Here is a 72089-nt window from a genome sequence, read left to right on the forward strand (position 1 = left end):
TGTGGTGATGCAACTTTATAATGTGTTTTTTTAAATATTTTAGGAGGAGAGCACAAGTTATGGTGATGCCTAAACAAATCATAATTGGTAATGAAATTTAAAATTTTATTTTTATTGTAAAATAATTCAAATATTTTTCTGGTTTGAAATAAATATGGACACACTTAAATTCAAAATGAAAATGTATTACTGATGGAGAATTGTGGAGAGGTACAGATGCCAGTAGCATGATATAAAGAGTTAAAAAATGAGAGACATTGGAAGAAGGTATGTTATGAATTCCACAGTGTACAAAAATTGTGATTTGCTCAAGTGGAGCCAACGGAGAAAACTGATTGTTGTAAGTAATTTGTTTAAAGAGTATAAAGTATACTACATTAATGGACAAGAACTTTTCAGCAAACACAAAGTAAATTTGATCAATTTCCTTTCATCATTCAAAAGAGACTTGATGGAAATATCTACCTGAAATAAAAATTGAATATCAAAGAAGAAAAATTTAAGTCAGTTTTCTTTTTCCCCTAAAATCTGAAGATTTTTAACAGGATCCAAGTTCGTCTCTTTGGCCAGATATTAAATTGCTTTGATTCTCACATGTGCATATACATACACAAATGTTTTTAGGTGGAAATATGATAAAAGAAATTCTTTGTTATAAGAATTTTGTGAGGAAATTATGAGGAAAAGACTTAACAAATATACTTCACAAAAAATAAAAACTTCATTGCAATCACCAAACAATCTCTTGAAGAATACAAATCCATAACAATAAAAAAAAATCCGTTGATTTAAATTCTGAGAAATTGCAAGTTTGGTTTTTTGGGTATTTTTTTGTTTTGTTTTTTGTTTTTTTAGCTTTAGATGAGTCTGGAGATATAAAATACTCTGTTCAGTTAGTACTTTGGGTATGTTATTTCCCCTACGACTGTTTTAATTGACAAGAAAATATCTTTCATGGATATTGAACTCATGGAATATTTTTCAATAGTTTACATATGTCAAAGAAGAATTTCAATTAGATATTTAAAAATTAGTTTCTAACACAACAAAAACAGTTTTCCAGCTATGTTAGTTCAAAAATGCAGATTTTTGGAATTTTTCAAAACAGACTGATGCTTCCTTTATTTCTTTGTTTCACTGCATGATACATTGTACAAATATTTATGCTACGTTTTTTGAAACGGGCTCCATGAAATGTGTGCTGGATGCTGTTGTTAAAATTACTGTGTGTATACATGCAAATATAATGAATCATTATAAGTTTATGGAACTGTTGAAAGAAATAGAAGACAATGAATTTAATGGGTTTCATGACATCTTTGCCAATGATCTTTGCTTGAGTTGTGGAAGAGTTTTACAAAGTTTCACAGGATTATTAGCTCCAATTCAAGATTTCCTTGAAAAATGAAAGGAATATTTGGCAAATATTTGCAAATAAGATAAAATAAAACAGCGTCAGTGTAGTTTTCTCACTAATATCCCACTGTATCTAAATTAACCAAGTTTGAAATTCCAAGGAAAGAAAATGCTTCTATGTCGTCCAGTCAGACAAATGTGAGGTTTTAAGTTGAAATGAGAACCTTTCACAATTTCATCAATATAATGGTTTTTTGCAAGTTTTCTTTTTCATGTCCATATACAAAAGGTTTTAATTGTAATTGATAGCATTATATAAAATGGTTGTAAAAACTATAAGAAAATGTGAAGAAATTGTCAGTACTGATAAGGAACTGCTTTCCATTCCATCAATACTACTTTGGATTAAATGTTGATATTGAGCTCATGTTAGAGTTAATGAATTTCCTTAACTTGGGTAGACAGAGTTTTGAAACTGATAGATTTTGCTTGAAAGTCAAAGAGAGTCAGATGCAGTGGCACACACTTATAATCCCAGCTATTCTGGAGACTGAGGTGGGAGGATTGCAAATGCAAGGTCAGTGTGAGCATTTTAGTGAGCTTCTGTCTCAAAATATTTTTTCGTTGTTGGTTTTTTGCTTTAAAAGGGCTGTGGGTGTAGCTCAGCGGTACAGTGTTCAGTGGTAGAACATGGGGAAGGCCCTCGTTCAATCCCCAGTACTGCAAAAATAAATAAATACTCCAAGTGATTACTATTAAAAAGATGGACCAGTGTTGTCAGTGTAGATGAAAATATTAAAGTATGATTTATTCAGTTAACAGAAACCCTGTTAATTATGTTTGAAACACTTCACATTCATGACTTTTCTGACTGTAAATTTTGTAAAATTGTATACTTCAACTCGACTATTTCCCATTAAAAATTGAGCATCCAACTTTGATATGCTATAATTGTATAATGTACACTTAGTAAGAAGAAAAGAACCTAAAATGTCTTGACATTTTTATATTGATTACACATTGAAAGATAATATTTTCAGTGCACTGGATTTTATAAAGTATATTGAAATCATTTGCCTGTTTCTTTTTTAATGTGACTTTTTACTTTTTTTAATGTGACTACTAGAAAATTCTAAATTACATCTGTGGTTTTACAGTGTATTTCTATCAGACTGTGCCAGTAGAAAGGAGTTTGTGCAACTCGCTTCTCGATAAATAAAAACTGCACCTGAGGGCTTCCAAGAGCAGGGTGGAAATTGGTCAGGGTGGGTAAGGAGTCTCCCTGCTCGTATACCCTGACTGGGTACTAAGTGTTTGTTGATGTCATTGTCTTTCTGCTCTTTCCTCTTCCTCTATGAAAGAAAAAGAAAGAGGAAGGTCACTTCGAGAAGCTTAAAGCCAGATTTCCTCTGGAAGTCTAGTTAGCCAGTTAAAATACGTCAGAGTCTATTCAGAGAACCAGAGAGTGAAACAGAATGCCCTTTCTCTAACAACTGTAAGTAAATAGCTACAGGCTTTTAACCCCAGCGCTATGAGAAGCTCTGAAGCAGAAAAAGGAAGAAATTCTGACTTTCTAGGACTCTTTGAAAAACTAGGACTTTTTTTTTTTTTTTTTTTTTTGCTGTTGTTCTTTTTAGGTATACATGACAGTAGAGTGTATTTTGATATATTATACATACATGGAGTATAATTTCCCATTTTCATGGTTGTACATGATGTGGAGTTTCACTGGTCATGTATTCAGATATGAACATGGGAAAGTTATGTCTAATTCTTTTTACTCTCCTTCTATTTCCCCCTCCCTTCCCTTCATTCCCCTTTGTCAAATCCAATGAACTAGCTAGGATTTCCTGATACTGGAAATTTAACATGAGAAAGTCCAAGGTTATTTTTACAAAATAAAGTGGGCTTAGGTGAAGAAGTGATTAGGGCTAGACATTGAAATTTAAAAAAGGGAAAAATATTTAATGTGCACTATACTTTTATTTCTTTGTTTGCTCTAAAAATATATTATTTATACACAATGAAAAGTGATACGTAAGGACTGAATAGTTTATGCCTTTATGTTAATAATCCTTTCTAGGGGGATGATCAGCATCAACGACCAGATTGGAACTTTGTCTTGCTGGCTGTAGCTGGGGAGAGGTTGTTTGGGGGAGATGGAGTGCTATGGAGAACTCACCCATTTACCCGGTAGTAGACTGTGGCATGCAGACACGGAAACTGGGAGGAAACATACCCTTTCTGCAGCAAGCTTACAAATGCAGCCTCCGTGCTGGGTCTGCGTCACAGGCAGCTCTGTGCCTCCAGTGCCTGGCACCGTGCCTGGCACCACTTGGGCGGCCAGCATCATTTGTTGGACTGAATTGTAAAATGAGGTCATTTCCACAAAGGGATTTGTTGTCTAATCAGCAGTCAGCATGAAAACCACAAGAAATTAAATAAATATTATCAGTTGTCTTTTTTGTATTTTCCTATTTTGTTAATTTAAAAAAATTACCTTTTTTCTTTTTATTTTAAAGAAAAGACATGGGATATACAGGACCCAGTTCAGGCACCCCTCCCTACCTGAATCCTCACTCACCAGCTATGCCCTGTAATGGCCTGCATCCGTTTCCTCCAGCGTGCATGACCCTAACTGAAAACCTGCTACAAAGTATCTGCATGCTGGGGCCAGTGAAAACTTATAATTTGAGCACAAGTCTGGGCAAGAGGATGTAGGGCGCCTTGCCATCATATCTCAGCTGCTTCCTCTCTTCCGTGGCTTCTTGCTTGCTTGCGTCGTTTACCCTGTTGTTTAAACTTGTGCGTTACTGCTATCATCTCCTCCATGCTGTTGAGCAAAAATGCCTTCTAAGAAAGTGGAAAAGATGGTGAAAAAAAGTATGCAAATCAAAGAGGCCCAGAAAAGCCCAGTGACTGAAAAGAAAGTTGAAAGCGAAGAAGCATTTTGAGCAGGGGGTAAAGGAATAAAACCTATTACTATGTAGGAAGGACAACCTAACATCTATCAGTCAGTGAACAATCTGAGCACACACAGCACTAGCCTCTACTTACTAATGAGTTCATTACATATAATGGGTGTTTCAAATTCTTTATACCTTTCAGAAATTTCCATGGGTTATTTTATAGATTTCTAACAGTTGGTGATATCTGGGGGAATTTGTTGGTTTTTTTTTTTTAAAAAAATGCTTTTAAATGTTCTCATTTGGGATAATGAAATATAGACTCAAGATATCTGAAATTCAAAATCTAGACATTTTCAAGAATAATCTGGATGTAGACAATGTAGGGCGCCTGAGGTCACAGTTTGAAAGTTGAATTAGACAGTGTTACAAACAAGTATTTTCATACCTAGGAAGTTCTTTTAACCATAAAGAACTTGATATTTCTGATATTACTTAGAAATATTTGGCAAGTAATTGACTCTAGGTAATGCTCCATAAGAGAATTTCAAAACAATCTGTTATCAAAGTAAAGTTAAAATCCTAAATCTAAATGTTTTAGAAACACATGAACATTTGACATATTTGAAGCCTTTGTAAATTCTCTTTGTCCCACCCTCAACTCCCAACCAAAAGAAACAACAAAAAAAACACATGGAGTGTAGAAGCCATAACTGGTCCACAGACTGAATGGCTCTTCTTAACTCAAAGCCCTCAGAATTCTCTGGTTAAACCCTATTTGATCATAACATCTTTGGGTTCTGGAAACATCCACTCAATATTTCTTTTGATTTTAAAGTGAATGGTCTCCTTCCAGGGAAGAGGGTGCCGCCATGTCACAAGCCTCCTCTGACTGTCAGGGTGATGGGTTCTCCATTGTAGGACATTTGTAGTTCTTTTCAGCCTCCCAGGTTGACAGACCCTCCTGCTCAGTTGGGGATACTGCTCAAAGCTTCTCTGCTCCATCAATTCTTTCGAAATCTTGGGCACGTGTAGAATTGGGACGTATCCCTGCATAGCTTCAAGCACAGGATACAGGGTTAAATAATGTTTATGAAATGAGTGGATAGATAAGAAATTATCTATCTGAGTAACCCCAACACCAGTTCAGAGAGACTGACCTAAAGGAGAGTTTCATCCTCAATCTTAGGGTGGAGTCAGTCCCATGAAATATCCAGCTATAAAACAAAATAAAATATAACCAACGTCTTTTTTTTTTTTTTTTCCGATTGAATCCAGGACCTTGTGCATGCAAGGCAAGCACTTTACCACCTGAGCTATATCCCCAGCCCCCCAATTTCCTTTTAAGTACAAAGTTGAGTTCAAAAAACAATAAGAGAAATACCTAAAGAAACAAGAAATCAGATTCATAAATCTGTGCTCAATGACCAGCTGCCCAGAAGGATTTTTTTTGGACTGGACAGAGATTTTGATTTAAAGGAGCATAAAGAACAGAAGAAACAAGGGTCCTTCCCTGTGGAGCTGGAACCCAGGCTTCTGGAAATCACTGTTGGTGGAACCAACACTTGCTTGGTGAAGGAGAATCAGGAAAAAAAAAAAATCACTACACTTCTAGATGTATACACAAGATGGATACATCGTTTACTGCTGTTCCTTTCTAAAACCTCACTAGGTTAGAGCAAAGAGAATTTCTAATGCCAAATCCACCAGATCAAAGAGTGCAGGAAAGGATCAATAATGGTAAAATACTGGAAGCTTGAAACATGGAAGAGTAGTAACTGATTTAGAAGATCCTTAGGTGACTGAGTGAATCTCAAGTCAAATCCTGTGGTAAAGCTGAAAACCAACAGAATTCTTTTTTAACTACAAGAATCTCCAGATAGTAGCCAGGTGCTGTGGTGCACATCTGTAATTCCATCAACTTGGGAGGCTGAGGCAAGAGGATCATGAGTTCAAAGCCAGTCTCAGCAGATTATCAAGGCACTTAGCAACTCAGTGAGACCCTGTCTCTAAATAAAATATTAAAAAAGGGCTGGAGATGTGGCTCAGTAGTTAGGCATCCCTGGATTCAATCCCCAGTTTAAAAAAAAAAACTTCAGATAGTTCAGAATTAGCAGGAGAAAATTCTGGGAAGTTGGAGTAAAGTTGAAGTTAAAAGTTTAGCAATTAGCTGAAGGTCATTCGATACCCGTATTTCCACCTACCCATTCCCACTTGTCTCATCCTGCCATTCTTGGATGACTGCTCCTTTCCACCTTCGGAAAGAGGTAAAACAGAGAGTCGTGGAGTGTCATAGCTCAGCCCCTGTCTCTGACAGATGCATCCTTCTGGAAATAGGAACACAAATGGAATGTTGACCTCCCCAGTCCACTTCTCTCACTAGTTCCCATGATAAACCTGAAGGTAGAACTAAACACCCAGACAGGACAGCAGAAAACTCTGGGGGCCTCTAACAAGCACAAGAGGAAAAATCTAAAGCTATTTATGCCAGGGGTTCCCCAAAGACACATCTCAACCACCCTCCAAACTCTGACTCAGATTTTCCAATCAGGTTGCTAGAGCCCCAGTAGCTATTACATATGAGCAAACACTCAAGGCCATCAGAGAGCAAAGAAAGCCCCTATCATAAAAAATAGAGTCCAAACAAACAAATGAACACAGAGGAAACTAAAAAAGCAAATTAGAGGAAATAGAGAGCATTCAGAAAAGAAGATTAAAAAAAAGAAAAGAACAATTGTCAATATTCTCAGGGAGATAAGAAAAGATATTGTGCCCATAAAGCAAAGAAAGAAAGAAAGAAAGAAAGAAAGAAAGAAAGAAAGAAAGAAAGAAAGAAAGAAAGAAAGAAAGAAAACTAATGTTCAGAAAACAAATTAAGAAGCACTCTGGAAGAAAAAAAAATCTAGTAGAAATTAAAAACATAATAAAATAGTTCAAACTCACCCAGAAAAGAGTAAAACCACTATGGAAAACATTATTTAAAAGATAAGAAAGCCAGAGGACTAGATCAAAAAGTCCAACACCCAGACAATAAAATAATTCAAGATGTTTTCCCCCCAAATGGGCATATATGTAAAACAAAGGACTTATCAAAAGAACCCAGCTATGTAGATGAGCACTTTACCCATGTCAAGGCACATGGTGGCTTCTCAAACAATTCTACAGATTTCCAGAAGGAGAACATGCTGCATTCAGAGATCAGGAATTGGAATAGCTTTGGACTTCTTCCTAATAGCAAAATTAGGATCTGAAAGTCACTGGAGCAATACCTTCAAAATTCTAAAGGGAATCAATTTATAATCAAGAATACTATTCTTTTTTAGTTAAATTGCAAGAGTAGGCTAAAGAGAATTTCAAACATTGTCTCTGGTACACTCATCCTCAGAAAGCTAGTGGAGAATATGCTTGTCACAAAAGAAAGATGAGGTGAGAAAACAGGAAATCCAACACAGGAGAGAAGCAGAGAGAATCCTGGAGATGGGTTAAAGAGAAAACAATCAGGGACAAGAAGTCATGGTGCGGATTGAGCAGATTTAAAGTCTGTAAGAGAATTCTTTCAGAAGATGAAATTGCAGAATGTCTTGAGAGGAGGGATCAACAATAATGGAGAGTTGAGGGAAGAATCAATGATGACTTCATCAGAATCAGAATCAAAGCAAAGGAAAACTGAAGACCATAGTTACTTCCCGAGAAGATTTTTTTTTTCTTTAAATTGTTCAGGAAAGAAAAAATATTCAAAAGTTACTTGGTTCACTTATAAATAGAGTTTGTGTAGTTATAAAATAGTAAATGCAGAATATAGGTTGTGTAGGTCAATATTATGATATATCTATGCCAAACGGACCACTTATTGTCTTTCCTGGAATTAACCTTGTAGGATAAGAAGAAGACTGAATGGTGTAATGAGAGAGGTGACTTAAAAGACAGTTAAACTGCATCTGCCAACCCAGAGAATTTATGTGTAAACAACTATAAAGAAAAATCAGAAAGCAGCAATGTAAATATGTTAATTAGAAATATGCAGGTAAGGGGCTGGGGTTGTGGCTCAGTGGTAGAGAGCTCACCTAGCATGTGTGAGGCACTGAGTTCGATACACAGCACCACATATAAATAAATAAATAAACAAACAAAAACAAAGGTCCATTGACAAATAAAAAAATATTTAATAAAAAGAAGTATGCAGGTAAATACCAAGAGAATTAGCTAAAGAGAGAAATGTAACTGAGTTAGAAAGAAGAAATGAGATTAAAGGGTTTTTTTCCTTTTGTTTTTGATAAAATTCTTATAAAAAAATAGGAGTCTTTAAACTATGTAAATATATGTATGTATGTATGCACCACACACATGTAATTTGGTCTAGTTCTATCAGTTTAGATATAAAGATAAATTGCAGGGGAATTTTTCTATTTCTACCTGGACTTTGGGCCTGGAGTCAGGGGAAAGGCACCCCACAAAAATATTTTTTTTAAAACTGCCTAGAGCTCTTATTTGAGTGTGGGTTAAGAATTCATTTTGTTTATAGGTGTATCCCGTAGTACTAGCACAGTGGTTGGCATACAGCAAATACTTACTGAACATTTGCTCAACGAATGGATAAGTTAATGACAGAAACAATATAATAGCATGTAAGACAAAAGCAGAAAGCCTTGAATATTTGAGAAGAATGGAGATACTTTTGGACTTCATTAAAATTAATATACTTGCTATAAGTTTAAGTTTAACCTCTAAAATAATTAAAATAGGATGTTAAACTTCCAAACTAGTTTGAGAAAAAAAGTCAAATTGAGAAAAATGACCAATCTAATAGAATGAAATAATAATAGAAAAGTAAGACAAAGAGAAAACATACAAAAAGATAGTGAAAAAAAAAAAAATCTGGGCACGGTGGCACAGGCCTAGAATCCCAGCAGCTCAAGAAGTTGAGGCAGGAGGATTGTGAGTTCAAAGCCAGCCTCAGCAAACATGAGGCACTAAACAACTCGGTGAGACCCTGTCTCTAAATAAAATACAAAATAGGGCTGGGGATGTGGCTCAGTGGTCTAGGGCCCCTGAGTTCAATCCCTAGTACCAAAAAAAAAAAAAAAAAAAAAAGTGAAAAAAATCTAAATGGGTAAGTGAACATAACAAATGTAAGTTGACTAAAAACTTACCAATTAAAAGGCCAAGATATTAAAATGGATTTTGGAAAATTTAACTTTACATTTTATACAAAAGACACATCTTAGATGTAAGCACATAGGATGCAGAAATGTTAAAAGCAAAAAAAATGAAAAAAGATATTTCAGGCAAATATTAATAGAAAAAAGGCTTATATATTGATATATCAAGAAAAACAGACCTGTACAAAAAGCATTATTAAAGAATAAGATAATCATTAAAGTTTTAGGACACCATAAAAATATACCTTTCCATCCTATTCCACAACTAATAATACAGTTTCAAATATACAATGCAAAAATTGATAGAATTACAAAAGAAAAACAGCAAAAATTCATCTACTTAGTTGAAGATTTCAATTCAAGTCTCTAAAAATGATAGATAAAGCAGTCAAAAAACTGGCTAGATTTGAGTGATAAAATTGACACAGTAATTCTTATAGCTTTGTATAGAACTCTGAACCCAACAACTGGCAAATACACATTCTGTTCAAGCACTCACAGGCCACTTGAAAATTAAAACATGAAAATTAAACATATGTTATGAGGTTACTAAGCAAGTCTCAATAAATAGGAAAGTTATATCAAAGATACTACTTTATCTGACCAAAATGGAATCACATGGTTTCTTAAAATAATACAGCAAACACTAAATGTTTGAAAATTTCGAAACGCACTTCTAAAAAGTTCACGGACCAAAGACTAATTCAAGATGGAAATTCTAAAATATATAAGCTCAAATTATAAAATAGTACATATCAAAATATATGTAATATTATGAAAAAATGTTCACCATCTTTAGTAATAAGAGAAATGCAAAACAAAACTACACTAAGATTCCATCTCACCCCAATTAGAATGGCGATTATCAAGAATACAAGCAACAATAGGTGTTGGAGAGGATGTGGGGAAAAAGGTACACTCATACATTGCTGGTGGGACTGCAAATTAGTGCAGCCACTCTGGAAAGCAGTGTGGAGATTCCTTAGAAAACTTGGAATGGACCCACCATTTGACCCAGCTATTCCACTCCTTGGCCTATACACAAAGGACTTAAAATCAGCATACTACAGAGATACAGCCACATCAATGTTCATGGCTGCTCAATTCACAATAGCCTAGACTGTGGAACCAACCTAGATGTCCTTCAATTGATGAATGGATAAAGAAACTGTGGTATATATATATATATATATATATATATATATATATATACACACACACACACAATGGAATATTACTTGGCTATAAAGAATAATAAAATTATGGCATTTGCAGGCAAATGGATGAAATTGGAGAACATCATGCTAAGTGAGATAAGCCAATCTCAAAAATCAAAAAGACAAAAGATCTCACTGATAAGCGGATGATGACACATAATGGGGGGTGGGAGGGGGGCAATAATGGAGGAAGGAGGGACTGTATAGAGGGAAAAGAGGGGTGGGAGGGGTGGGGGGGAAGGAAAAAAGAACAGAATGAATCAAACCTCATTACCCTATGTGAATGTGTGATTATGCAAATGGTATGCTGTTACTCCATGTACAAACAGAAACAACATGTATCCCATTTGTTTACAATAAAAATAAATTTAAAAAATATACATATATACATGTAATATTGCAAAGGTGACATTAGTGGCAGTGTTACAGACATAAATGTTTATATTAGAAACAAGAAAGAAGGGAAATTAACAAATTAAATATCTTTAAGAAATTATGAAAAGAACAACAAAGTACACACAATGGAGAGAGCCAAAAGTTATATTTAAAAATTTTCAAACTGACACATAATGAGTAAATTAATTTTCTAGAAAAGAAGAAATAAACATTAGAATTTAAAAATCATTCATAGCAGTAGATAAAAAAAAGTTAAAGTGTTAGACTAGTATAAACAATTGTGTACCTTTTTAAAATAAAAAGACAAGTGTCAAAACCCACTCAAGTAAAAATAGAAAATCTTCACAAACTCAAGTTATTAAACAAATTGAATAGTAAAAACATTACACAAATACATGCTGTCACTTAAGACTCAAATTTTAGCAGTGAGTTCCATAAAACAATTAAGGAACAAATATCAGTATCACGCAAACACTTCCAGATAATAGACAAAGAGGAAATACTTGCTGACTTCTATTACCAGGCTAATATGACTTTAAAGCAAAACTATGTACTAGGGCAGTAAGAGAAAAACCATGTCAATCCATTAGTAAAGAGAAGTGCAAACTCCAAGAAAAAAAAAATCTAAAGTATTCAGTCAACAATATATTGAATCTCTCTCTCTCTCTCTCTCTCTCTCTCTCTCTCTCTCTCTCTCTCTCTCTCTCTCTCTCTCACACACACACACACACACACACACACACACACACATTCAGAGGGGTAAAGAGAGAAATCTACTAACATCATTTTAGATATACTAACAAACTAAAGAAAAATAATATGATCACTTCACTAAACAATGGAAAGAATTTAATAATGATTAACATTGGTTGATGTTTAAAAAAAGACATGAATTTTCTTAATAAAAAGTATGGCATTAATTAGGATTAAAATCATCTGCATATAACAGCATCCCCCACACACCAACTATCAAAAGGGATGGACGGATCATTTCTCTTTCATATAAGGAACATTCAAAGACAAAACAGCAGTGATGGTATGGTGGTTCTATAGTATCATCAGTAACTTACACTTCTTTCTGCTTTGTCCTCACAATGCTAAGCTTCAACTTCACAGCCCAATGTGGACATCATAATTCAACCATTGCATCTGCTTTCCATCCTTCCTGGGACAGTTTGCACGTGTTCAAGGTGGCCACAGCAATATCTCCCATCCCAGATGCTCTTTTGCAATATGACCTTTTCCCTTCTCCCACCAGAATGGTTATTTCTTCGCCCCCTTCAATATGGAAAGATCCTATCACTACTTTGACCAACAGAATATGGCAGGAATATCACTACGCCATTTCTAGGCAGCCACTCTTCCTAACTCTTTACAGCCAGTCTCAAGTAAGTATGCTGAGACTACCATGCTATGAGAAGCTCCCACTATATAGAACGACCCTGGGAGAAAGGAGAAGAGAAGCCAAGAGCACAGGTGCCATACGAATGAAGACGCCATCTTGGAAGTGGATGTTCAACCCAAGATACCCCAGTGACTCTGTGGATCAGATGAACCACCTGCTCAAATCCTTCCTGAAATTCTGACTTTTGAAATTGTAAGCAAGTGAAATGTTTGTTTTGAGTCAGTAAGTTTGTGCTTTCTTTCACAGCAGTACCTAACCTGAACACTCCTTTTTAAGGAATCTTCCAGGATATCATATACAAGATGTGGCTTTAATTTTGTTGCACAAACAGTCATGTGGCTACAGCTAAATTTAGGGAGGTCTGAGGATTGCAGTCCTTTCCCTGGGCTACATAGTTCTCAAATAAAATTTGGGATTCTATTACCAAGGAAGAGGGCAATAATGCACTAGAGGATTGAAAATAGTAACCTCTGACAAAAATTATATCTATACCAGTGATTCTCAAAATGTGGGCTCTGGACCAGCAGCATCAGCATCACCAGGGATGATTTTCATCTGAGAAATAAAAATTCTCAAATCCCACCCCAGATCTACTGAATCAGAAATGCTTGGGTTGGAGCCCAACAATCTGTGATTGCTCCACGTAATTCTGACATACCCCAAAGTTTGAGAACCATTGGTCTAAACTTAGAGAAAATTATTGTTCCTGGACAAATGTCAGAAGTATTTCCTTTAAAATTAGGAACCAGAGCAAAAAGACTTCCTGTCTTGGCCAGTGCAGAAAAGAAAGAAAAAGAAGAAATGTGAAAGGAGATAAAACTTACATTTACAAATGATATGATTATTTATATAAAAAAGTAATCTAAATTCAAAGTTGCTAAATATAAAAACAATGCACAAAAATGGATTTATTCCTACACAATCCAACAAATTATTTGAATATCATTGGTAATGACAAAAATAAGTTACCCAGGAATGAATCCAAAAGAGAAAAGATATAAATTTTGTGCAAAAATTATAAAATTTATTGAATCATTGAAAAAATTAGTTTTTGATATTCATGGAAAGATAGACAATGTTATAAAACTCTCAAGTCTTTCCAATTAGATCTTCATATTTACCATTACTATAATAAAAATATTCAGAGTGCTTTTTTGAGTATGAATTCCAAACTTTATTTGGCAGTATTAAAATTCAATAATAGTCAAGGTTTTTTTTTTTTTTTTTTTTAAGGAAGAAGTAGAGAAGTTTACCCCTACATCTACGTATAAAAATTAATGTGGAAACTACAGAATTAAAATAGGTATTGGCACATGATAGAAACATAAATGAATGGGACAGACTAGAGCACCCAGAAATACATTCATACGTGGAAAATTTATATAAGATTAAAATGACAAAGACTGATGTGGAAAAACCAACTAATTAGAGCACGGTCAATTAGTCTCATATAAAATAGTAATATGGAATCACCACCTGTACAATATCAATATCAATTCCAAATGGAAAATGTGAAAAAGCAAAACTTAGATTTTTGGTAAAATCATAGTAAGATTTCTTTAAGAATATAACTTTTTGCAGGGTGAGTACCAGAGTTGAACCCACGGACACTTAACCACTGAGCCACTTCCCCGTGCCACCCCCCACCCTGCCCTTTCTAAAATCTTGATACAGAGTCTCACTAAGTAGCTCAGGGCCTCACTAAGTTACTTGAACTTTCAGTCCTCTTGCCTCAGCCTTTGGAGTTGCTGGGATTACAGTCATGCACCAGGTGCTCAGCAAAACTTATTTATGTAAAACAAAAAGGCACAAATCATGGAAGAAAAGATGGTAAATTCAACTTCAATATAATATAAAACTTTTACATAACAAAAAAAATTTTTAAATGACAAGTGACAGGATGGAAAAAGATTATAACATATAATCAAAACGATATTCAGAAAATAAAAAGATCTCAAAAATGCATGGGATGTATTTTTATAACAAAAATAAAGAACTAAAATTAAAATATATAGGTTAAAAATAAAATGCAACTCAAGGAAGAATTAGTTGAATTGGTAAAAGGTAAAGTAGAAATGAAGAAATGTCTAAAATGCAGTTCAGATATTCAAAGAGGTTAGATAATATAGAAGAGAAATAAATATTAGGCTAAGAAAATTAAGAGATTATACTGAGAAATTTTGATAACCATTTTTTTTTTTTTTTTTGGTACTCTGGGGCACTCGACCACTGAGGCACATCCCCAACCCTATTTTTTTGTAGTTTATTTAGAGACAGGGTCTCACTGAGTTGCTTAGCACCTTGCTTTTGCTGAGGCTGACTTAGAACTCTAGATTCTCCTGCCTTAGCCTCCCCAGCCACTGGGATTACAGGTGTGGGCCACCATGTCTGACTTTGATAAGCATTTTCTCACAGCTCTGGGAAAAAAGAACAGAGCATACAGAGCAGAGGAAATATTTAAGAGATAGGAGCTGAAACTTTTCCAAACCCAATAAACAGAAACAACCTCACTGGGGAACAATTTGTAGACTTAGCTCTACTAAAGTCGAGCATTTTCTTCTCTCAGCAACCTGGCAATTTTATCCCTCAGTATGTATTCACCATAAATAATTTCTTACACATGTATGCAAGGAAATAAGCTCAGAAGTGTTCATGTGTCAGTGTTTGTAATTGGAAAATACTGAAAATATCAATAGAAGATAAATTACAATATATCCATCCACAAAATAGAATACCATACATCACTAAAAATTAATAAACTGTAGCTACGTATGTCAACATACATAAATCTCACAAAAATATTGAGGAATAAAACCAAATTACACAATGCATAGAATGTGGTGCCATTTATTTAAAATATGCAAATATATAGAACAGTGTCTGTCACTTAAAGATATATACCAATGTATGATAAGTATAAAGAAATGCTCAGGAATAATAAGCACCAAATTCAGGGAGGTAATTACTTTTGGAGGTAGAAGGGAAGGGATGAGTAAGGATTAGAAACAGGGAACAGAGGAGTCTTTCCTTGTTTTGGCCATCTTGTGTTTTCACGGTGAGCACAGAATTCATCAGTTCCTTACATTGCTCTTTCCAGCCTTTTTTATGCCTGAAATATTTCAAAATACATTTTTAAACAGCTAAAAGACCTTTGATATATGATGGAAATGTGCAAGAATCGAGGCTATTTTAACTAAAATGTTATAACTATTTCTGGAGACATTTAAAGACTCATCAAATACAGTTTAGCCACCTGTTATTCTTGACTCAATCTTTCTTTCTCCCCTGGAATATACTGCATTTCCTCTGGACTAATAATATAACAGATCTCAAATGGCATGCATTTTCTTTTTTTCCTCCACTTGCATCTTCTCCTCAGCTTAAAAACATACTGGAGTCTCTGCTTAGAGCCTTGCTCATTTGCTGAGGCTGAACCTCAATCCTAGCCAATCCTAGGTTGATCCTCGATCCTAGCCAACTGGGAATATAGGTGTGTGCCACCATACCAGGTGATATTGCGGTTTTAAAAGTCTTTTTTTTTCTATAGATGTGCCCCAAAAATTCTTGGAAATTTTTGAAGTTCTAAAGTGTGAGACTAATTATTCTCACTCATTTTAAAATTTAACTTAGCACATAGGTCTTCCAAAAATCTTTCTGTCTGCCCGGTCTAGGTAGTTTCAATTCCCTTTTTATCTGTTCTTATAATTACTAGCACCCATTTTTCTCAAGATATCCTTCTGGAAATAATAGTAACAACAACTATTTCTTATGTCCTGAAATTATTTTCTTTAAAATCCCCCATAGTCTCTATGCAGTAGGTATTATCATACAGTTCACTTCATTAGAAAACTGAAATATAGAAAAATAAACTTATTTGCCTGAGATCAGACAAATAGTAACTTTTAAAGTTGAAATTCAAAACCAGGTCTGTCTGATTCCAAAGCCTGAATTTTGTTTCACCATTTACTCTAATGGTATCATAATTAATCACAGAACTTAAAGATCTGATGTTTACTTTAAAAACAGATAATTTTATATAATAAATAATATTTAATATCTGTAAATAAAGTTTTAAGATAAACTTTAATTTTGAAACTGCCTGTCTATATTTTCTCATGCCAAAAAAAAAAAAAATCACTCATGAAAGAATTATGTACTGCTGAATAATACATCACTCCAGAATTTGTTGGCATAAAACAGCAAACATTTCATTCTGTTCATGATTTTGGGGGGATCAGGCCATAGCAGGAAGGCTTGTATTTGCTTCCCTCTGTTGGGCTTCACCTGGGTAAACTGAATGGCTGGGGTGAATTGAGCAACCAGGAGGTGGAACCATGTGGAAGGCCTTCATTTATATGCCTGCTGCCTGAGCTGAGATGACTGACAGCTGAGACTGTCAACCAGGGCATCTAAATGGGACCGCTCCATAAGGCATGTGGCAGCTGGGTTCCCAAAGAGGGAGCACATCAGGAGAGCAAGCATTCCAAGGGAAACCGGAAGAATTACAGGGCCTTTTCAGATCTAGTCTCAGAAATTACACAGCAGCACTGTCACACCCGAGTGGTTGAACAGTCACAAGCTGGCTCAGGTTTAAGGCAAAGGGACCTACAGTCTGCCTCTTAGGGGTGTCAACTAATTAGGGGTCACCAAAGCTTACAGAAATATCTAAAGTCGCGACATGTTTTTCCTATTGGTGCTTCATTTTTGGTACTTCCTGAGTCTGGGAGTGATGTTCTTACTCCTCTGCTCAGGGTTTCCCGAGGGTGGTAAAGTCGTCATTGAACTGTGGGACATTAGAAACCCTTTCTAAATCTTTCATTCTTCTCTTCCGGTATTCTCCCAATGTCATGGACTCTAGAAAGGACTGGTCCCACGTGGTATCAAAAGCTATGACAGGGAATGTTTCCCTGACTTAAGAAATTTTCTTTTAAATTATGTCAATAAATAATACATGGGGAGACACCTAAATGAAGATACATGAACGTTTTCATATTACATCTGGATCGTAAGAGAGTGCATTTATTGAGCACTTAAGTTGTCATTTGTCAGCTCCGTGCTCAGCACTTATTTGATCTTTCAACATCCTATGTCCTTGCTGCCCAAAGTGTGGTCCTCAGAGAAGCAGCACTGGCATTGACTGGGAACTTTTCAAAAATAAAATCTGAGCTCTAGACCAGATCTACTGAATCAAAATCTGTATATCAGCAAAATGCCTGGGTGATTCATTCATGTAGTAAAGTTTAGATAAAGTGGATGCTATTATAATCTACCTTCTATAGATTAAGAGATCCCAAAGTGTTAAGAAACTTGCTGAGGAATATGCAATTTGTGAATTAGAAGAGCTAGAATTCAAACAGAGTCCTGACTAATTCTGAAATCTATCATCCTCACAAATATTCCATAGTGCAGCTCAGTATTTCACCAAATTAGCAAATTTTGTGCTATCTGGACAATTGTCATGTATTTAAAGGAAGCTTATGAGAGTCTTCAGTACTTTGAAAAAGAGGCTCTGGAATAAGTTTCTCCATCAAAGCATCATTGTTTCAGCACTCACAAATTACTTAGCACTCTGTCTGCCTGGCTAGACTGTGAGTTCCTGAAGAGGAGGGAATAAGGCCTTGTTTGTTTTTACAGTTCCAGAAATTGACATGGACACTGACACAGCATAGTATCAGCTCCTTCCATGCTTCTTAAATGCATATATACCTGACCTGTTTGTTCACATGAATTGCAGAAATTGTGCATGGTTAACTGGGGTGCTGAAATTATTTTGCCATGGAAGAGGGTGCAAGGGTTCTCTATGGTTTTGCTACACGTCCAGGATTTCAACTGCTCAAAAACAGGGACCAGCACTCTGCTGTGAGCTCAGCTTATCTCTCTATCCAGGCGGCCCCCCACCCAGGCTCAGGAATGGAACTTCCTGTGACAGGTCTCCTTTCTTTCTCAGATCTGCCAGAGCTCCACTCCTCTGAGTCTATAATTAACTTCCTTCCAGTCAATTTATGTAGAAGGGACAGGACCTACAAAAGGCAGGGAAGCTTGGTCATATTCCCCGGATTTCTGTGGTGCCTCAATTTCTACTGTTCTTTTTCATCTACTGCATTTCACGTGATCTTATTGAGCTATCTATGGAGACCAGAACATGGATGCCCAGCATGCATAGTGGTTAAAGCAACCAGAAGTCTTAGTTTTCCTGGAATAGTCCCAATTTGTTCCTGCTGTTCTGGCACAGCTATTAACAAAGTTCCCTTTCACTATCAAAAGTGGCCCTGTTTGGGTGACAAATTATATAATCTATGGATTGTCCTGAAGTCATCACAGGAACGAGAATGGGGTCACTGCCTTAGGCAGGGATCTGCTTTCTGGACCAGAGAACTGTCTACACTGGGTTGTTTCTCCAGGTGGTCTCCAGGCTCGCTACTTCAGCGCTGGCTGTGCAGCTGGGTGTCCATGCAGGTGCCCAGGCCTTGCCTTGGTCTGACTTGGAACCAGGAGCTTCTTTCCCTTCAGGTTCATAGTGTGACATTCCCTGCTCTAATCTTAGCTTACCTTGAAGCTCCCTGGCACCTTTTTCTGCCCCAAACACATATCCTCTGAACCCTTGGCATTGAGATCTCAGGTTCAAGGCCTCCAGCTTCCCACCCTTCCGAAGATGGCCTGGATACCACCCTTCCCTGTACACCACTATTATTAGGTGGTAGCGTCAGAAACTAGAACTGAAATCCCTGGCGGCCCTTTGATCCCCAGAGCGGAGGAGAGAATCGCCGGAAGGTACGGCCCAGCCTGAGGTTAGACTGTCCAGTTCGCTTTCCTCTGGGCTCCGGAGGACTGCAGGCCAGCAGGAAAGAGCGGAGCTATTCTTAGCCAAGGTGTGGGAGCCTGGCAGGAGCTGCAGGCGCTGCCCCAAGGGTCAGAGACAGGAATTGGCCACCCACTCTGGCTGCTTCCCCTCTCCCCCTTGGCTGTTTCTCACACAAGGAAATGACCACTCTACTCCCCTCAGCCAGCAGCAACTTGTGGCTTGGACATGTCCCTCTCAGTCACCTCAGTAGAAGCATGGCTCTGTCTTCCTCTTCTACATCAGGTTGTGGATGGATATAGCTAGAGCCAGAAGGGGTCTTCACAACCATCTTGCTTCCTTCAGAGAACCCTGTGTCATCGTAGACATGCCAGCACTGAGCCTTGCAAGGGGAAACCATTTACCCAGGTGCCCAGGGATGTTCAGAGTCTCATTCCAAACTCCACAAACACCAGACGGGGGAACAGGTTGTACAGCTGTAAAACTTAGGCTCAAGTTTCCAAATGCCAATTAGAGAACAGGAGCTGTGTGACATTTTCATAGGTCCTCAGTAAGGTGAATAATCATTCATGCTTTCATGGAAAGGACTTTCTTCTTTCTTTACATTCTTCTTCTCTTGAGGCATAAAAAAGACCTGGCTTTTATGAAATGTACACAGCAGTATATGCCAGTTCTCTCAGTTTTTAACAGAAATAGCAAATTTTACTAATGCGTGAAATGAAATATATATGTGGCAAACCAGAGAATAGAGAATACTTAAAAGAAAATGAAGTTTATTCATCCTTTCAACAATTATTGGGAGTGTCTATTTTTAGCCTAGCCTGCTTCAGAGTACAAACTACACCTGGTTTCTATCTCCATGTTGCTGCTTACAGTCAATGGAGAAGATGGGCAATAAAACATTGACTGTATGTATTAATAAGGACCAGGAAGGAGTTTTTGAAAGGGGGTGCTGAGAGGGGAGATGGTGGGGGATGGTGGGAGCGTGGTCTCTACTGGTGTTCAGGAAAGGCCAGAAGATCACGAGGAACCAGTATGTAGAAAGTGGGCAAGGAGGAGAAGCAGTTAGGCAAAGGGAAAGCTCCGGTAAAGAATTAGGGCTGGAAAAGAACTTGGCTAGTTTTAGGAACTGGAAGCAGCCAGTGTGATGAAGAGTCTATGAGACAATGTTGGAGAAGCAAGTTGGAGTTGAGCCCCTTCAGGTCTTAGGGGTGGTGGTGCAGACTTTGGATTTTATTTTAGAGGAAACAGAGGTTATTGAAGAGTTTTCAGCAAGGGAATGAAATGGACTGGTTTTAATTTTAAGTGCATTTATCTGCCTGTTTTGTGAAGAATGAGTAGGAGAAACTGAAGAATAGTCTTAGGAAGACCAGAATAGAAGTCAATGGTATTCCAGGTGAGAAATACAGTAGCAATGGAGAGATAGAGAAGTGGCAGGTTCAAGACCTCCCTAGAGAAGATTCTGTTCTACTTGTCAACCACACACACGCACGCACGCACACACACTGAGTCAGGCCATCTGGCAATGTAGCAGTCATACATTTGGATGCAGAGTTTTGGAACAGAGAATTGAGAAACATTCCAGGACCTTCCCAGTCCTTCTCCAGTTTTTACCTTCTTTTCAGATAGTCACTGTGCTTATTCTCCTAGGTCCACATATCCTCAGAGGACCTGCCCAGACCCTGTTCCTGTTGTCCTCAACCAATTCTACCGAAACCCACCAGTTTGGATATGGCCATTTCTGAGAAAACACACATCTGGGAAGCAGCTGTCTGGACACTCTCACAAAATCATCTCCTTCTTATCCAGTTGAAGCTGGAAAGGAGAGGAGGCATAGGGGACTAAGGAAAAACACGGACTCTGCCCAAGATGGGATCTGGGTAGAGGGTCAGGGACACCACCCCAAATTTTTCGAGACAGGCCTCCGGGGTAGCCATTAAGATTTCAACTGGTCCCTGGGTCTTCTTCTGATCCCTTCAAGACCAGATGTGTCCCACAGCTGTGCACCATCTGCTACCCTCCATCCCAGAGGAAGCTACATTTTGGAGCTTAAAGATGTGAGGGGGAAGAGGGTGAGTCTTCACTGGCTCTGGAGAGTTAATTGTGGGAATGAGGAGTCCAGACTTCCCACGAAGTGGGCAAATAGCCTGGCATTCATCTGCACAATGACTCCCCCAAAACTGTGCTGGCATGGGAAATCTTTTTCAAAGAAAACTTCATATCCTGGATTTTCCAAACTCCTTCCCTTTTAAATGTTTCACAGACTGTAGCTTACAAACTTGGTCTCTCCTATTTACTCTGCTCCCTGGCTCTCCTCCAACCTTCCCACCTCAAACACTTGCACCCCAAGTTCCCAACCTGGGTCATCATGAATCTAACAGCATCTAGCTAAGCTGACATCTAATCATCCCCAGAGGAAGAAAGCACACTCCTATCCAGCAGATGATGTTATCGGCCTCCTCCCTGAGCTCAGCGACTTGGTGCAGCCCAGACATATGGATCCTTTTAGAGACTTATGCAATTTGGCAACCTTGTTTCACACCCTCCAAGCCCTGCTGCTCTGACACAGCTCTACTTGGAGAGTACCCGGAGAGAGAGGGAGTGGATCCATCGGGCTCTTTTATTCTTGTTGGTTCCTTGTCATTTCTCCTGGCATCTCTCTACTCAATCTGGAAAACAAAAAGTGTTCCTCTCCTGGCCCAGTCTTTGGCTGGGAAACAGGAAAGGGTGCGGGAGGGGTGGAGAGAATCAAATAAGAAGAGAAAATGAGAAAGAGAAAAAATATCACAGAACTGCACTGTGAATATTCTGGTCAGTTTTCCAAGACAAAGACTGGCAATTCCTCAGTCAACAACATGCTCTGTCTTGCCGCTGCTGCTGCTGCTCCTCCTCTTCCTCCTCCTCCGTCTCCACCTCCCCTCCACGTGAATAGACTTAGACTTTCCTGTATCTGGTCAGAGCCTGAGCAGCTTTTGTTGCAAATCTGCATCCACACACCACTTAATCTGTCCTGAGGCTTTGATGGGTGAACCCAGTCTTGCTCTGGGTGCCCAGAAATGATTGATGACCCTTCTGCAGAGACAAAAAGATGTTTCTGAACTTTGCACATTGCCCCCCAAATTCCCATCAAGACATACAGGTAGCTGGCATGTCTTGGGGCAAAGGGAATTTTCTTGCTGCTCTTGAAAGAAAGAAAAACGTCTCTGCTCAGAGGTTAGCAGCCAGACTGCCACGGAAAGCACTCTGGCACTCCGAGGTCCCACTCCGAGTTTGAGTTCTTCTGGCAACCCCCAATTAAGGAGTCTACAAAACTTGAACCCTAAAGGGTGGAGCCATCTTGGATGATGACGCTAAACTTCCTAGGAATTTGTCTGTCCCATGTTGTGCTTCTAGGCAGTAGGCCCAACTCAGAGGAGAAGTGAGGAATGCCTTTCGCTTGCAGAGCCAGGATTAGACCAAAACACCTTATTTCATTTTTGATGGTAACATGTTAGCGAAGACCTCTATATAAAGCTCAAGAGAATAGTTTGGGACAGATGTTTCCTTTCCAGCCACATTTTCCTGACCCAAGTTAAAAATAGCCATCCTCTTTTCTTTGGCGTCCATAAAATGTATGTCATTAAAGTTCTCCATTTGGTTTTCAGAGACAAAGGCCGCTAGATCCCTGGTGTTTATAGCCTATTGGGCTATGAACTAAATGCAGTATTGGGTGCAAGGATTCTAGGACTCTCTGGGCAGGGAAATTTCCTCCCTGCACCTACTGTAGACAGTACCAGAAAAATGGATGTCCATGTGAAGAAGAATATTTTGCCAAGGAGTTCCACTTCTTTTTTCCTGAATAAATCATTCAGCTTGGAATTTTCTTGAATCAGCTATACCCCACCCCCAGGGTAGCCCGAACCCCTTTGATACTCTGGTTTTTGTGGAAACAATGCTCTCTGGTAGCACTCAAGAGCAATGCTGAGTTAGGCCTGCACCATCAGGATTTGCTAAAAATCTGGAAAAGATGCAGGGAAGCAAACAGAGACAATACCAGAAACACACATACTCACATTCACACATAGTGGTTTTCAGACTCTTTCTCAGGGAGTTGCTTCCCAGAGTGTAGGGCTCTTTATTCAAGTCACCCTCCTCACTGGCACTGTCACCCTTTAGCCAAGTTGCTTTCAGCTTTTACATAACTGCTCCCACAGACTACCCAGGATCTGACGAATCCAAAGAAAAGAACTGCAATAATTATTAACGGCCACACCCTTTTCCTTTTCAAAATGAACATAACTTTATTATTTTTGTTTGTAAAAGTAACATATGTTTATTGCAAAAAACAAGATTTATGCATGGCGTACAAGAGGGAGGAAGAAAGTGAAAATGCCCCATAATTGAACCACCCAGAACAATCATTATAGATAATATATACATGACATATATCACCACCTACACTTACTTTTTACTTCTCCCGCAACAAAATAGCATTGCACTGGGACTTGCTTCCATTCCACTCATGGGTCAGATTGCCAGCTCTGAATAGTTGTAGCAATCGCAGAAAAACTGGCTTATGTGCAAGTTGAGCTGAAATGCCACATCTTTCTCTCTCACTCACAAGTTTATCCCTTAGTAGGCAAAACTGGTATGGCAGCCCCGGGACCGAGCTTGGAGGAGAGGGGGACATGAGGCATTGCACTTATGGCCTCTTTTCTGAACATCATGTTTCTGTTTTTAATGATGTCCCCAGGGCCTGTGAAAGATGCCAATAGATTATCTTGGGCGCCCGCACTGGTTGATTAGCCCAAGTTCACTCCCTTCTGAGGAACAGCCCCACCCACTCAAGTGCAAGAGAGGGATGTTTTCACAACATAGGAATAATTTACAACTCATTCAAAGTTTTAAATTTATGTATATATACACATATATACACACATACATATACATATATATGTATGTATATATAAGTAATTTTATATATATTATATACTGTGTATATAATTATAGATAACTATGCGTATGATTATATATAACTATATATACATAGCTATATATATACTATATATAGTTATATATTTTATAAATATATAGTTCTGTATCAGAGTATGCACATATAATTCAGGTAAATAATTTGAAAACTTTTATAATTCAAATGTAAAAGTTAAGACACAAATGATTTACAAACAAGTAATAATATGGATAAAAATGGGAACATACTCAAGGTTAAACACAGAGTAAGAAGAAAATAGAAATTTTATCAACCACCATTTAAAGAATTTAACAAATACAGAGTTTCCTAGGAAAATAACAAAATTTATCCAAGAAGAAAATTTTTTTTTAATCTGAGAATTCTCATGAAAGTACAGAAATGAAAGCACTATTGCAAAATAGTTCCATAATAAATATAAGCTGAAAAGATTCTAACAAATCTTTAAAAGGAAGCCATCCACCTTATAAAAACTTATTCTGCTGGGCACAGTGGTGCACGCCTGTAATCCCAGCAGTTTAGGAAGCTGAGGCAGGAGAACTGCAAATTCAAAACCAGCCTCAGCAATTTAGCAAAGCCCTAAGCAACTTAGGGAGACCCTGTCTCAAAATTTTAAAATTATAAAAAATGGCCTTAGAATGTGGTGGTGCTTAACCACTGTGGGTTCAATCCCTGGTACAAAATATAAAACAAAACAAAACAAACAAGCAAACAAATAAACAAAAAACCCTTTTCATAATAATAGAAAAAAGTGGGAAATGCTCTCAAACTTACTTTATAAGAAGTTCATTGCTCCAATACCAGAACTAGACAGGACGAAATGATAAAGAAAACGTTACATGTTCATGCCCATTTCTTAGTATAGGAGAAAAAAATGATAAGTAGAAGATTATATTAGCAAATTAAATTCTATGATATATAAAAAAGATAATAAACCATGAGGAAGATGGGTTTAGCCCAATATATGCAAACTGGTTTAATGTTAGAAAGCCTATAAATGTAATTCACAGCACTGTCTATTAAAAGAGGAAAACTTTGTCATTTCAATAGATATAAATAAAGAATTTTTAAAGTCGGTGTAAGTTCATTATTAGAGAAAAATATATTAGCAAATTAGGAATAGAAAGGAATTTCCTTAGCACATAAAAAGCACATATTAAGGAATAAGTAAATGTGGAAACATTAAACACACTGGAAGTTTACCCTTTGAAATCTGGACTGAGCAAGGATGTATAGAATTACCACATATTTCATCCCTAGATGTTCTTGCCAGTACATTAACTTGAGAAAATCAAATCAGAAGCTGAGGATTGGAAAGAAAACATAACATTATCACTATTTGCACTGATGTGATTATTTACATAGAAAACCCAAAAGAATCTAGAAATACTTAGAATAGGAGAATTTAACAAACTAGTCTAATACAAGATTAATATAAAACAATGAATTGTATTTTCATACATCAGCAACAAAAATAATTAAAAAGGAGAAGATATTTACAATAGCCTTAGAGGACATCAATTACCTAGGAATAAATCTAACCAAAGATAAACTAAAACACGCTACAGGGAAAATCATAGACTTCCACAAAGATTCAAACAATGGAGTTATATAACATGATGGCTGAATAAAAGATTCGGTTTTCTCCAAATTAATCAGTGGGGCGATTTTGGTCAAAATTCAAAAGTCTATTTTGGAAAGGAATCTGATAGGCATTTATCAAAGTACTGCCCTGCTTAGAGAGGAGGGGCAAGAGAAATGACTAGCCAAGAATAGGGTACTTCTAAAGAAAATCCAGGAGGGAAAGAATTGCCCTACAGATATTCAGGACTTAATGAAAGCCACTGTAAAGGAGATGGCAAAGGCATTGGAATGTTTGCTAATCGGTGGACAGAAAGCCCAGAACCAGACCCACAGATATGTTAAGTCCAAAATGTCATGTCAGATCATCTGGTAGGGAAGAGACCACTTGGTAAATGGAGCTAGGAAAACAGTTATCCATATGAAAAATAAATGACACAGGAATTTTCCTAGTTATCTAGCCTGCATTACTAAGCCCCAGCTTCACAGCTCCATACTCCTGTATAATGCTGGGGTACAATGTATAGTTGTTCTATTATGTGAGGTATTCAATTCTGCTACAAAGGACAAGGACTGCAAAGGAGATGGGTAGAGCTCCTCAGATGTATTAACTGTAGATGATAAGTAAACAAGTAACTTGTGAGTAGGCAGAATTCAGAAAATGTTCTAAAAATACTAAGTTAGTAACCCATAAGGCATGTAAAAATAGAATAAATGAAACAAACTGGAGTGTTACTTGCAGATAGAAAGGGATAGGAAAAAAACCCGTAATAATACAGTATAGATTATGCCACCTGTGGGCTGAAAGCCATTACTAAATTGTCTACCTATTAGTGACACCATTCTGGGCCCTATATGCTCTTCAGTAGAAATGCTGACACAAAGACAGCTGTCCAGAACATTGATGGACTGTGCAAAGGCCAGAAGTCAGGCCTGCCTGCTCTTGGCACCTCACGATGAAGCAAATATGCATGAGTTTCAAGCGTCTTCCATTTGCTGTCTTACTTAATCTCAATCCTGGTTCTCATAATTACCCTGGAATAAAACACAGGACTCAGACAGTACATTCCATTCACCCTGTTTGTATACTACCCCAAGTGTGTCAACCTACCCCAACTCCTGCCTCTTGGTTCTGGCTCTATGTTTCAAATAGATTTCAATAACTTTTGTGATTTGATTATCATAATTTGGTTTAGGCCTTCCTGGTCAGTGACCTCTGGAATAACCTGCCCATCATGGAGGCAGCCACTGTATCAAGGTAATTTCCCACAGGACACTGGGGCTGAGAATCAGCATGCACATTTCTCAACCTCCTTTGTCAGCTGGTTTCCAGTTTGGTTCTGCCAAAAGAGGCACTGGAAGGAGACTGGGAGGCAGAAAGAAAAAGAAAGGGACTTCCTCAAGGATGCAGGTTCTCATCGCTTCTCTCCAGCATCTGAACACCTCCACCACCAAGCATCCCACCCTGCTATACTAGGACCAAGCATTTTCAAAGACCCACAGAGAAACTTGCAATGTGGGAGAAAAGTCTTGGTTCCAAAATATGAAACTAGAAAAATCATAATTAACTATTGTTTTATTAAATGCCTATCTACAAAAGGTAAACTTCAAACTCTTTAATAGTTCCATTTAAATGTAATACAGTTTAGATGACAAGAACAAAATGAAGAATATATTTTAAAACTCAGAACTGCTAAAACCGTTTACCTCTATGGTTTGAATGTATTACCCATTTTACACGTGTTGGAAACCTGGTCTTCAAATTCATATGTAGGTGGTATTTGGAGGTGGGACTTTTGGGAAACTCAGAAGAGCTCTACCCTTATGGGTGAATTAATCCATTTATGGGTTCATAGGTTGTTGAGGGAGTGGTTTTGTTATAAACAGCTTTCTCTGGCTCACTTGCTCTGTCTTGCCATGGGATGCCCTCACCGTGTTATGATGCAATTAGAATGTCCTCACCAGATGCCAGTGGAATCAGGTGCTCTTGGAACACCCAGCTTCCAGAACCAAAAGTCAATATAAGCCTCTGTTCTTTACAAATGACCCAGTCTCAAATATGTTGTTATAGCAACAGAAAACAAACTGGTATCTACCTTATTTTTTTATGTCAAAGACATTATATTTAACAAGGGATGAGGGCCTCTTTTTAATTTAGCAAGAAGCATTATGTGTTCAGGGGTAGGAGATGTTCATGAGTAAGAGTAGTCATGACCTACACTGATCTATAAAGGATCTGATGGAGTTTGTCACCCAGAATATTTCTGTTGCAGCCTCTACTCTGGGTTAGAATCCTCTTCTAGCAACAGCTTAGGGAAGCAGAGATTTTGAGAGGCAACCCAGAAAGACCAGAGCTTTGAAGAGACTTGTTACCTTAACTACCTGGCTTGTGAGGAAACATAAGATTAAGGTCACCAAGTGGACCCTGTGTTCAGTGGCCAGAACCTGTGCTTGTGGGTGGCTGGGGTGAGGGTGTGTAAGTTGGAGTGATGAGTCCCAGTGACCCTGGAAAGCATGTGGAGTGTCCTAGCTTCATAGTTCTGGTGAGGGCTCTGTGGGTCAGAAAAGATACTTCTCTAGTCTCTCAAAGTAATGGAATTACTAGTCTCCCATAGTTCCACTTGAAACCTGGCATTCATTTGTCTTCATTCCTTTGTACCTGGAGTGTCTTCTTTCCATACCAGGGCTTCTTGAACCATAGTGTGCATAAAAATCACAGAAACTCTGCCTTACAAAATCTTCCTCTTCCTCTCTCTCTTTCTCTCTCTCCCTCCCTCCCTGTTCTTTCCTCCCCAGCAAGTTAAGAAGTTAAGATACTAGAGGCAGAGGTAAGTTTCTCATTTCCCCTGGTCCAGCTGTGGAAGACAAATGGCACTTGAAGTAACCCAAAGAAATTTAGAAAGTTAGAGCCAAGTAGATTACATGGGTTTCCGTATCTAGCAGGGATTACCATCCCACATGTAATTCACAACTTCACATTGGGTGCCTGAGGCAGACCTGGAGCTAAGGGATTTGAAGAGAGGGAAAGATGTGGTGTTTTCCTTGTTAGTTGGAGTCCCAAGGACCAATACCTAATTTTAAAATGCATTTTGCAGCCCTTTTGATCCTCAGCTGCAGGCCCTTGATAACAATGTGGTCAGATTTGAATCATCATATGCACTGGAACAAAACCATACCATACCATTATATGGTGTTTAATCAAATCTGTGTATTAAGCATATTAAGCTTTTATCATGTGATGAAAAGCTTCATTCACTAAGTAGTTCACTATTTAAAGGTACTAAGATCAGAATAGGAGATTTGAGGTGTTTTTATAAACAGACACCCTTCTGCTGAGTAGGTCTGAAATGGACCTAATCCGTATGGTATCTGCAGAGGAGAAATCAGAAGGGACCCCGAGGTGCTGCTCTGACCTTCCTTTTGTCCCCTTTAGGCAAGAGACTCAGATATCATGGAAGAGACTGGACTGAGTATTTGCAATCCTATGGTTCCACTCAGGATCTCAGAGTATGTTCCCCCAGATTATGCCTTATTTCAACCCCTGCCAGGGTCATCTGCCTAGCCTGGCTCCTCTCTCCTGTCTCTCCTGTCCCAATTCATGACAAGGCTGACTGCCCACTTGCAAGTTTCTGCAGTTCAGTTCACCAACATCCAGAGTTACTTGTTAGGAACAGAAAGCTTGGGAATGTATAAGGTGGTGGAGGGTGGCATCACGGGAAGTTTTTTTTCCGAAGAAGTCCCTAGAGACTTAGACCCAGGGCTAAAGAAGAGTGACTGGGCAGAAGGCATTCCGGGTATAAGGGGGAGCCAGATCCTTTGTCTTTGTGATGATGGTAACTGTTACCAAGTGGGAAAATATGGCTGGTCAAAGGGGGAAAAAATCCCTCAAAGTAGCATAAATACTACAGATATTGGGGAGCGGGTGGGGGAAAAAAGTCTACAAGGATACATGGAACCGCCAAAATGTGTAATTATAGTCATTTGCATGTCCTGCTCATTCTTTATTCTTCATTGACATGCAGCACAGTATCACTGCGATTATCATTAAATGTGTTGGATTGAACATGTGGTGAATTCTACCTGATTAGCAAAATGCTCACACTTGTAAACCCAGGCTGTAACAGCAGATTCCTTCCACAAGATTGTTCTGGGCTTTCCCCTTTCAAATAAAGAAAAACACAAAGAACAGGAGGAGGTGGGGGGTCAGAAGAAACTTGTCCCTTTCCTGGTCACCAGTAAGGCTGACACAGAGGGTTAACATTTAAGTTCAAGTGCAGCTTGAAGACTAGGATCAGGATCAGGCCTCTTCTGAAAGCTGAACAAGGCTTCTGAGCCACGCAACCCTCCACCTTTTTTGGACTCACGTCCTCGGTCTCTGGGACTAACCAGGGAAGCTCACGTTAGTGGCCGCCAAGGCGAGGGGCCGGCCTTGCCAAGACTAAAGAGGGAGGAGGGGAGAAAAGCAAGAATCCCCCACCCCCTCCGGGCGGAGGGGGCGGGAGGAGCGCGTCCCGGCCGGGCCCAGCAGTGTCTTCCACTCTGCATCTCTTTGGGAGCGGCGCGGGAAGGATGCTGGGCCGCAGGGGCGCGCGCGCTGGGCCCGGGATGCCGCGGGGCTGGACCGCGCTCTGCTTGCTGAGTTTGCTGCGTGAGTACCGACAGCGCGCCGCGCCGGCGCGCCTTTCCTGCAGGGAGGGTCGAGCTGCCGGCTTGGCTGAGCCGTGCGCGGAGGGAAGGGACCCCTGCCCTACCCACGCAAGTCGCCCACCGCTGCTCAGGCGGGACCCGCGCTTCACCTGGGACTCGGCGGCGGTGGGAGGGGAAGGGCACCGCGGGAGTGTAAATTTACCCGAGGTGTGAGCCGGACAACACGGCTCTCTGGAATGGACTAAAATAAAGCGCTTTGGAGATGCCAGTGTCTCTGCGTTGCCAAAGGTGCGGAGCGCAAAGTTGGAGCTTGGGCCAGGAGAAGGGGGAGGAGGGAAGCCTGAAAGTTGTGCGGCTGTTGGTTGATTCAGAAAGCAGCGGCCCGGAGCGGGTTGGTGGGAAGGGCCCCGGAGCCCACTGTCCACGAGGACCGGGAGCAACAGTGGACATTAAGGAATTCAAGGGAAGCCAAACAGGGGTGAGGCGCAGGGTCCAACGGAGGGGCTCTGGAGGAAGGCCAAGTTGGGTGAGCAGAGGAGTTTGGAATGAAGAACAGTCCTTGAGGTTTGGGGGTGATCTTGCATTAAAGATTGGAAAGCAAAATTAGAATTACCCCTTCCGACACTATTGGGATCCTATGGAAGGGCTCCCTGCTTTCCTTCTCCACAACTCCTCACCCCTGCACAAACTCAAACTAGTTACATTTTGGAGTTTTCTTCCCCTGCTCGCCTCCAAGTTCTAAAGCTAGCGGCAGGTCAGGACACTCCTTGCTCACCCACACACACTCCTATTTCTTAAGCTCTTGCTCTCACTTTGGAAAAAAATAATAGGCACTCGCTAAACTTAATTAATTGTTTTCATTACGGGAATAACCTCCATCTCATCTCATTGCACTTAGAGGTTTGAGAGTTTGTAAGTCACTCCCCCTTTTGTTGCTGGCTCTCTAGGGATCCCCGTCCCCAACTCTCACTACAGCCTAAAGACCACCCACCTTGGGTGACCCGCAGAGTACATGTGCCTGCTGGGCCTCTTTGCTCCCAGTCTCCTCTGCTATCCCTTTTTGGGTTCACCCAGTTGGAGAGAGCTGGCTTGGGTTGGAGAAGACCAAGTTAGTTTCTGGGTTGAGTGTTTGGAAGCCCTGGACATGCTCTTTAGACAGGAGTAAAGCTGTTGCCTAGGTTTTGAAACCCTAGAATGGTTGCTGCACAGCGCCCTCATAGCAGGGGAGAGTTGACCAATGGCTCAGATTCCCATCAGATGCTGCACTCTCCTTTGGCTACACAGCTCATGATGACCTGGGCCTGGGCCGAGCGAGGTCCACCCTTTTTTATTTCCTCAGCTGGCCGGTATCAGTCTTGCCTTGGCCTTCTGAGGTGGGTGGGAGAGATGGAGTGCAACTGCTGCAAAACCTTGGGCAGATATGCTGGGAAGTTCAGCATCTCAGCTTTGGGGTAAAGAGTGGGGCATGGGTCCCCATTTCCAACCTCGCCTACTGCTTGGTCTTTATGCCTTCCTCAAGACCTTTCTAGGGTTTCTGTTTATATATATATATATATGTATATTTTAATATTAGGAATTATTTTCTGTCCTGGGATATATTGTGGGATAAATGAAACAAGTGACTGTACCTTGAAATGCTACCAACGGGCCACTGGGGGAAAAAAAGTGCAATTATTAATGAGAAGTTTAGTGTGGAGTTCTGTGTTGTCTTATCACTATACCAGTGAAAAACTTGTTTGGGGGAGCTATTTGCCTGTTAGATTGGCATGGACACAGGCATAGCAGCCAACCACAAGTGGGTTCTCTTTGTAGAGGGTGAGCTAGGGACCACTGGGCAGCACAGCCTAGCTACCAGCTAGGTGGGAAGCCATTCAATAATTAGGGAGTCCCTTTTTTTTTAAAAAAATCAGGCTCAGGATTTCTTTTTTGCTAAGGCCTGTCACTCCGCTCACCCTGACAACACCCCCCAGTCCTGCCGGAGTGGGTCACATTCTTTTTCTTTCTTTGGGTCCTTCGTGCCTGTGGATCCCACACCCATATCCTGTCTGGGGCTACGTGTAAGAGGAGAAAAAGAAAAGGGAAAAGAATTTTATCAGATATTTTCCAGAGGGGAGTGGACTCCACCCTTTGACTCTCTGCCACATGGCGATGAGAAGGAGTAGCCTTGGGGACCTCTGACTAAGTCAGTGGTCCCCAGTGTTCCCCCTCGTAGGGTCAGCCCAGCCGGTACAATCTTTGCAAATGCTGGACTTCAGCAGCATTCCTGTTTGGCTGATAGAGCGTGCTAGGGCCTTGGGCCTTTTTCTTATCCCTTTGGCTCCACCTCCTGGGCCTCCTCATCTACTAGTCCTCATCTCCTTCCTTTCCTGAGTCTTTGTCTCCAAATGCTCAGGGCAAGAAGTGCCAAACTGCAGCAGATAAACTCAGGCACAGAGTCCTACAAAAACAAATAATAAGAAGGAACAAATTCCACTCTTACCGTCTCATTGCCTGATTTCCTTTAGACCCTGGGCTGGAGGGCCTGGGCTTACATTCAGGGCTGGATGGTTACCCAGCTCCACCCTCAGGGTACTTGGGCCTCCCTCTCTCATGGACTTCAGTTGATCTAACTAAAAGTCCTGCAGTGTGGAGAACAGGAAGTATGAAGGTATGGGAAAAGAACAAAAACTCCACCCTCCAAAAGAAAATTCTCATGGTTGCCAGGGCAGAATTTCCATATTTTTTTGGGCTTCGACTTCTCTAATGAGAACATTTTCTTCCCTCTAGCTAAGAAATGAAAACACATTCTCTACAATATTTAGTCCAAAGGGCCCTGACTTAATGCTATAAGGAGAAAGGTGCACACATCTTGGGAGGATGGAGATCAAATAGAGAGGCATGGCAGGGTGCAACTCACTGGACCTGCACTCTGGACCCCATCAGGGGATGAATCACTTCCCTTCAGGTGCAAAGGAAAAGGCCCTCTGGCTTAATTCACAGGTCTGCTTCTTCCTGATTTGGAAATAATAAAATGAAATTTAAAAAATGATACCCCTTAGGGAAGTGGCATCTCTAGGTATCTTGCTCCATTGTTTAAGAAAATGTGTTAATGGGTCTTTGGGTGAGAAAGCCAAGAACCTGGACAAACCCTGGATATGCAAGGACAGACAGGAGACTGACTTGCTAAGTATGATAAAGTGGGACTTTGTGTTTGGGTGGGCTCAAGAAAAAAAGGCTAGAGGGCTCCAGAGCCCAGGCAGAGGAGACAGACCTGCAGCAATAGAGGAACAGCGATGGTGGAGGGTGGGTAAGACCTGGCCAAGAAGATTCCTTGTAGTATGATGTCATTAGTATGGTAAAATCTGATGTTCCAAGGTTATGCCCTTGTCTCTCCTGGGATGCCCTGTAATCTCGCTTGATGCTCTTAAACCTTCAGTAAAAATCATGTACGCAGACTGGTCTTGTGTGAGTGGTTCTCCAGGCAGACTAAAGGAATGGGTGCTTGGCTAGCTTATGTTGAAGTAGTGCAGTAGTGAGTACAATGAGGCATTGAGCTGCAATCCAAGTGTCAGAGGAGCTAGGAAAACAGGAAGAAGTGAGTGGAGGAAATGTGGGCAACCTGAGAATCCTTAGTATATTGGGGTCCCAAAGTAAATGGATGGGTCAAGACAAGCTATATGACCATAAAAGGGAAATCTAAGTACACTGGGGATGATCAGGCCATGACCCTTGGTTTATGCCCACACCTCACCTTTCCCTCTAAAATGGAGGAAGACATCAGCCCAGCCCTTTAATCTAGTTCAAGATTTCTCCAACTCATGGTAGATCACAAGGTTAGCAGGGACCCCTAACAAAGATGCTTCCTGAATGCTTCCAGGAAGCATGAGTGGCTTACTTATCTCACAAAGTAGCTCATCTCATTAAAAAAAAATAACTACATTAAATTTTCCCCTTGTATTATAGTGAAATTAGCTTTACTGTAACTTCTAATCATTGTACTAATTTTTTTTTTGATTGTCATAGGTTTAATCTGGTTCTTCATGAAAATCCCTAAAGACCATTTTAGTCAGCCCCACTAGATTATGGACTCCTTGAGGGATTTACTTAAATTACAATGACACTAATGCCTAATGGAGGGAAGGAATCAAATTGGCTTATTTTGTGCTCTCTACAGAACTGAGTAAGACCCTTTCTGCATCATTGATGCTTGGGGTCGGGGGGAGTGTATATACTGTGTAAGTGAAATGAATCTTGAAGGAAGTCATTTATCCTCCCGTCTCAGATTCTTCTTTTTCAAATCAAGGGTCACCAAACTTTTCCTGCATGGGCCTGGATAGTAAATATTTTAGGCTTTGGGAGTGGTATATGGTTTCTCATGCGTATCTTTACTTTGTCTTATTTTATGAGCTTTAAAAATGTAAAAGCCATGTTTGATTGACTGACCACACAAGATCAGTCCCTGGGCCAGATGTGTTCCACCAGCAGTAGTTTGCTAAGCCCTGATTTAAATGAAATAATGCTAGGCCTTCAACAGTGTGACTTGATTTCTAGAACTCTAATCCTGACTGTCTTTACATGGCACTCCCCAATTTGTTCCCTCTCAAAACTGAGCGTCACAACGAGACTGCCGTAGTAGAGGTGATGGATTGGTATGAACACACCCGGTGCAGCACTGTTTGACCCTACTGCTTATCCTGGCATCCCAGGATTATCCTAAGTGCCATGGGTAAAACACCCAAGTATAAGAATGGCCCCACCACTCAAGATATTTATAATCTAACTGAGGTGACAGTTAGACCTATCCTGAGGAAACAGCATATGTGATTTTGTGCCAGATGAGTGATAGAGATAAGCCTTCTGCTCTCTGGGAAGCAGAAGGAAGAGGCTTATCATAATGACAGCTGCTGGCTTTTAAACAACTACCAGACAGGCAAAGTGCTGTACACTTGGTGACCTCCTTTGTTCCTCAAAACCATCAGGGGGTAGGGTTTGTTTTTATCCCCATTTTTATAGGAAAGGTTTGCGGAGTCGAAATAAGACCATTAACAATGCTACGGGCTCCAGCAGGTCCTGTCTGAAGGCATGTGCCTTCCACCAAGATGCCCAGGAACTCCTTCAAAATGCTTTTCTTGGGCTGGGAGCTAGCATGTGATGGATGGGCAGATTGGGGCTGGCTGTCAGGGACTCAAGAAACAGCATCAATTAAAAAAACAAAACAAAACAAAAAAAGAACAAAAAACTGTAAGGCGGCCTCTGAAAAGTAAAACCAAGTATAGAAAACCTCAATCTCTTCAAGTATGGGAATTTAGTTGTAACAGCTTACTGAAGCTCTGAGAATTTATAAACCCCCTCTAATGATCAAAAGAATCTTTAACATACTAATTGTAGGTAGAAATCTTTTCAAAAGGTATTACACATTCCTCGGCTTCCTCAGAGTACACCCCCAGAAAAAAAGGACTTCAACCTTCATGACTCAGATGTATCATGAAAATAATGTAGCTCTGTTGCAACTCAGTGAGATTGTTAATGCTTATGAAGGTGTATATCTCTATTTACTCCTCCATAAATGATTCCAGACTAGTGTGGGTTTGGTACCCATGTATGTTGTTCATTTATTTCAGTTTCTTAGTTTTCAGCTGTTGCTTCTTTTTATATGCTTCTAATAGTCTCTTTCTAACTGTCATCTTTGGCTAAGATACCAAATAACCAAGTATTTTAAAATTGTATGTAAAACAAGAATAATTGCTTCTATATAAGCACCTGTAAGTTCAATGTGCAAATTTTGCTACACGACATCTATTTGACTTATCCTCCTCATTTGCTAACCTCCTGACACATTGTCTCCTTCCTTGCTCCAAGTTCATGTGTCAAGATCATATAGGACAACTAGGGTCCAGTAGCCCTTACAGTGGCACAGTTAATAAGGATGGACTGAGGAGTAACCAACAGAAGGTGGCCTTTCATTCAGTTGTAGGTTGAACTACAGTTCTCTGCAGGGCTGGGGTTAAGGGTGTTGCTCTTGTCTGGAATGGACCACAGTGGAGGTTTCATCAATTGTCTCTCAGCATCTGACAGATTCCCACTGACTGTAGGCTGCTGTTAGTCCCCTACAGAGTCTCAGGTCAGAAGCTCAGATAAAGAAAGGCCAGTGTTTGATGGTTTCAGGCCACGGATGTGAATGGGAAGAGAATAAAAAGAGGCCTGCAGTCAATCTTGACTCCTACGATGTCTTTCCTCCAAGACTGGGTCTCTTTGGTGAGCTCTTTAAAGGGAGCCCTAGAGACTGAAGCCCAGGGACTCACACTTACTAAGTGACCTAAGTGACAGTACCCAGGTCACGACTGGCTCCCAGGTTCCTGGTCATGATGTCCCTTTGCTTTATACCAGTTCATACGGAGCCCGTCACCCAGCCTTGTCTTTCTGCCTTTCCTTTTTGTCTGTTTCTCTAGTGTTTCAGAAGATTCTCTACTCACCCTAGGCTCAGAGCCATAATTGTGACGTTAGGGTCCCCTTCTCATTTGCAAACAGATCATACTACCTTCCTCAGTGCTTAGCCAAATAGTGGGAGGGAGGAGGCTGCTGCAGCTGGGAGCCCGTCCCCAGCGGTCGGTAGCTGGCCTAGGTCCAGAGTTGCTTCATTATTCTGTAACAGGCACCTCTGTCCTCAGAACCAGCAGCAGGTCTCTGTTCACATCTGGAAAAGTTCAAAAGTGTTTGTCTGGGTGAAGGAGGCCCCTTGGGGGAGGGGGTTCAAAAGCATGACATCACTTCAACCAAGCCTTGCTTCCTTTGGAGAGGGAAAAGGGCTGGGCCACGCTGGACCAGATGGGATTCCCGGGAATTGACGTGTTTGAGGAGAGAAGGGAGGGTGTGGGCAAAAAAAGGGTGTCAAGGGGAGATTCCAGGGGTGTCTTGGAATAGGGCCTTGAGCATGATCCTTTATTTCAGTGTCCGAATGTTACCAACACCTGCTCCCTATAATGAATTCATGTCTCAGAGTCCGATTAGAGAGGAGGTCCTATCTAAAAAAAAAAGAAGTAGCCTGAATCGACATTCGCATCTATTTTATGCTGAACAACCCACCTCCCATCTAAGCCAGATAGGAACTCACCCATCCTTTTCTCTCCAGAGGTGTGGAGGATGCATCCTTAGTAGTTTAAACACAGCCTGACCACCTTGCAACATGGATGCAGGAGTCGGCTGAACCTCAGCGTCTTCACTACTTACCCTACATCATCTCCGCTCTTGCCTCTTGGTCAACACCTTGGTAACTTAAGTTCTTTATCTCTAAGATGGAGATAGCAATATCACTTCTTCTATCTAATTTCCTGTCACCTAAGAGTAAAAAATGATTGTACATTTGCTGTTGATATTAATCTACTTGCAGGCTGCTGGGGAGGAAGGCAGATGTGGTAGAGTGAGACCCTCGTCGCCACCTTTAGGGGAAGCATCCTTGGCCTCAGGTTAATTAATTGACTTGAAGCTAAAAACTGACTCCTTTATTGATGCTGAGGGAGCCAGAGGTTTCATTCTACAGTGTTATTTACCTGAAAACCTCTGAAAAACAGACTTAGGTCTTAATCAGGAAAATTTGGAGACAAGCTTTAGGGTGTCTTGGGACCCTCAGGGGCCTTTCCTTGAGGGTGGTACTGTAAGTGTGAACTCTGGGTACTAAGTCGACTTCTAACATTTAGCAGAGCCCAAGGCCAGCGTACAACAGAGGCTCACTTTCTCTATTTCTACCTTTATAATTTCACAGTCTTAAATCAGGCCAATTAACTGGTAAATAAAATATCTTCTATTTTTGTTACTTTGATAAACATATCTTCATGGCTACTTGAAAGGCCAGGTTTGAATTTGGAATTCTCACACTCTTGGAATTCAGTACACAATGATCAGGAAGAGATGGACACTGGCCCCAGCCCATTTTCCTTCTCTTCTTCTCCATAATTTGGGTCTATGCTCTAGGAGATCTTGCATGGATGCATGGGACACCCCTTACACCCTGAAAGTGGTCAGCACTTGGTTACCACTGGGCCCTGGTGTTACACCTCCTGGTGCTGCAGTTCACCCTTAAAAAGATGGATTGTAGAAAGGTCCATGAAGATCTCAGATGTGAGAAAAGAGCCATTTGAGAAAGAAGTCAAAGTACTTCTGGTCCCCAAAATGTGATCTAGAAGAGAGGGTATATCCTAGTTGGGTATATCCTCCTCACAGGAGGCACAGAAGGCAGAGAGTCCAGGCAGAAGACTTCTCCTTTCTGAATCTATGTATTGTACCACTGGGTACTCAGGATATATGGAAAAGAGGGGCAAAGACACTTGTGAAGATCTTCAGAGAATGATTAGAACATTCAACTGAAGTAATTTAGCACTTGTTATATCATTGATTCTATCATGTAAAGTAGACAGGAAAGACCCTCACTTAAGAGGTAAGTAAACTGAGGTACACATACATGTGAAATTACATAGTTCTTGGCAGAGCCAGAAAAAAGCTCCCCCTACTACATTTGATAAGAAACCAGGCTTTGTGTTTTTTAGTCCATTGGGAATTTCTAGGTTAGACCCTCCTGAAAGAACTTGGGGTTCTTACTGCAGCTGAGTTCCTCAATGAAAGAAAAGGAGAATGGATTTGAAGGTCATAAGGGAAAAGATGAGGGGAGTTTAGGAATTAGAAAGACCAAGAAGGATAGATTTTTTTTTAAAGGAGATTGCATAGTGATAGTGAGTGTAATTATTCCAAGAGTTAATTTATTGTATGGGGAGTGGCCAAAAAAGAAAAGGATACATCAATAGGGAAATAGAAACTTGTCTTCCCTTCGATTTTTTAAAATGTTTTTTGTAGTTGTATATGGACAGCATGCCTTTATTTTATTTTTAAAATATTTTTGTAGTTGTTGATGGACCTTTATTTTATTTATTTATATGCAGTGCTGAGAATCGAACCTAGTGCCTCACACATGCTAGGCAAGTGCTCTACCACTGAGCCCCAGCCCCAGCCCTTCCCTTAGATTTTTGTTCTCTGCTCTCTCTCTCTCTCTCTCTCTCTTGCTCCATATATATATATATATATATATATATATATATATATATATATATAAACTGATGTAATTTTGTATTTTACTGAAAACTGATGAACATTATCATATTTTCACATTGCTACTCGGAATTTATAAATTTTTATTTGTGAAGATTATGTATATGATAATGTAGTGCTTGTGGTATATTAAGTATATATACCATTTATCCTATTGTAATTCGTTTTGTTGCTTGAAACTTTTCCCTCCTATAAATAATACTACACTAGACATTTGGGTGCATATAAATTTTTATTTCTCTGTTTCCTCTGGAAAAATCTAGTACTAGAAAATTAGTTCACTGTCCAGGAGGATTAACTGCTGTTGCATTACCAGGGGCAGCAGGGAATATTCCAAATAGATTCTACTTGAAGTCAAGAAGTTGTATCAGGAGATGTCATGATGCTCCAGAGAGATTCTGACTTTTCCTCCTTGTTTCCCTACAGCCTCTGGGTTCACAATTATGAACAACTTGACTACTGTTGCCCCAGAACCATCCACTCTGAAAATATTTTCAACTATTTCTACAAATGTATCCAGCCGGGATATAGTAACACTAAGCCTCCCTGCAAGTAACAGTTCCCATCCTGCCTCTCAGGACAGCAATGAGACCACATCGGACATCTCAGGTAAAGAATTTGTCTTAGGTTCCCGAGCAGTGTGCTTGTATAAAGCAGGGAGAATGTTTGTGGACCACGTCCTCTGCCTCAGATAGAATCATACTAACCCTTGCGTTAGTAGTAGACATCATGCTTAGGGTACTCTGAAGTAGGTTCTAGATAATTCTTCCAATGGTGACAACTCTCTCAGGCCAATGTACTGGCAGCTGATCCTGAGGAGTAATGCTCCCTATAGCCCTCCTCTCATGCTGAGTTCAGATGGTAATAAAGCTGAATGAGGACTGCATAGATCATAGAGCATGGTCTCTTTGAAATAAAGGAAGGGGTCCAAGTTTGAATTGGGCATCTTTGGCTTCTCTAAGATATACCAGCATGTGCCAGGGTCCAGCCCAAATAGACGTGGCAAGCATGTAATTCACTTTCAGAATCTGGTGCCCTCAAACACATTCTAGATTATAGGTATGGTTCCAATGGTGACTTGGAATGTGTTTAGTCAAGGTAAGGAGATGAAGTAACAGTACCTCCTCGAGCTCCTGTTTCTGCATAGAAATCCACGTCCATGTCAATTGAGATTATGTGTCGAGTGTGTGTTCATTGGTATATATATGCATGCGCACACATGCACACTTGTGTTTTGGTGTATTCCAGAGACTACAGTCAACTTCACATCTACCTCTGGGATCACCCCAGTCCCCGAAACCACAAACTCTTCTGTTCAGTCACAGACCTCTGTAGCCACCACAGTGTCCACCACCCTAGCAAATGTGTCAACTTCAGAGATGACCTTGAAGCCCAGCATGCCACCTATAAATGTTTCAGATTACTCACCCAATAGCACCAGCCCTGTGATGACATCGCCAACAAAACCCTATACACCATCTTCTCCTGCCCCAAGTACCATCAAGGTGGGTAAATCGGACCCAAAGTGGCAGATTGCCCCCTCACTTCATATGCAAGCAAACTCTCTCAACCCCTTTCCTTCTTTTCATACCAGCCGATGAGATTTGGGTCATGTGGAAATCAGCACAGAAATATGCTCTTTGAATATTGCTGAGAGGGGTTGAAAATGGGGGAGAGAGTGCACTCAGGTGGCAGAGGGTGAGCTTTGCTTTGGGTATTGCATTTTCCTAGGAATAGAAAGTAAAGGAGATTCTCAGAGATCCATCCAGTCTTCTTGCTTCTAGCATCTGTAGGTGTGGCTTTGACCTGGGCACCATTTCCCTTTGGGAATATTTGGAATCCATGCCCTATTTAAGGGAGCTGCTTCTCTCACAATATTTAGGGTAAATAGCACTTCCTCTGCATGCAAGAGTTTGGTGGTTGTGCCAGGCATAGAGAGGCAGTGAGGATGGCACTGGCAGTGGTAGGAACTGGACATACTTGGGATGGTTAGCTCAGCCTGCCCTTCTTGACCTTGAGGCATGTGGCTGTCAACAGCTTTTAGCATGAAGAGTAGAAAATCTGAAGGCATGCACTAATAACAGGCATGAGGGGCCCACCTGGTTTCTGTTTCAGGAGAGCCAACATAAGAATCAGGAGAGTCCTAGGGACCAAGAGGAAAACGGGGCTGTCTCCAGGACCTGGCCATCCCACTGTCTGTTTGCCTATATGGGTTTCCTGCAAGTGTGCAATTGAGTAGAGGGAAAATAACCCAACTGGGAAAAGATTTTCCCCTTCTCCCATTTCTGTGTCATCGGAGCCAGTGTTTACCAAATTGAAAATAGTGACTTGCATGCAAGCCCAGACCAGTAACCAAGTAATGAAAGGTTTGATTATCCAATGGGGATAATGTTCAAAATGGGAGAAGACAGAATCACTAGAGGCTAAGTGTCCCTTATCTGAAGTGGTTGGGACCAGAAGTGTTTTGGATTTGGATTGGGAGTTTTTGGAATTTTGGAATATTTATACATAAATGAGATATCCTGGGGGTTGGGGATGGAACCCAAGTCAAAACATGAAATGTGTCTGTTTCACATACACCTTATGCCCATAGTCTGAATGCAATTTTATGCAATATTTTTCAATAACTTTGTGCATAAGACAAACTTTGTGGTGTGAAAGTTTTCACTAATAGCATCATGTTGGTATTCAAAAAGTTCGATTTTGGAACCTTTCAGATTTGGGAATCCTGTCATTGACAATTCTAAAATTTCCTGTTTCCTAAAACCTTTTAAGAGAGTAACTCGCAGAAATCCAACTCGAAGGGAAGTAGGGAAGAAATGAAGGGCAAAGACGCTTGCATGTTTATTTTGTTTTTGTTATAATACAGGGAGAAATCAAATGTTCAGGAATTAGAGAAGTGAGATTGACTCAGGGCATCTGCCTGGAACTAAACGAGACCTCCAGCTGTGTAAGTCAACTCCCACCACCACCTCCTTCCTTCCCTGACACACCCTCTGAACATCCTTAAACCATCTTGGATTGGGCTGAATTTTGGAAGGGGGCTGAGGAGTTCAGCAGGGAGAGGCTGCTTCTAATATTGAGAGTTGAATTTTTTGGGAGTAAGAGGCCCCATCTGGTGGGCAAAAATGGCAAAACCAATTTAAATAAAATTTTGTTATTTTATAACAGATTTTAAGTATGCTTTTATGTTAAGAAAGTTCTTTTTATTATCCATATATAAATTAGTCAACTAGAAACTCAATTCTAGTGGTGGTATTATTATTTTCATATAACTGTAATCCATGCAGAATTTATTTTGTTGTATGTGCTGTATTTTCCATATAACTGTTTTTCCTAATGTTATTTATGGAATGATCACCTCATTCAGTAAAGTTTATATTTAATTTACATTGTAGCTTACAAGTTTTTATATATGTGGACACATGGGCACATTCTTTGAGAGATTTTATCTTGTTGATTTGTTTCTGATTTTATCAATTCTAAAATTTTAAGGTTTCTTTTTTTTTTTTTTTTTTTTGTACTTTTTCATTGTAGTACTTTTAATATCCAGCCAGCCAGGTCTTTCCTCATTATACGGTAAAAAGTGCAAAGTAGTTTTCGGCTCTTCTTTTAGAAAATCTTTGAAGACATCTGTCAACGTCCAAAAAAAAAAAATCCCACTACCATTTTAATTGGAACTGTTCTAAAATCCTTCATTTTTTTCCCTAGTATTCTTTGGCATTTCTAAGCCTTTTGTGTTGTTTTAAAATTTATTTGTTTATAATTTAAATTTTTTCTTCCCTGTAAGGTTTTTGTTTGGTTGGTTTTTTGTTTCCTTTTGTTTTTTTTTTGTTGTTTTGTTTTCTGGTTCAGTGTTAGGGATTGAACCCAGGGCCTCATGCAAGTTAGGTGTCTTTACCACTGAACTGTATCCCCAGTCCATTTCCCTGTAGGTTTGATGGATTTCTTAAAGTTGTTTATAACACAATATCCTATTATATATTCTAGTTGATTATTGTTGAGATGTAGAAAGTTAATGGACTTTTGAATAATTACTTTGGGCTTAACCATTTTCTTGAACTTGCTTATTAATTCCAATAGCTTTTTATTTGGCTCTTTTAGTATTTTGAGAAAAGCAATCATCAATCATGTTATCTGCCACTATATGTTGTTTCCCTCTTCTTTATAGTAGTTAGGGCTCTTGTTTCAGTTTCATGTCTTACTGCTTTGGTAAGAATTTATGTGGCCTGGTATTAATTTTTAATGATGATAGCAAGCCTCCTGCTTTGTTTCAGGAAATCCTATTTCCTGAGAGTTACAAGGTTCTAGATGAAGGATGGAGGTGAAGGGAAGAGTTTTATTTACTTATAAAAAAAACTTTCTTACAAATTGGGAATTTACTTAATGAAAACACACAGGTGATGTGTGGCATGCATAGATTGGAAAGACTGCAGCCGGTGGAGGGCATGAGTTACTCGTTTTGGTCATTCCAACTATTGGCATTTTACCGGCAACCATTAGTTGTATCTCTCTCTGACTTACACATCTTTCTAAATTTCACCTAGAAGAATGATTAAACCAGCACCTCCTTTTTTTTTTTTTTTTTTTTTTTTGCGGTGCTGGGGATTGAACCCAGGGCCAAGCACTCCACCAACTGAACTGTGTCCCCAGCCCAAACCAGCACCTTTTAAGACATCAGAAATCATGGAAACACATGTTCAAAGAATAGAATAACTCAATGCAGTTTGGAAAACATGAATATACAATGTACCAGCAACACCCAGTGTGTTTCTGATGCTGATTTTCAACCCTACTCATTAAGGGGAAAAAGTTGTCAACTCCTTTGTTAATTATAGCAAAGGAAAATGATCATTATTTTTCCTATCATCTTGGTTGAGCATTTATTTTTTGTGTGTATCACATAGACCTATGCCAATGCTAATTCTTTGTGGCCAGGATTTAGAGCTGACTGCAGAGCTTTGAAGTGCCTGTTGCTTTTCAAATTCCACTTTTAAGTAGGGTTATTGGACCAGACAAGTGCCACTCTAGAAACAACTCCTCTTACTCTTTTCTGGTCTCTTTTTCACTGTGGTCTTTGCTGTCTGATATACTTTATGTCACAACTCCACATGTTTCTTTGGGATTTGGGGAGGCTCTGTGAGTAGGGGTTTGGAAAGAGAGTAACTCCCCGAGTGTTTGACGCTAAGAGTTTCTGCAGTACCCGTGACAAATCATCCCTGTGGCAGTATGTGTGTAGTGCTCTTGTCCCCTGGCGTTTCCACTCCTGTCCATCACCTTTCTTCCTGAGGGGGCCTCCTGCCCAGTCTCCAAACTGGAGTACCTCCTCCTACTCCCCAGGATCATTTTTCCTCAGCCTGCAGTCCTTGTCCCAGAATTTGTAGCCACAGCTTCCAGTTGTGTCCCAGTTTCCCTTCCTTGGGTCCACTGCCTGTTCATCAGGTCACCAGTGTGGCCCAGGACTGTGAGTTTTCCGTACCTCCTAATTTTTCTTAGGCTGTATTTGTACTTGGCATCAGAGAGCCTTGAGGGGCTAGTTCTGATAGAGGGAGACTCAGGTCCTACCCAGAGACTCATGAGGAGCATGACAGGTTCCATTTCCCCTGTTTGTTTTTTCCTATCCTATAATGTTGGTACCTACCTAATACTGGTACCCACCCGCACCTGGTTCTTACTCATTACAGAACTATGTGTTCAGGGTTCTCAGCTACCCAAACCCTAACTCTGCACTACTGCATGGTGGGTACCAAATAGACTACTTAGGCCTATGTTCTGTATATGCACTCTGTAGACACATAAATCCCTGTTACTCTCCCTTTGCTTGCCATCTTTAGCTCCAGGCAGCCAGAGAAAGGGAGGGTGATACCATACTGTCCTCAAACACCTGTTTCTACATCTCAGAACCCTCATTAGTGGAGCGTATCTCCCCAGGTCTGATTTTCATTCTCTCTGCTGCAGTGCCAGCTTAATTTAGCTTTTGTGGTGTGGTTCCCCAAATGGTTTCTAAAAGGTGAGATGACTTTATTCTCTTACTCTATACCTGTTTGTTGAGGTGAATTCACCAAAATATTCTTAATTGTGGTAAAATACACATAATCTAAAACGTACCCAGATATAGTTCAGTAAAGTACACTCACATTTTTGTACAATGAGTCTCCAGGACTTTTTGCATCCTTCAAAACTGGAACTCTCTGCTGGGTACAGTGGGGCACGCCTGTAATCCCAGCAGCTTGGGAGGCTGAGGCAGGAGGATTGCAAGTTCAAAGTCAACCCCAGCAAAAGTGAGGCACTAAGCAACTCAGTGAGACCCTGTCTCTAAATAAAATACAAAATAGGGCTGGGGAATGTGGCTCAGTGGTCAAGTGCCCCTGAGTTCAATCCTTGGTACAAAAAAAAAAAAAAAAAAAAAAAAATGGAACTCTTGACTCGCAGAACAGTTCCACGCTCCTCTAGGCCCTGCAAACCTCATTGCCTCTGTGTCTATGAGCTTGGCTACAGAATCATGTGGTATCTGTCACTTTGCAATTGGTTTATTTCACTTAGCATAATGTCCTCAAGGTTCACCCATATGTAGAATGCATCACAAATGCCTTCCTTGATAAAGCTGGGTAACATTCCACTGTGTATATGTACTCCATTTTATTGATCCTTTCATCCACTCACACTTGGAATTTTTCCACCTTTTAGCTACTGTGAATAATGCAGCAATGAATGTGAGTGTGTGACTTATTTCTTTGACACCTCGATTCCAGTGTTTAGGTATGTATCCAGAAGTGGAATTGCTGGATCATATGGTAATTCTATTTTTGAGGAACCACATACCCTTTTTGTAATGACTGTACCTTTTTACATTGCCACCAATTGTGCACAGGGTTCCCAATTTCTCCATATCCTTTTCAATACTTGAAAAAAAAATTTATCATAACTATCTTATTGGGTGTGAAGTGGTATCTCATTGTCATTTCAATTTTCATTTCCCTCTTAGTGATGGTGAACATCTTTTCATGTATGGATTGGTTTTTCGTATATCTTCTTTGGAGAAATGTTAATTCAAGTCCTTTGCCCACAGATTTATGTTTTTAGTACTACCTTTCTTTAGTGCCACATCTGTTTGTGTGCAGGGCTTGTTTCTACTCAACTAGCTCACATTACTCTTATTTGGTCACATTGACTTCATCTGGGCTGGGCTGCCTCCATCCCCCAGATCACACAGTCCCCGCCTTCCTTGCCCTCTGCCCAAACACTAAAGGTCAGTTTCCATGCACAAAACATAAGCTAGAGATGAAAAGCTGATGAAGACAATGTGTCTCTTGGAAAGAACCTGCAATCTGGAGACAATCTAGCTTCTCACCCTTGGTTACTGTCCCCTCATTGTGTGACTTATAACAGTTCCCTTCATTACTCCAGTCCCTTTGTCAAAATATGATTTTCACCTGCATTGTCAAATTCACACCGCAAAGCAAAAATAACATTATTTTTGAATGGGTTGGTTGAGGGAGATTGATCCTAAAATTTCAGCATTCGGAAATAAATGACTTAAAGGTCATTAGAAAAAATGCCTGTCCTTCCCCTCACTCTCACCTCAATGCCTGAGGTGCTTCTTTAACATGTTAGGAGACTCTGCAAAGTTTGAGGATGCTGCTCTAGGAAGGTTAGACGGTTTTGTTATTTCTCCAAAGTCACATGGGTGAATAGATGTAATTAGGGGCTTGTAAATCTGATTCTCATGAATAAAATGGTGAGGCTGCGGCTTCCTCCTGCCCACTCTCCCATGATGTTTGCCCGCAGCGTCTCTTGGGGGAGGATGTTTATCCCAAGCATCCGGAGAAGCATTGTGCTTTGTTCAGGATCCACCTGCTCCTCTCTAGGCCAAACACAATTCACTGAGGCTCTTGGACTCCAGAGTGGGAGGCTGGCTGCTGTTATTCCCTTGAATTTAGTCCAAGAAGCTAAGCAAGGGAGGGACCCCAGGTGGAAGCCAGCCAGAGGGGTGTTAAGTTGAACAACAATTCCTTGAGTTCTGTTGCTTGTTTGGTTTTATGATTAGTGCAGTCTAAGTCCAAAATTATGTAATGTACACCCTCACCTCCACCCTACACACACACTTACAAGGCTTACAGTCTAGTTAGAAAGAACCGATAGGCAGAATATGATAAAACATGGACTCTATGTGATATAGTAAATAAGGTATTGCTATTAATAGGGCAATGGCTGCCATTTATCTAGCGTCCACTAGGCTCCCAACATATTGGACATTTTTCATACGATGTCTCGTTTGTCACCCAAACAACCCAGTTTGCAGTTGAGGAACTTGACACTCAGACTAGCTGCATGACTCGTGAAGATTCTAGTAAACGGCAGAACAAGGGTTGATGCAGCATGTCCTCCGTGGTGCCCAGTTCCTGGCATCTTTCGTACGTGCTTTACCAGCATGCATTCTACCCTTTCTTCAAGGTTTATTTTGAGATGTTCCTGCTAATAACTCCATGCCGGACATGCCCTTGCCCTCCTTTCTATGTCCTTAGCACTTTGATACTTTCTTATGATACTTTCCATGTAAATAGTCTCTTTGCACCTCCATTTCTTCATTTACAAATTGAAGAGAATAATTATGTCCATCTTCTGGGCTTGTGGGAGGCCTAAATGTACGTGAGGAACACTTCGGACTGTGCCGTAGACATAGTAAGCATGATTTATTTTAATTGCTGATACAAACAGAGACCCCTCTGCACAGGAGGAGGGAGGAGTTTTGATTGTGTGGAATTCATAGACACCCCTCTCATCCCATCCCTAAACCCACACGTGACACACAACCCACAACACACACACATAGAAAAAGAAAGCAGTTTTCACACTTTCTCATTTTCAGGGCTTGATAAATGTCAGAGCAGCTGAACATTGTCAAGGTGCAGCTTCTGGACAGTGGCAAAGGTGCCATTCTCTTTGGCTACTTTAGATCCTACAGGAGCCCTGCCCTTCAGGAAGCAGACATTTTCAGCCAGAGACACTTCAGAAGGCTGCTAGGGGACTTCCCACCCCTCATCCAGTGGGCATGGTGGGGTGAGGTAAGGCTCCATTAAGAGAACGAGGGTCCACCCAGATCTCTGTGGATAGAAGACTGCTGGTCACATCCAATGTGGGATCCACACTGCCTAATGCAAATGTTGTTTTAAAGAGCCAGACTTTTCCAGAAGGAGAGCCTCTGCCCCAAGACTTAGTGGGAAACTCGCTGAACTGATCTTTTAATGGAGGGAAGAAGCAGCAGGGCCTGAGAATGCACTCTGTGACCTAGTCCTGGTGGGTGATTCAGGCTACTGTTGGGCTCATGTCTTGTGACCTGGATTGGCCAGCCGTGCTCTTCTGGCCTTGTCCACGCCCAGTTATTTTCCCTTACCTCCCTGGAATTCCAGTGGGATCCTGAGGCCAATCTTAACCTTGCCTTGTGCAGAAGCAAAGGAACCTGGGTTTTCCTGACTTAGATCTTAGCAGTAGGAAAATACCCAGGCTCCTTTCCAACTCAGAGGACCTCTGGCCTTGCCACGAGCAGCAGCCCTGCCCGCAAACAGGAAGCTTTCTCCTCCACGGAGGCTCAGGTCTGATGACTGTCACACGCCCCAGCAGTTTTCCCCTAACAGGAAAGTTGTCAGAGCCGTCAGGCATTTCCTCCTCTGCCATCTGCCATCCGGACAGAGGAGAAAGTCTTAGTTTCAGTGGTGCAGGGGAGGTCACTCTGATAGGAGGCTGCTGAAATAAGTCCTGGGAAGTGGGAAAATAGGGTTTTGAAGGGAAAAACCAGTGCTTCCAATTCATATTTTTCCTGGGACTCTTTTGTTGAAGAATGATTATAGTTCATCTTCTGAGTCTGAGTTCTTGAGTCTTTGTGGACCAGTCAGCAACACGGAGAGGGATACATGGACTTCATTAATATTCACATACTCTCAATGGAAAAAGGGTTGAAATACCAGGCAAAAATATCATTTCAGTTCGAGCAGTGCTTGTTGGGAGACCCCTCTGCAGAGGAAGAGGGAGGAAGCTTCTGAGCGTCCCTCATAAGTTTGTCCTCTATTCATCTCCATTGGCTTTTCTGCCATCACTTGAGTCTGTTGCAACCTTGAAATGAAGGCTTTTCTCTTAGTTATTTTTGCATTATTCATCATTTCTGTTAGTGATTTCTTTCTTTTCATTTTTGGTACCAGGATTGAACCCAGGGGCACTTAACCACTGAGCCACATCCTCAGCCCTTTTTTTTATATTTTATTTTGAGACAGAGTCTCATTAAATTACTTTGGGCCTCACCAAGTTATTGAGGCTGTCTTTGAACTTGCGATCCTTCTGCCTCAGCCTCTGGGATTATAGATGTGCCCCATCCCCAGCTGTTGGCAATTTCTTTTTAATTCAGTTTGAACAGCATATGAACAAATGGGCAATCTTTAAATAAGATAATTTTTCCTAAGTTTGATGTCGTAGATACTAATAGATATATGTTTTGGTACTGGGAAATTAAATTTTTTTCTTACTGCTTTGTTGCAAATATACAGTTAGTAATTATTTTTTTCAGTTGGAATTTTAGAAAGAAGCATTCTTCTTGTGGAAAGGGTAATTGTGTAATACCTGTCAGAATTATTACCTGAGACTATAAATGCAGTTCAGGGGTACAGGTAAGTCTGTCTCCTACTTTCTGTTGTTATATTTTCCTAGGAGGACTTTAAAAAGGACAGAGGAGAGGACCTGATTCAAATACTGTGTGGGAAAGAGGATGTTGATGCTGGGACCGGCATGTGCTCCTTGCTTCTCGCCCAGTCTGAGGTTAAACCTCAGTGTCTACTGCTGGTCTTGGCCAATGGAACAGGTAAGGATGCAACTTTTGTGTGTGTGGTGGGGGTGAGGGGAGTAGGTAATGAGTAGGGCTGAGGTTAGATAGGTCTGAGGTTAAAAGATCTTGGGTGGAGATCCTATATCTCAGCTCCAGATACCACAGGTGCTGAGGAAAAGGCTTTATCTGAGATGGACCACCCTGGCCATCAGAGCATCTTCTAGAACAGATGGGAGTAAATAACTGGATAAGTTTGTCTAGCTTCTAGATTTAGCAATTCTTGTTTCTAATTCTAGAACTTCCCAGCAAACTCCTGCTTATGGAAAAACACCAGTCTAAGCTGAGAAAGGTAAGTTCTCTGAGATAATAGGTCTCAGAGGGAACACTGGGTCAGGAAATAGGAATTATCTTCTCTAGAATTTCCCTTCCTTCATCTCCATTCTTCTCTACAGTCTTCACATTCCTATGATTGAACCAAAAATTTTACAGTGCAGCTCAATTCAGAAACATCAGTCTTAAGTCCTGTCTCAGAAATCCCCAAGGTCACTATCCTCTTGTGTCTATTCACTGCTGAGTTGCACTCAGGGATATAAAATAAGCTGGTCTTCCTCTTCTAGAAATCCTTTTCCACAATTAACAGGCTGCCTTTTCTGTGTCTTCTCAAGCTGGGGATCCAAGGTTTCATGAAACAAGATATTGGGAGCCACCAGAGCTATTCCAGAAAGACCCTGATTGCACTGGTCACCTCAGGAATCCTGCTGGCTGTCTTGGGCACTACTGGCTATTTCCTGATGAACAGACGCAGTTGGAGCCCCACAGGAGAAAGGCTGGTCAGTTCTGGGGTCCAGGGCAAAGGAAATGAGGAAGATAGTGGTCTTCTGGGGAGGTCCATGGGTATCATAGGGCGGAGGAAATACCAGAAAAGATACTTCACTTGTGTGCTCCTACATGGAGATACACATGCATGCTTACCCTGTATTCATTCAAGAATCAAAACGACATACAGCAAAAGGTGGTGGGGGAAGTTAACTGGGGCCAGCCCACTTATTCTGTCTTGTAGTAGATGATTCATGTCATCTGTTCATTGTGTTTCCTGAGATAATTCAGCTGGGTACAACCAGAATAGATGGCTAAGTCAACCATACTTATTTGTAACCATGTTCAAGGCCCAGTAGGTGCCATCTTGCTCACAAAAAGGGGGCACACGGAAGGAAATTCTACTTTTGAAGTATTCTGGATAAGGGAGGACAAGACAGAGGTGTGACTCTTGTCTTTGGGATGTTACCTACTCTGGGGAGTTTATTCCACCCTCAGGACTGACAGTTTTCTTGTGGGAGCTGGCTACTGAGCTCTGGTGGCACGGTGTGGTGCCTCTCCTCTGTCCTTTCTCCTCTAGGAGCTGGAACCCTGACTGCTCTACAGGAAGAAAGGAGTCTGCACGTGCAGCTGCATCTCCTCTCCCTCCCTTCCTCTACTTCCTTTGGTCTCCCTCCTCACAGTGTCTCACACCCCTGCTGACCAGATAATGCTACTTTATTTATACACTGTCTAGGGCGAAGACCCTTATTACACGGAGAACGGTGGAGGCCAGGGCTATAGCTCAGGACCTGGGTCCTCCTCTGAGGCTCAGGGAAAGGCCAGTGTGAATCGAGGGGCTCAGGAGAACGGGACCGGCCAGGCCACCTCCAGAAACGGCCATTCAGCAAGACAACACGTGGTGGCTGATACCGAATTGTGACTTGGCTGGGTGGGGCAAGACTGGGCACTGTCCAGGAAAGCGGCCCCTCTCTGCCTCTTGACCACATACTGCCTCCGTGCTGGAGGCGACATCCCTCATGTCCTACCCTTCCCCGCGTATGCACCTCAGAGGCTGTTCCTGGAGCCCTGCACTTTCCGGGTGCCCTTTATGCATTCAGCTCTCTGAACCTACACTCTGGTCTTTTCTTGGTAAAGATGTGGTGGGGAAAAGCCAAGGTCCAGAGGAGCTGCCAGGGTGGTTGATGGCCTTGTAGCATCCATACATGGACCCCCTCCTTCCCTCCTGCTCTCTGCCCCTTTCTAGACACCCCCAGGGAGAAAGGGTGGGCTTTTCTAAGCTACAACCTCCTTCAGGAGGCTTTTACTGTTTCTTCCTTGTATTTCTTTCTCCAAACTACCCCTTGTACCTGCTCCCTTGTAATGATATAACCAGAAAAAACAAGTTGTCTTAAACCATGTTCCTTATCCTTCCTCCAAGACACTGTGGGATTAGTCACCAGCTCCATACTTGCTCTCCTAAGTTCCACCAAGCTTCATGTGTCTCCCTCTGTCCATGTACAGAAGCTGGGACAGTTTTCTGGCTCCGTGTTGTAGAACAAACAGCTCAGTCCTGGTCTCTTGGGCCACACAGAGACTCCTTGGATCAAAGTGCGCAGGACCAAGGAACCAGATCCAGATCTTTGAGCAGAGCCTCTTGACCTGTGCTCTTCTGCAGAATCCTCTTGCACTGAGGCTGCGTCTTTGTCCCCTCTTCTCTGCACAGCTTCTGTCTCTCCACCTTGACTCCTGGGTTGAGCGGTGACCTCAGTGCCCCAGCAGACTTCCTTCCATTTCTGCCTCCCCACCTGAACCCCTTCTTTGCTCTGCATCTCCAGATTTGAGAACCCCAGGACATCTCCCAAAGATCACAAGCTCCCTCCTCTGGGGGAGATCCAGTTTCTTTTCTGTTGTTGTTTTTCTCAAGGGGTGAGCAGGGATCCTGGTTTCAATAACGGTTGGAAAGAGAACTTTCCAGAGATGGTGGGTGGATTTTTTTTTCCTGAATAAAAAGTTGTGTGTTTAAATCCTGTAATTAAAGTAATACTGAAATATCTGTTCTGTGGCGGTATCCCAGCTGAATGTGTCTAGATGACAGAGTAGCCCCATCAGACCTGGCAGGACCATGTGGCAATGTGGTGGGGAAGGGCCAGCCTGGGAAGAGGTTGGAACATCTCAGGGGACACAGGTACCAATTGGGATGCTGAGGACCTTTGGTCTGGTTTGCCAGGTCTTCTCCATGGGGGCAGGCAGGGAGGCTGGATGTTTCTGTAGAGAGAAATGCAGGCTCTAATGCAGCAGGGACCTTCAGGAAGGAGGGTGGTGTGCTGGGAACTTAGGAACACCCTTCTGAAGAAAGGAACATGTTGGTTCTTCATGCAAAATATGCAAAACAAAGGAAAGGTATGATGTACTAGGCAGCCTCTGTTATCAGACCATCCAGTGTCCCAGCTTAGAGCAAAAATAGCAAAGGACGATATAGGGACTCTTCTAGAAATCTGGCAGCCAACTCCAGGAGGAGAGCTGGCTTCCACCCTCAGGATTTCAGCAGCTATCTGTAAGCACTCACCTCTTCCCAGCTTCCAGATACCCCCACCCCAGGCCATAGGAAATGGGGTCGGGGGCTGCTGCTGGACACTCCCAGTAGCCTCAGGAAACACCTCCAACCAAGTGTGTCAACAGTGGCAGAAGTGACGGGGGCCAAACAAAGGTTGATTCTTCCATTCTTATCTTGACAAAGCCAGACCTTTCCCTCTAGCACACCCCCTCCCCCATTTTCTCTGGCTTTCCTCCAACTTCTCTAACCAGAGGTTCTTCCACAGAACCCAGGAGAGGTGAAGGGAGGAGGCTAGAACCCTCCTGGGACTGGAGAAAGGGAAGATGGTAATTAGAAAGAAAAGCCCAGTTGGCTTCCAACTAGTTGCCCATCTTGTCACAAGAGTGACCATTTGAGAGTGTGACCCAGTTAGTGGTGACAAGGGGAAGGACAGATACACAGGAAACCTGGGAGGAGGAGAAGCAATTGGGTCTTGGAGCCATCTCCCCAAAGTATGAATGTGTAGACTTTGAGGCAAAGGGCTGTGTGTGTGCTGGGGATCCGAAGGAGTAGGGTAATCCATGACAGCTGGGAAGCTTTGCTACCTTAGAAAATCAAACTTTCCCCCTTTGGCTTGCATAGCCTGGTGCAGCAATGGCTCCACCTGCTGGCCTTGCTGAGCTCCTACTGCTCAGCTTCAGTTCAACCGGCTCTATGCCGGCTTTCTCTCTGCGGCTGCCCCACCCTTGAGTCTAGTCCAATTTATGTCATATACAAAATTCGTATGACCACAGAAAGGCACTGACGTAGAGGATCTGAAAGATACATTCAATTCAACTTCCTTATTTTGCAGTTAAACACAAAGCAGAGAAGGGACTCAGCTTCCCAGCCAGCTAGAATTCAGAAGTCCTGAATGGGAAAGTTTCCCCTTGATCACATCACCCTGCTCTTCTGCAGAGACCTCCAGGTTCCTCTAGTTGGATGTCATGAAGTCAGTACAGGAAATGTCAGGGTAGGTCTGGAGCTTTACCTCTGGAGCATTTCACCACATGTGAAATGACCTGGCCCCCCAGCAGGTCCTGGTCTAGAAATTAAAATCCCAGGAAGTTGTGAGGTTCAGCTCCCTCTGCTGTGCCCTGGGGCTGTCTCTGCTGTATTACATTGTTCATTATAGACTCATCTTCTGCCAGATTTTCATTTAAATGGATAAATGAGAGTTTCCTCAGCCTGGATGAATAGGTCATCCCCATCCCATTTCTTCTAAGTCGATCAAGTCCACACTTCCTTTTCACACAAACCCAGGAAAGGGTAAGCAATTTTGTGCAACAGGATGTTGCTTCCATCCAAGGAGTTTTCAGCCACTGTTCAGTCATTTGCCAACTTTTATTAAACACTTGCTATGTGTCATCCACTGTTCTAGAGATTGGAGATACAGCAGATACTTGTGGAGCTTACAATTCTAGCAAGGAAGCAATCTTGTCTCAGTAAACATATAGGTATGTTTTCAGGACATATTAAGAGCTATAAAAATATAAAGTACAGTAATTCCCTCTTATGTGTTCCAAGCCTGCCAGTGGATGCCTAAAAACGCAGATAGTAATGAACTCTACATACAAGTAACGTCATGGTGCAATAATTGATAGCCACCACATGACTAGCAGGTGAGTAGCTCATACAATGAGCATACACTGGACAAAGGGACAATTCATGGGCTGGGCAGGGCAGAGCAGGATGGTGAGAGATTTTTATCATGCTACTCAGAAGGGTAGGTACTTTAAACTTATGAATTGTTTACTTCTTCAATTTTCCATTAAATATTTTCTGACTGTGGTTAAACCACAGGTACCTGAAACTGGAAAGAAAAACTAAAGGGGGATGAGTGTAGACTGGGAGTAATGGTTGACATTTTATATGTGGTGGTTACTTTTTAAGTAGGTGGCAGTTGAGAGCATAGGTTCACTTGAAAGAAGAGGTGAAACAGGTTATATTGAAGCTGGGAGAGCTCGTCCCAGGCAGAGCAAACAGCAAGTGCAAAGTCCAGTGATGCAGACCTGCCACCGGCAAAACACTACATGAGGAAAGGGAAGAGGGCCATTGAGGCTGCACTGGTAAGAGGGGAGAGTCACAGGAGGCAGGTCACATTAGACCTTTTAGTGGAAACACCAGAGCATTTTGAGTAGAAAAGTAATTTGATCTGATTCCTGTTTTAAAAGGATCCTGCTGGCTGCTGAGTCGAGAATAGAAGTAAAGGGCAAGAGAGTAGAAGGAAAGAGACCAGGTAGACTCTAGTGGCAGTGTCAGGGGAAATGCTCATGGCCAGGAGCAGCTGATCATGAAGTGGAATTGAAAAGATGTTCTGAAGTTAGAGCTAACAGCACTTGCTCAGTCCATTTATTCCTTCAAACAACACAACCACCATAGGAGTACTTACTTGGGAAAATTGAGGCACTGTACCAATGTATAAATAGTGTATTTTGCTTAATACTCTCAGAGCTTCAACAGTGTAGGTACTATTCTTTCAGAAAAAGAAATGGAAACTCAAAGAGTAACAAGGAACCATCTGAGATACTCAGACACAGAGGTCAAGATGAAGAAGATATGCGTTTATCTGTAACCACAGGTTTAAAAACCTTGCAAAGAATACCATAAGTATATTCAAACAAATAGCAACAAAACAAATGCAAGAAAGAAAATGAGAAATAGTATCAGAAAAGTCTCCAAGAAGTGCTATGCATCCAGAGTAGGAAGGACTCCTCCCAGCTGGAGAGGCCTGAGTAGGTCTGTGAAGGTGGGTATGATTTTGATGGTGGTGATGAGTGAGGACGTTTGGGGCTGAAAGAAGAGTACATACAAGTTTAGAGTCAGGAAAGTAAAAGATCCTTTCAAAGGACAGTCTTCTTCCTAGGATAGCAGAGAAATAGGAGGTGTTAAGGGAAACTGAGTACCAGAAAAATCATTGTGTCAGTGAATGCATAGGGTGTTTTAAGCTGAACCAGAGTTTAATTTTATTCAGTAGAAAAGGGGGAGCCACTAAAGAGTTTCCATTTATTCATTAGTCCACTCACTTGTTCAACAAACATTTCCGAGGGTTTATTATAAACCAGGTACTATGTCAGGTGCCTGGGATAAGACAGAGTCCCTTCTGTTGAATTTTATGTTGGGTGGGTGTGGGAGGGACAGAGGGCAGAACAGTTTTCATTGAGTGTAAGTGCTACGGTGTGCAAGCTCTCAGTGGGAGGGCCATGGAAGCCATGGAAGGCCATGAAAGGCTTTCCAGAAGAGGAGACATCTGGGCTGACTGAGGGATAAAAGGGGGAAGAAAGAAGTCGGTGTTCCAGGGAGAGGAAGAAGCAGTGGCCCAGGCACAAAATGAGGATAAATCATTCCAGAAGTGTGAATTATTCTTTTAAGGCCCAAGCAAAGAATATGATTTTCTTTAGCTGTTCTATGTCTTCGTCAAGACATTCTATTAGTTCTTTTGTTTCAAGCATATTATAGTTGCTTACTGAAGCCTTTTCATGATGGCCGTTTATAAATCCTTGACAGGCTGGGCACAGTGGCACCCACCTGAAATCCCAGAAACTTGAGAGGCTGAGGCAGGAGGATCACAGGTTCAAGGCCAATCTCAGCAACTTAGGAGGCCCTAAGCAACTTATCGAGACCCTATCACAAAACAAAAAAATAAAAAGGACTGAGGATGTGGCTCAGTGGTTAGGCATCTCTGGTTTTCATCCCCAGTACCAAAAAAAGAAAAGGTAAATACCCATGACATACGATTTCAACACCTCTATCATCTGTTCTTACCGTCCATTAATTGTCTTTCCTCATTCAAGAACCTCATTCCCTAGTTGTTGGTGTAAGAGAGGTTTTTAATTGTATCTGGATATTTTGGGTATGTTGTTATAAAACTCTGGATCTTATTATATCTTCTGTTTTAGCAGGCCTCTTTTGATATTGTATTGGTGGGCCCAAGTTCCTCATTTAGTTGTTGACACCTGTGGGGCATTGGGGTTAATTATTGCTGGACCAGGGTAACATTTAGGCTCTCCCCTAGATCTTTGATGACACCACTTTGGTGCCATGTCATTTCTTGAGTCTGGAGCTTCATAACCGTTCTGCCTTCTTCTATCTACCTATCAGTCTTTTAATGTTCATTTTGCATACTGTGTCCAGGGTTTTTAGATAAATTTAGCAAAGAGGAATAAGAAGTAGATCTACTCCATCTTGTCTGGAACTGGAAGTTCAAACCAAAAATATGAGGGAAGAGAAGAAATCTCAAGCCATGTGAGTGGAGAGTTAGGCAGCTATTTTCAAAGCCCTCTTACATCATTAAAAATTGAGAACTTCAAAGAGCTTTTGACTCTGAGGGTTATATCCATCAATAATGACTGTCAGAAATGAAAACTGCTCAGGGGTAGAGCATGTGCTTCACACACACAGGGCTGTGGGTCTGATCCCCAGCAACAACAACAACAACCAGAAAAGAGAAAAGAAAACAAAATGAAAAAAGGAAGAACTAAAACCAGAAAGACTTAAATTATTTGTTAATTTATTTTAAAGTAATTATTTATTTTAAAATAATTAGTATCCCATTACCTAACGTAATAAGATGAAAAATAATTATATTTTACAAGAAAAAAAAAACAACTGGGAAGAAAAGTGGCACTGTTTTACACTTTGGTAAATCTCTAACATCTGGCTTAATAGAAGGTTGCCAATTCTTTTATGTGCCTCTGTATTAGAGCTGTTGTGATATTACATGTCTTGTAGCCTCCAGAACACTCCACTGTGCACTTCTGAGAGAAAGAAGGTGAAAAAGGAAAATAACATTTTAATATTATTATGAAAATAGTTTTGATTTCAGAGACTCTTTTGCTGTGTTTAAGGAACCCCCAGGAGACACTGGATCAAACTTTAAAAACTGCTGCTTTCGATCTTCACAATTTCAGGAGTAACTAGCTTCATGTGGCTAGTGAGCACTTGGCATGTGGCTAGTGTGTATGAGGAACAGAACTTCCAATTTTAATTTTATTTCAAATTTTAAAACTGAACTCTATACATTGTGTGTGTGTATTTGTGAAACATAACCTTTTAGTTTTAGTAAAAAAATACATTTAGTTTTAACCTTTAAAAATTTAGCATCTGAATGGAGATGGGCATTATGTGTTAAAGATATGTCAGATTTTAAGGCTTTTGAGGGGGGAAAAAAAAGAATGACAAGTATCTCATTAGTACTTTTTATATTAATTTTGTGTTGCTATGAAAACATCTCAGATATATTGGATTAAATAAAATGTATTTTGAGATTTATTTCAGCTTTTTACTATTTAAAACGTGGCTACTAGTGGGCTGGAGTTGGAGCTCAGTGATAAAGTGCTTGCCTAGCATGTGTGAGGCGCGGGGTTTGATCCTCAGCACCACGTAGAAATAAATGAATAAGATAAAGGTCTATCAATAGTTAAAAATATTAAAAAAAAAAAAACCCTGGTTACTAGGGAATTTAAAGTGACACAAATAGCTCAGAGTGTATTTCTACTGGGCAGTGCTGCTCCAGATGAATCTAGATGATGCCGCTTTGTGTGCCACCTCAGATCTATTTTTTTTTTTTTTTTTTTTTTTTGCGGTACTGGGGATCGAACTCAGGGCCTTGTGCTTGCGAGGCAAGCACTCTACCAGCTGAGCTATCTCCCCAGCCCAGGTCTATTCTTAATTGTGAAGGTAACAGAGTCATCAGAAAATCTGAAGTAGGAAGGAGACAGAGTCGGATTTGTACTTTGGAAAGTTCTTTGGCTGGGTGTGGAGCCTGGACAGAAGAGGTTTCCAGCAAGGAGATGACCGTACCATGGACATAAAGTGAAACATGGTTAAATGGGAGATGTCTTGGGATGACAAAGTCAACTGGATTTGGTTCTCAGATGTGATAACAGTGTTGTGGCTATATAGGACAATGCCCTTATTTTAGTTTTCTATGCAAAAATCTTTAGGAATGAAGTCTCAGAATGTCTGCATTTATTTTCCACATGGCCCAGCATATCACATAGAAGTAGATATATTTCACCTCCCTACACACAACATATCTGTGAGAGAATGAGAGTGAAAATTGCATTTTAGTATTATTATAAAAAATATATATATATAGAAAGAGAGAGAGAGAGAGAAATGGGAAGGACCAAGAAAGCAAATGTCTTATATAAGTTTAGCAGTTTTATTTTTTTTATTTTTATTTTTTTGCAGTGCTGGGGATCAAACCCAGGGCCTTATGCTTGCAAGGCAAGCACTCTACAGACTGAGCTATCTCCCCAGCCCAGATTAGCAGTTTTAGATCTAGGAGAAAGTGATCTAATAAATGGGGGAATCAGGGTACTTTTGCAGAATTTCTGTCGGTTTGAAAATTTTCAAAGAGAAATGATGGAGGAAAAAATTTTTAAAAAATCTTAACAGGTCTAGGTAGTCACTGATTTGATGTGACAGAGAGGGTGAATGGCAGCCAAGAGTGATTTTCTGGTTTCCTACCTGGCAACAGAGTAGGGGCTCTCTCTTTGGGAAGATAAGATGGGCTTTCTCTTGTTTTGGAGTGCTCGCTGCCTCTTTAAAACCGTCACTTCAAGCTGTCCGAAAGAGTTGGCCAGGTAGCAGAGGCGCTCACAGAGAGCTCAATAAATAGTTGTGGAATGAATGAAAGACCAGCTCACTTGGATTCATCAGTTCTCTTGCTAAGGACTTACCTGAGGTGGGAGTGGTGAGTCAGGCAGACCCAGATGAAGGAGCATCTCAGCTGGAAAGACAGCTGGGGCACCAGAGTTGTAAGGGATGCAAGAACACCACTGGAAATGGATTAAAGTTGCAGAAACAGAATTTATTAGAACTCTTCCCAGAAAGAGTTGGAAAACATTCCTTAAAATGTCACCGGTGGAGAGATCAGAGGGATTTTGCCACATATAAGCAGTATGACTTTGGCTTTCTCAGTACTAAAATAGGGGTCATGATATTTTTTGGAAGATTTCTCCCTGTAGTAAGTGTGATAAGGGGAAAATTATAAATGATTATTACTTACTCTTTAGTCTACTATAATCTGGTTTCTGTCCTCCTCCACTCTACTTATCTTCCCCCAAAAGTGAGCCCCTACCCAAGGTCAAATACAGTGCAGTAAAATTTGGCAACTGCAGCACCAACAAATGAAGCAATCAGAGCAATCATTCAGTGGTGATTAACAGCGACAACTCCTCTTGAGTCTCAGACATGAAGCTATACATAGGTAGTTATTCCAAGCTCTTGGTTTTAATGACTTTGGCCTTCAGTCAATCAATTCACCTTCCTCTGACCTGCAAGACCTCCCCACAAAAAGATTTCCTGAGTAAGGATCCCTGTGAATGGAACCACTTCAGAACTGCTTGACCTGTACTAAGTGGTCACATGGTGTCATGGTCAATCTCTCTGGCTTTGGAGTTAGACAAGTCTGCATTAGGAGTTCAACTCTGACATTAGCTATGGGACTTTGAGCAGGTTACTTAAAAAATTTTTTTTCATCCTCAGTTTTGTCATCTGGAGAAAAATGGGTATAATAATATCTACCTCATAACATTTCTACAAGTATAACAGGAAGAAAAAGAATGTTGTTATGAAAAAAACAACTGCCATATGTCTTCATTCCAGGGTGGGGCAGGATTCATCACAGATGGTGCTTTGCTTATTGGTCAAGGAAAACACTTATGGTTAACACTTTTAGTTTAAAAAAGTTACTGAGCATCTATTCCCTCAGCTACTTCTCTGACCCACGATTAAGAATATCCTAGAATGGAAGCATTTGTTCAAAAGAGCTAAATTTCTTTGCATAATAAAGTAACAGGAATATAAGGTTTGTAGAGGAGACAAAGAGAAGTGACAGTGAGAAGACTCTTAGGGGAAGGGAAAAGTAGTTGCAGGAAGGGCACTGGGTAGAACAGTCCAGAAGGAGGGTGCTGAGCACATTAGTGATTTCTGGTGCTGTCTGTGAAACCCATGATGCCCCCGCCTTTCAGAAAGTCTTCTAGGTAAAACGGCCCTGTGTCCCAAAGAGGGAAAGAAGAAAAGAAGGGGTTTAGCCTGCCGTGAGTGAAAGCAAGGGGATGAGGGAACAGCATTGTCAAGAAGCAGATAAAAGCTTAAGTTCAGCTAGAGCAAGAATTCGTAAGGAAAAATGAACATGAAAATGCCAACCCATTCCCCAGGAGTCCTTGGAATCTTGGGAGAACACAGAGTTTCCACAACATTTTATATGAGAGCTCAGGCTCTCATATAAAAAAAAAAAAAAAAAAAACTGTGATTTAAGAAAGGCTGATAAAAATCAGGTTCCATAAGGATTAAATGAGAGAATGTATATAGAGCAATTAGTTCAGAGTCTAGTTCATGATAAGCAGTTAACAAAAGGTAGCTTTTATTATGATGATTTATTGTTCAATTTATCTTTTCTCCACCTTTTTGAACTTCAAGGGTTTACAATCTACTTGAAAATTATGAACCAGTCGTTCATTTACTCCACAAACATTTATCACATTCCTTCTGTGTAACAGGTATGTGTAATAATTTCAGGCAGCAGTAATTATCACAGCTGATGTTACTGAGGGCTTAGTATGTGCTAGGTCCTGTGCTAAGTGCTCAACGGGGTTTATTTCATTTAATCCTCACAACAATCGGAGGGAGGAACACTTATATTTCCATCTGACAAAAGAGGAGACGGAAGCACAGTGAGATGAAAAGACCCCAGATCACCAGGCTGGCCAGTGAGAGAGCCCAGATTCAAACCCATGCAGTTGGATTTCGGTGCATGCTTGTAGTCCCAGTCTAGGATGTATTTTAATGCCACCAACAAGGCATGTGAGTTGTGGTTACAGAGGGGCAGGGACCATGAGGGAAGGGCCATGAGGAAAGGGTCTTCTAGTAATTCTAGAACTGTGAGTAGGATTTTCTTGCCTTCTTTTCCTCACCTCCCATTCCCTTTTCAACTTCGAGATGTCGGGATAGGTGGCCGATAGAACTTAACACATCTGTCCAGCGCTGCTCATTGGCTGGTTTGAGTTCTCTCCTTCTGCTTGTGCCCACCATTATCAAGGGGCAGGAGGAGGAGGAGGAGGAGAAGGGAAAGGCCTTACTGAAGCAGTCAATAGGTAATTAGAAGCTGACTATTTTACCATAATGCAGCACAACAGCAATAAATAAATCAATCACTTGGGGGATGGGGAATGACTTTCCTATAATCAGCTATTAAAGGCTTGTATCACTAATTAGTCTATTAATTAGAACTGTTCTCTCCCTTCCACATGTTATCAGCCTGCCAAGGCAGAGAAAACCCAGCCCCAGGGGCAGGAGATAAGAGAAATAAGACAGACCCATTCAAACAGCTGGGCGTGTGTGTGTGTGTGTGTGTGTGTGTGTGTGTGTGTGTGTTTGAAAGCATAGCTCTTAGTGCCCGGGGCAAATCCACCTGCTAGTAGGAAAGGAACGTTTATCAAAAACCAAAGGGCTGTTGTCTCTGTTGAACGGAAAGGGAGGGGGGTGAGATTTAATCTTTAAAGAGAAAAACCGCAATAACCACACACACGGGGATCTGTGAAGGGCAGTTCCACCGGGTGTTCCCTGGGGCTCCGGACAGCGCAAGAAACAAAAACGCAGAGGCAGCGCTATTGGAAGACCCAGCGGCAGAGGGCCTCCCCTCCTGATGCCCGGATGTGCACATCTTAGGGAACACACACATCAAGCTCCTACCACATACCTGGCACCTCCTCTGTTCTTCAGGTTTTTAATGCCCCGTCTGATGATTTCACTGACATTCTCAGGATGCCCTTATTTCTGGGAGTTTCCAAAAAGAAGCCTCATGGGAGCCCCACAGTCGTGGTCACCAAAGAACGGTTGCTCTTCCTCTCTTATTTTGGCTCTCTGTGGTCCATGTCCCCCAAGATCAAGATCTCACCACAGTGGCTCTGCATGGGCCCAGAAACTCAAAAGTCATTCTTGAACAGTTCCAACAACCTCTGAGCTCCAAGGCTTTCTCCACATTCCTGGGAGCACTGCAGCCTTCATACTCTTTTCTTTACTTCTCCAGTTCCTCTGCTCCTCTTTGACACCACCTGGTCACCAAATAGCCATTCCCATGCACTTGAATACATCAGACACTGGGCCTGATGCTGGAGTAGGTGGAGACTGCCAACAGCTGTCAGTCATCTTGTTGAAGCCTCACAACAGACATGATAGGCCATTAACCCCATTTTGCAAAATGGGGAAATTGAGGCTCAGAGAGATTGATTTGGTCATAATTCTACCTGTGGTGACATAGCGAACTCAGTAGATATTTGCTGATGGACAGAATTGGACATGTGAAGGAAACAGAGCTCCAGCTTCTGGGACCCTTGGAGCCTGCTGAGGTGCAATTACATGGTACAGAGGGGTTGTCACACCTAGTCACACTCAGGTGTGACTAGGGGCAGAGAGTTGGTCCCAAGGTCATTCTCCCTAGTCCACTCCTTCCTGTCCTGTTTCCACCACCAACCCACCTTGCACACTGAAAAACCTTTCAGAACTGGGCTAAGCAGTGACATCTGTGAGCACATGATCCTCAGGATGTCGACATGGATGTGTCCCAACACTGTTTCCTATTTTAGGGATGGGAGAAAGGAGCAGTGTGATGTGGAAAGAGCCTGTGCTGGAACCCAGTGTCGCACCTCCGTTCCCTGGTAACTAGCTAGATGACCTTAGGCAAATTGCTTTCCACTGTCCACCTTCAGTTTCCTCGTATGCAAAATGTCAGCTGCCTACTCAAAATGTTATTGTGAGGCTCAAGTGAAGTAGTATAACACTACTGACTAACAAATAGACGTGGAGGACTTTAAAATTGCAAAGTATTGCAGCCTCTCTGTCTAGCCAGTGTCAAAGCAACCCTGAGTACTATTATCCCCACTTTTCAGTTAAGGAAATTGAAGACTCAGAAAGATTGAAATTCATTTGTTAAAAGTGAGTGGTGCTATTCTTAAAAAGCTGTAGGCCTGGTCCCAACACAGCTTGCAGCTCCACTGCATTGCCCCAGAGTCTCTTACCTGGGGTATGTGTCATGTTCAAAGTTTTCATTCATTTAGTAAAAATTGGAGGTTGGGGTTGTGACTCAGTGGTAGAGTGCTTGCCTAACACATATAAGACCCTTGATTTGATCCTCAGCATCACATAAAAAAAAATAATATAAAGGTATTGTGTCCATCTACAATAAAAAAATTAAAAAAAAAATTTGACCAGGCACCAGCTATTGTGCTAGGTATTGAAGGCACTATTGTAGAAGTCTTATGGTGCTAGGGAAAGCAGACATCATGTTAAGAATAATATTGAGGGGCTATTGTTATTATAATTTTTTTGGTCCTGGGGATTGAACCCAGCGGCACTTAACAACTGCGCTACATCCCCAGCCCTTTTTATTTTTATTTTTGAGACAGGATCTTGTTAAGTTGCTTAGGGCCTCGCTAAGTTGCTGAGGCAGGCTTTGAATTTTTGATTCTCCTGCCTCTGCCTCCTGAGCCACTGGGATAACAGGCGTGCTCTATCATGCCTGGCTGAGGCTATTGTTATACACCAGGAGAAGGACAAAGGACAGGGAAATGCAGCAGGGGACAGAAGGGAAGCCTGAAGAAGGAGTAGGACACAGTCTCATACGAAGTGGGAGGAAGAGTGTTCTTCCCAGAAGGTGGGAAGGAGCATGGTGTTTGGCATGAGTGAAGCATAGAGGTAAAGGGGAGTACCCAGGGAGGAAGCTGCAGCAGCAGCTGAGGGCAGAGCGGAGGCCCAGTGAGCCAGGAAAGGGTTTGGACCTGGTCCTTAGCACAGTGTGAAGCTACATAGGGTTTTAGGTAGGGCAGTGATGGATTTTTGGCAGATCTTTCTGGTTAGACTTAGTCTAAGCTGCTCTAACAGTGTCATCCACTGGGTGGCTTAAGCAACAGATTTGTACTTCTCATAGTTCTGGGTGCTGGGGAGTTTAAGACAGAGGTGCTGGCAGGTTTGTTTCTGGAGAAGGTCTGCTTCCTGGCTTGTCATTGGCCCTCTGTCTTCTTGTTTCCTCTCATGGCAGAAGGCAGACGGAAAGAGAGCAAGCTCCTTAGTCTCTTCTACGCGGGCACTAACCCCATTCACGAGGGCTCTGCCTTCATAACCTAATCACCTCCCAAAGGCCTGCCTTCTAACACCATCACATTGGGGTTTAGGATTACAAGTGTGCTTTTTTGGGGGGGGGGGTTCATGGGGATTGAAACACTGAGCCACATCCCCAGTCCTTTTTATTTTATTTTTTATTTTGAGGCAGGGTCTCACTAAGTTGCTGAGGACCTCGTTAAGTTGCTGAGGCTGGCTTTGAACTTCTGATCCTCTTGCCTCAGTCTCCCAAGCTGCTGGGATTACAGGCATGTGCCATCACACCCAACACAAATATACATTTTAAGGGGACACAAATATTCAGTCCATAGCAGATGCGGAGACTGGCTCTGAGCATGTTGAGACTGGAGGCAGGCAGGCGAGGTAGGATGGAGCCAAATGCAGAAATCCAGGTGAGAAATAATAGTGAGGTGAGAAAGGAGAGATGGGCAATTTTTGAGATTGAGTATGTACAAGGAGGGAGGGAAGTAAGATGGGACAATCAAGGATGACATCCTGGCTGCTTCTGGCATGTGCAACTGTGCTTCTGGTTTGGCAGGTGGGTTATGATGCCCCTTATTTGGAGTAATGGACGTTAGTGGTAGAATAGCTCCTATTTGTCAGGTGTATTCTGCATGAACTTGTATCCCAACTTCATCCAGGAAACCCTAAATTGTGGCTGCCTTGCGCAGAGGAATGAATAAGAAGATCTTGCCAATTTAAGAATTATGTTTTTCAGGCATGGAGCCACCAGTGAAGTAGCTATATGCTGGGTATTGGTGGAGCATCCATCAGAGGAGGAGGGGCACAGTTTCCCCTGAAACAAAAGCATTCATCTCCCTGGGCCTCTTGTTCCCCTTAACCCAACTTCTCCTTGATTATTTATGAACTGTTTGTCAAGGGCATACCATTTAAGATACCCTAGTTGCAGAGGGGGAAATTGATCTTAAAAAAGGGTTTACAAGTAACCACACATATAACTACAGGTGTATGAATATCTAATAGACACAAAAAAACATAAAGAACACGCTCCCAGGAATTGGAGGTCACAGATCGCACTTCAAGAGGCTTTTGTGCTGGCTTTAAAGGACAGGTGGAATTTCTACAGGCAGAAATGTGGGCGTGGGGTCCGCTGGAGATATTTCAGGAGGAGGAAACAGCTGTAGGAAAGGGGGAAGCAGATTCAGGGAATCAACAGCTAGGTCTCCGGTCTGTGGATACCTGCAGAGTGGGAATTTTTAAGCTGGGAGTCATAGAGCTTCGAGAAGTTTCAGAATTACAAATACAAAATTGTGTTTTTATATGCATGTGAATACAAAAGAACAGAGGATCCACAGCTCTTCTATTCTCAAAAGGGTCTAGGTTCAAGAAAAGGTTGAAAATCAGTACTCTAAATCTCCTGAATTAGAATTTACAGGTAGGCTGGGGCATCTGTGTTGTTTACTAAACAAGCTCTGCAAGTGACCCTGTGCACACCTCCGATCTCCGTGCAGGCCCATGGAGGCCCTATAATGTCATGTTACCCCCATTTTACAAGAGAGGTCACTGGGAGAGAAATTTGAGGATGAAAAATCAGAGGAACGGGGTGGGGGGAACCAGTATGACGTGCAAAGACTCTGGAGACTCCTTCAGGGATAGGGTGAGTGGGAGTTGTCCTGTCCCAAGCCTGGGGACGGTTAGAAGTCCTTTCAGGTCCCCCAACCCCCGCCCCGCCGCAAACCTACTGGCAAATTCTGGGAATTTCCAAATCAGTCGGCAGGGCTGCGGCAGAATTTTCCCGGACTCGAGCGTGCGGTGCTCGACGCGGCCGCTGGGTGGCGCCGCGAAGGACGCCGGGCGTGGGAAGCGCGGCCGCGCGGGCGGGCTGAGCTCACACGCCCGGGAAGCGGCGGCGGCTGCCGGGCCGGCGTCCGCAGCTGCTGCGCATCTCCCGCGCGCCGCGGTTCGCTTGCGGGGCGGCGAGCGGGTTGCGCAGTCCCCCGGGAGGGAGGTGGCCGCAAAGGTAAGAGCGGGGCCCTGGCTGGGTGGGAGTGGGCAGCGCGGGCCGGGCCTGGAGCGCGATCCCGAAGAGTCCCGGGACACGGTGGGCTCCCAGGGGGCGATGCCCAGGGTCCCGCCCGCGCCCCACCCCCGCTGCAGCGCGGTCCTGGGGCGCAGCTGCCCTCTCCAGGGTGTGGGAGTGGATCGCGGCCTGGAGCAGCCCGGGCGGGCCCCGCACTCTGGGGCCAGGGCCATCTGGGAGGTGGGTGAGCGGCCCCGGGCCCCGCACGTGAGCCCCTGCCCCCTCCCACCTTCGCTTCCTCGGCTCCGCAGTGGGCGTGGTGCCCCTTTGCTGCAGAGGGGGCGCCCGGAGTTGAGGAAGGCTGTGGGGGAGGGAGAGCGCAGAGACAGGTGGTTGAGGGGGCGAGGGATGGTGCGCCAGGGCTCGTGATATTAATACGTGTTTCTTTTCCCCCCTTCTTCAGGGGGCTCGGAGGTGCGTGTGGCCGAGGAGGCGGGAAGGCCAGAGGCATAGTTTGGGAGAGGGCAGGTGCCACCGGAGGAGATGCCACTGGGCTGTCTCTGTTAAGTCCTACCCCGCCCCCCCTTGCCTCCCACCCAACCCCATGTTAATAAAGTGGGTGTGGTGGTGATGATGGAGGAGTTTGATGAAGATCTGGCCCCAAACTGCCCTGAACTGCCCCAGGCCGCCGCCTGGCCCGGCGTGCACATCCCAGAGCCGTGGACTCTGAGCTCACTGCAGAGGGGGAGGGGGAAATGCCTGCCTTGGAAGAAGCGCAGGCAACTGAGGTAGCGACAGAGACGGGGGCTGCCGGGGTCGGGGACTGAGGACAATTTTCCAGGTTTACAGCCGCTTCATAGGTGGTAGGTTGCCAGGATGTGGTGGGAGGTGGGAGGTGGGGGCTGCAGGAAAAAAGGGCAATTTCGTTAGTACCCCCTTCTTCCAGCTTTGTTTGCAGCCCTAGATCAAAATTTGGGATTTAGCCTTTGCCAAATGTGCTTTAATTTTTTTTTCCCTTTCCCTTTCGGTTTGTTTTGTTTTTTAGAGAAACAGCAAATGACAGAGCAGAGGGACGGCTGGCCCAGCCAATCCTGGAGCTGCTGCAGTCCTTGTTCCCCAAACAAGCACATTCTGGTAGGAGGACAGAGGAGGGGGCTCTGGCTCTCACCCCTCCCCTACCTAAGACCCCCTTGCTGCCCGCCTGCCAGAAGGGCAACCGGGCTGTCTCAGGCTAGACAGAGGCTGCCAGGGCCAGGGTGGCGATGGTGCTGCGGCCCCTCCCTGCTGCCCAGCGTGGGAAGAAGAATGCAGAGCCAGGCAAGTCTCTCTCTCTGTCCTCTGGGGTGGAAGGAGCAGGTATAGACAGGGCTGGGGCAGCTAGGGCCTGGCATTGCTTTGGCATTGGTGGCAAGAGGGCTGTACTTCCAGCCCCTTGGGTTTGTTTCCACCCGTGGCCTGTCCCTGGCACTTGATAACTGCGTCTGTGTGCTTATTGGTGCCACCATGTTATATAACGCTTATATAATCTCCCAGGGCGAGCACTCTGTCTCTGTTCTCAGGTCACGCAGACACCGTGTCCGTGTAGGAGGCAGGATCTGGGAGAGCTTGTGGGTGGACTTACTCCCCCCATCCCCAGCCTGGCTCCTTCTGATCCCAGCCATGGGAGGGGACTGGGAGAACAGGGGGCCTATTCCGCATGAGCTGCCTGGCCCTGAGAAAGAGGGGTTGGCTGGACATTCTTCACCACCACCTTGTCCATTTATTTCCCCTTGCCCAGGGGAACATCTGTCAGAGTGGATGCCATTCTTGTGCTTTGAGGCCAATCATTGATTCTTGGGGACCCTTGGCATGGCAGGTGGGTGTGGTGAGATGACCCCCAGAATGTTGCAGTAGAAAAGCACATGGTACTTAGCACTGGATAAAAAGAGCGAAAAATTAGCTCTGCCTTTGTGGTTTTGAACATGAGACCAGAAGGATGGTGATGGCATCATAAGAAATTTGGAACAGACTTAGGGGGTAGGGGATGGTCAGGGAAGTGGATCAGACAGCAAAGATAAACATGGTGTTCTTTTACTGTACTCTCCACTGGGCTGTCCCTGGTTACCAGGGCAACAGAAGCAGTGATGAAAATCATGCCTTTCGTTCAGTGGAAAAATCTGGCTCCTCCTCCCGCCTCTTCCTTCTCTAATCGTTTGCGACCCATTGGGAGGGTGATGCCTTCAGGGATCAGACCCCAGCATATCCTTGTTATATTCCTCTTTCCCCATTTTATTTTTTTTAATCATCTGCCTCACCCCAGCTCAGTAACTGGCAGTTGAATAGAAGTTGGAGTGCGTAGAGGGGGCAGGGCATGTACGTCATTGCAGGGCAGGGTGAGCAGAGCGTGGGCAGAGGTGTGGATGCAGAATAATGGGCACATGAAGAGGATCAGGGATTGATCAGCTCAGTGGAGCCAAGATCTTGTTTCTGAGATGGTAAGAGCTGAGGGTGGGAAGGATGAGTGAGATCCCTCAGAGCTGCCAGTCTGGGTAGAGGTCTTGGGAAATAGGGAGGCCATGAGGTTTCCTGAGTGTTCCATGGTGAAAACTAGGAACTGTTCATTAAGCATTTATTGTATCTTTCCCTCACATCCATGTTGGATGAGGTTTTTGGATCTGGGACACCTGAAGTAGGTAGCACTGGACCTTGACCTTGAAGAAATCTTGTGGATGTGAGACAGATGAGTAAATGAGGAAGATCTGGCATTCTGGAATCTTGGGCCCCAGGCAGAAAACTGGCAACATACGAGATTGGAGGTGAGGGGTTAGGGTAGAGGCTGTGGAATGGGGAGGAAGAGGTAGTACAGAAAGCCACTTTGCCTTGGAGATAGGACATGGGGAAGAGAAGGTACTGAATTTTTGAGCCTCAGTGATTGAAGGAAAAAGAAAAATTAGTGTTCAGACTGATGTGGGGGAATCCTGTTTGATTTGCTTTTGGACATGTTGCCTTCAAGATGATGGCAGGGCATTGGCAATTAAAGATTGTGATGGGAAGAGATTTGGAGGATATTAGATTACGAAGCTTGAAGGTACTTGGTTGTTGAGAAGGTCTGTGGAGTAGATCCCAGGGCTTAGGGCATTGACCTGGAATGGGGTGATGCTATATGCCTTGTACTTGTTTATTATGCCAGGCCTGCCCAGACTCCTGGACCAGTTTCTGCTGATCACCCACATCTTCTTCCTAACCACATCCTTTTTTGAAGATTGGGGTTTTGTTTATGTTTTCTCCCTAGTAACTGTGTTCAGGTACTGTTGGAAAAATAATCCTATGTACATGCACTTATCTCTCTAGGCAGTCTCCTTAACCTTTGCCGTACCATTTGCTTTCAACCCCAGGAAATGCTATAGAGAGGTACCATGGGCCCTTGGCCTCCACCAGCATACTGTTTATATGCTTCCTTGTTAGTCATCACTGGAGGAGTGTAGAATTCGGAGACCTTTGCCAGCTATGTGATCTTAGGCACACCACTTCCTTTTCCAGGCCTTGGTGCCTAGTCCTAGGGATCTAGTTTTTTCTAGTTCTGAAGCCCTCAGATTTGATGTCTACAGCTTTTTCCACCTTTGCCCAGGTTTCTGATCCAGGCCAGGCTTTGGAACAAGCAGCCTAGATTTTCTTCAGTGCTTTCTGGGAGTGAATAGCAGGGATGAACGCCCTTGACTTCAGAATGGGTGAGAGCCCTTCAGTTGCATGGTGGCCTCTTCTTTGGTGCAAGAAAATTCTAGAAAAGCAGGTTTTCCCAGTGACCAGGGTTTGGCAAACTATGATCCATGGACTGGATGCCTAATTTTTGTAAATAAAGTTTTATAGACACATAGACATGCCTGTTATTTATGAATTGTCTGATTTCATGCCATAGGGGCGTGGTTAAGTAGTTGCAACAGAGACCAATATGACCCAAAAGCCTAAAATATTTATCATCTTGACCTTTAAGATATAAAAGATGAAAATTTGCCAACCTCTACCGTAGGCTATGAGAAAAGTGTTTGCGTCTCTGTTGGGGAAACTTACTATGACCATTTCAGATTTCCAGAGTTCTTGAAGATTCTGCATTGGGCCTGCCTTTGCAATCCCATGGGAAGGTAGTCTGGTAGTCAAGATGATAGATTATTAGAGTTAGCCTTAAAATAGCAAGTCTGTATCAGGAAAACTACTCATTTTTAGCCCTTTTCCTGGAGTCTGGAGGGTGCCCCACCCTATTTTGAGCCAGGAGGCCTGAGTTCCTGAGCAAGGCTGGATTGTGGCCTCAGTTT

The 72089-nt window shown here is 42.1% G+C and overlaps 1 protein-coding gene across 2 annotated transcripts; it reads left to right on the top strand.

Annotated features, from left to right (window-relative positions):
- The first annotated feature begins 30041 nt into the window (after positions 1 to 30041).
- On the top strand, positions 30042 to 53174 carry Cd34 (CD34 molecule). 2 transcript variants are annotated; one of them, XM_047521569.1, is made up of 8 exons: positions 30042 to 30436; positions 39937 to 40119; positions 40759 to 41015; positions 42380 to 42460; positions 50209 to 50359; positions 50620 to 50672; positions 50989 to 51153; positions 51720 to 52019. In XM_047521569.1, the coding sequence occupies exons 1-8, from the start codon at positions 30358 to 30360 to the stop codon at positions 51732 to 51734; spliced, it is 984 nt and encodes a 327-aa protein (XP_047377525.1). In that variant the 5' UTR covers positions 30042 to 30357; the 3' UTR covers positions 51735 to 52019. The 2 variants fall into 2 exon arrangements, with proteins under 2 accessions (XP_047377525.1, XP_047377524.1); XM_047521568.1 differs by having other exon boundaries at positions 30047 to 30436; positions 51876 to 53174.
- The last annotated feature ends 18915 nt before the right edge of the window (positions 53175 to 72089 follow it).

Source organism: Sciurus carolinensis, chromosome 12 (assembly GCF_902686445.1).
Source record: "Sciurus carolinensis chromosome 12, mSciCar1.2, whole genome shotgun sequence".
Taxonomy (NCBI): Eukaryota; Metazoa; Chordata; class Mammalia; order Rodentia; family Sciuridae; genus Sciurus; species Sciurus carolinensis.

Excerpts from the sequence above, each read along its gene's own strand:
- Cd34 (XM_047521568.1), top strand. The coding sequence starts at position 30,358 with ATGCTGGGCCGCAGGGGCGCGCGCGCTGGGCCCGGGATGCCGCGGGGC. Across the intron at positions 41,016-42,379 it reads CTGCCCCAAGTACCATCAAG|GGAGAAATCAAATGTTCAGG; the intron begins GTGGGTAAATCG and ends GTTATAATACAG. Across the intron at positions 50,673-50,988 it reads ACCAGTCTAAGCTGAGAAAG|CTGGGGATCCAAGGTTTCAT; the intron begins GTAAGTTCTCTG and ends TGTCTTCTCAAG.